The sequence below is a fragment of the Rattus rattus genome, chromosome 4 (assembly GCF_011064425.1).
Source record: "Rattus rattus isolate New Zealand chromosome 4, Rrattus_CSIRO_v1, whole genome shotgun sequence".
Classification (NCBI taxonomy): domain Eukaryota; kingdom Metazoa; phylum Chordata; class Mammalia; order Rodentia; family Muridae; genus Rattus; species Rattus rattus.
Genome location: NC_046157.1, coordinates 59463753 through 59535841, shown reverse-complemented (window position 1 = coordinate 59535841; position 72089 = coordinate 59463753).

Here is a 72089-nt window from a genome sequence, read left to right as displayed (position 1 = left end):
GGTTGTAAAACTTTGCTTAAACTGGTATTGAAAAACAATGTAATAGTCATAAAGTATTTTATAAAAATCTTTTCCCTTTGATATAAGACAAATAGATAAATTTTAAAGGTCTTCTGTGTATACCAGGAAATAATTTTTGTAATTGAACTAAAGACTGCTGACCTGATTTAAATCCTTTACAATTCAGAATACTCACTGATGTCACCAAATGCAAGATGTTTCAAAGATTGATAAACTATTGTTAGCCAACTGAATTGTAATAAACATTCAAAATTATTTATATGTAAGGAATTCTTCCCAATGTGTCATTGACATTTTCTGGAAGATATTTTTTTTCTTAAACAAAGATATATTTATTATGTAACTCACTGTAGTTTTCTGTTGGGGTAAATACTTTAAAAGACATGGGACACCAAACACCACTCTGTTACCTCCTGCTACTCAATGTACCCTTAGGTGATCTTGCCTCCATGGCTAGCCTCCATGTTGGCACCAGCTATTTTCTGGCCCTGCAGTGGCTGTCTATCCCACAGCTCTCTGTTGTGGACTCTGCTTATATTTCCACCATCTGCCCCCTGTGGTTATTGTCAAAATTCCCGATATCCCATTAAAATCAAATCTCTAGAATATTGTAATTTACCAATCATATTTAAATCAGTAAATTTTCACTCCACAAAATGTCTAAACAGTAAACGCAGAGCCTTTTAATATTGATATAAACTGCCCATGTAGCTGCGACAAATTATCCTGTAATAATCCATCCCTTGTAAGATATTCATAACTACCTGTTGCTATTTAAAGCCCCATTGATCTGGGTTGTCCTTCTCATCCTCCATCTTGGTTCTTTTTCTTTCTTTCTCATCTCTCCATCCTTATAAATCTCTAACCCCGCCTTTCTTTTTCAGTGCTTAATAACAGGGCATGCCATATCTTGTTCCTGTCCTTACCTGCTTGTAGACATCAATCTACAGTCATCATCTGTACATTTGTCTGATGAATGACAGCAGAGGTTAATGGTTTTGTTTTATTAAAGAAAATATTTTATGTTGTGGCCGTTTAGGTTATGACCTCAGAACAGGTTCTCATATACCAACAGTAATACTTTATATTATATTTTTGATAATACTAAGCAGTGTGACATCATTTTCTTAATTAAATTTTCAATTAGTAGAATCAAAATTAAAAGGTTAATCAGAACATGTATAATTTCACTGGTACAGAAACAAGCTGGTAGATCGGTGGAACAGAATTGAAAACCCGGAAATGAACCCACATACCTATAGCCACTTGATCTTTGACAAAGGAGCTAAAACTATCCAATGGAAGAAAAATAGCATTTTCAACAAATGGTGCTGGTTCAACTGGAGGTCAGCATATAGAAGAATGCAAATCAATCCATTCTTATCATCATGTACAAAGCTTAAGTCTAAGTGGATCAAGGACCTCCACATCAAACCTGATACACTCAAACTAACAGAAGAAAAAGTGAGGAGAAGTCTCGAACACATGGGCACTGGGGAAAATTTCCTGAACCACCAATGGCTTATGCTCTAAGATCAAGAATCAACAGATGGGACCTCGTAAAACTGCAAGGCTTTTGTAAAGCAAAAGACACTCATTAGGACAAAACAGCAATCAACAGATTGAGAAAAGATCTTTACCAATCCTATATCTGATAGAAGGCTAATATCCAAAATATACAAAGAACTCAAGAAGTTAGACTCTAGAGAGCCAAATCACCCTATTAAAAATGGGGTACAGAAATAAACAAAACATTCTCAGCTGAGGATTATCGAATGGCCAAAAAACTCCTAAAGAAATGTTCAACATCCTTAGTCATCAGGGAAATGCAAATCAAAACAACCCTGAGATTCCACCTCACACCAGTCAGAATGGCTAAGATCAAAAACTCAGGTGACAGCAGATGCTGGCAAGAATGTAAAGGAAGAGGAACACTCCTCCATTGTTGGTGGGATTGCAAACTGGTACAACCACTCTGGAAATCAGTCTGGAGGTTCCTCAGAAAATTGGACATTACACTAACTGAGGACCCAGCTATACCTTTCTTGAGCATATACCCAAAAGATGCTCCAACATACATCAAAGACACATGCTCCACTATGTTCATAGCAGTCTTATTTATAATAGCCAGAAGCTGGAAAGAACCCAGATGCCTTTCAACAGAGGAATGGATTAAAAAAATGTGGTACATCTACACAATGGAGTACTACTCAGCTATCAAAAACAATGACTTCATGAAATTCATAGGCAAATGGAATGAACTAGAAATACCCTGAGTGAAGTTACTCAATCACAGAAAAACACACTTGGTATGCACTCATTGATAAGTGGATATTAGCCAAAAACTCAAATTACCCAAGATGCAATCTACAGACCACAGGAAGCTCAAGAAGAAGGATGACCAAAATACAGATGCTCCCACTCTTTCTTAAAAGGGGGAAAATATTCATAGGAGGGTCTATGGAAGCAAACTTTAGAGCAGTGACTCAAGGAATGGCTATTCAGAGCCTGACACACATGTGGTTCATATATATATAACAAAACTAGATAAGATTGATGAAGCTAAAAATGCATGCGGAAAGGAACTGGATATAGATCTCTCGTGAGAGACACATCCAGAGCATGTCCAATACAGAGGTCAATGCTAGCAGCAAATCACCAAAGTGAGAATAGGATCCTTAGAGTGAATTAGAGGAAATATTGAAAGAGTTGAAGGAGCTTGCAACCCCATAAAAACAACGCTAACCAACCAAAGCTTCCAGGGACTAAACCACTACCAAAAGACTATACAGGGACTGACTCAGGGTTCCAACTGCATATCTAGCAGAGAATAGCCTTATTGGGGAACCAGTGGAAGGGAAAGCCCTTGGTCTTGCCAAGGTTGGAGCCCCAGTGCAGGGGAATATGGGGGAAGGCAATAAGGGGGATGTACAGGGGGAATACTCATATGGGAGAGGGGGAGAGAAGGGAATGGGGGAGTATAGACAGAAAACCCGGAAGGGGAATAACCTTTGAAATGTATGTAAAGAAATATATAATAAAAAATTTAAAAAAAGAAAAAAACACTTGTTCTTAAGCTTCCATCACAAAAGAGTGAACCTGATCAAAAAGAATTCCACATCAAGGAACTAGTGATTAGCAGACAGAGCAAGACAGTTGCACGTGTAAGTCTCCAGCAATAAAGACAGCGTGGTCTCCAGCAATAAAGACAGCGTGAAGCAGTTATACAAGAGCAATCCAGGAAAATCACAGCAAGGAGAAGGAAGGTCAGCAAAAAGTCTCATATCTAGCAAAGGATCTGATGAAAATTGCTAGCTCCTGGGAATGAAAGATTTAGGGGGTCTGCTCTAAAGAACTGACCACTTTCCAGCCGAAAGCCCCACATCCCATGAGAGTATGGCCAGTACCAATGCTACTACACAGGCTTAACTATAAATGGTTAGGTAAGAAATGAGGGGATGGATGTTGGAACATGGGAAGAATGGTGAATATGATCAAAATACAATTTATGAAATTCTCAGAAAATGAGAAAAGTAATAAAACTGTCATCAGTAATCCCAAGACCAAGAACAAGCAATTCATTTAATCATGAAGACCTCAAAATTATGACATAGTGTACAAAACATTATTACTTAAAATATATAAGTTTTAGTTCTTAATTTATAAGATTGTTTAAGTAAAACAACATTTTTGACTGCTTGAATATACAAAATAGGAGGGACATAGATGGTTCAACTCTAGGAAAGAAATTTTGAGAAACATGCTAATTAATTTAATCTATATGATACAGAAAAAAAGGCAAAATTGAAATGTCAGAATATATTATTTCTCTGCTCAGTTTAATATGTGCTGTATTTCTATTCAAATATCAGTAAAAACCACCAGAGGTTGAGAACTCTAATTATGTAATATATTACTTTGAAAAATCTTTATAAACTGTTAGGACATTGTTTATTACCAAAGATATTTATTCTCAATTTTTTTTAATGTTTTGGATATTTAGAAATGAATACACTTTCTTCGTGTAGAATGAATATTTTAAATATGAATGTGACAGATATGAATATGCCTTAGTAAAGACAGCCCATATATCTCATCTAGTGAACAGAAACCAGAGCAACATTTCAACATATATACTTATTCTAACAGCTGAAACTCAAAACCATGAAAACTCTAAATTCTAGCTAGTACTGTGAAATTAGAAATGACTATAATGTTTTAGCAGGATCTAATGAATGTCAAAGCTAGAGAAATTGCTTTCCCCATTGTTAAGCACATTGGCAGATAGAATCAAAACGTCTAATCAGAATGACTGTGTTAGGAAATCAGGATTGAGAAAGAAGCTTATCACAGTATCTTTATACTATAGATAATTCAATTATATACTAATTAACACTCAAATATTCATATTGGTAATATGTCTCAATCTATTGTGATATATAGATATAGATATAGATAGATAGATAGATAGATAGATAGATAGATAGATAGATAGATAGATAGATAGATAGACACATATAATACTTTAGGTACCATTTTAATGTATAAATAAAAAATAGTAAGACAAGTGTTTATGATTGTCTTTAATGGTTGTTCTTATCTATTCCACAAATGAAGTAGGAAAATATAGTAGGTATATAAGTAGGGATATGTAAAAGACGGTTTATTTAATTGGTAAGAAGTCTAATTAAGTCACCAAATCACAAAGTCTTTTAAATGTTGGTCGCATTTTCAGCAGACAAACTAGATTTCAAATTCAGATATATTTATGTTGAACATGATAAAAACCAAAATGCAAAACTGCAAACTATGTCATTAAAGGATCATAATTTGTATGTTGTATTTATGGTATGCGTGTGCATGCATGCATGTGTGCTTGTGTGTGCATGTGTATTTATGTTTATGACATGATTGCTATTCTTAAAAAAGAAAATAACACATTAAAAATGAGACATATGTTTGTATCAATACATGAGTTAGTTCCACAAATCAGGCATGAGATTTAACTTATTTTTCTAATAATCACACATTGTAGACAATAGAATTAAGTATAATTTTTTCATAGATATTGTTGTTATTTGCCATCAAATCCCTTAACAAATGTCATAGAAAAGGAGCTAGTATAAACTGTACTTAAATTGATATTGTATATAACTTCTAATTAAAATCAATGTTCCAATGTGTGAGGGGCAGTATATCAACTTTTCTCAATTTATTTGACTCTTATAAACCAGAATGATGTGCTTTTATCTGTATGTAGAAGAGCAAGTATATACTTTACGCTAGTAAAGAAATATGATTTACTGTTACACAATCCTTTACTATCCAGTCAACAGAAATGTATCTGCATTTTACAGCAAAGACTTACATGTCTATCTCTATAATCTTCTCATCCTAAAATTGTACTGTACTTGAAATTGCTGCTACTTTAAAAGAAAGTCCTGGTTAGAACTTGGAGAAGCTGATGCCATTTCCAGGACTTTTCATCATTTATAGCTTCTTGAAATTCAAACACCTCAATTTTACCCTCTATACCTACACAAGCTTTTCTTCTTATGGATCCTTCCTGTCAGAAACAAACCAAATAGAACAAAGTGAAATTAATTAGGATTGGTGTATTTTGATGCAATAGTAGAATAATATAATTTACTGATTAAAATATAAAATGTTTTTCCTATTGGAGGTTTAATTTGGACTTCTTTTTAAGTAAGAATTTGCATAATCTTATCATAATATCAAGGATATAATCGAATACTATAATTCTTTTTTCCACAAACATGTAAATCTCTATGTATGTATATATATTATATATACACTTAATATATACTTATGTATATATTATTGTATGTGTACATACTTTACATACAATGTATTATAGAAATATATTACAGAAATAATAACTTGCTATATGGGATATATATATATCATAGATTGATTATAGATAGATAGATAGATAGATAGATAGATAGATAGATAGATAGATAGATGATAGATTGCATTTTTCTCCTCAATTTTCCAAATTATATCCTGCCAAACACACTCATCACACTGTATTTATACAAAGAAAAATATTGGGGTCTTTTTTTGAGTAAATCAGATATTGTGACAAGTATTGCATGTTGCTAAAAAAATTAGGGGCCTATTAAAAAAACTCAGTACCTAAGGGTGTTTGAAACACTCCCAGTAGATTCTAGTTTGGTCCCAACCACAGTGGGTGGCTCACAACTTCCTGATAGTCCAGCACTAGGAGAAAAGTCAAACTTCAAATAACTGTCTGGTAATACTGGTGATGTACCTTATTGGAGGTAGGCGATGACCAGTATGTGTAAAGCTGTGTGTTTAATTTCTAGTAGTAGGGAAATAAATGAATTCCAAAAGTCATTTATCCATGCCTCTGCCAAATTAACTTAAGAAGCTAAGTTATAGAAATACTAACTTCCTATACTGGACAAATATACTGATATCTAGTGGTTTCTATCATATGTGAAGTTCTGGCTCCAAAATCTGAAGGTAAGAATTCAGCCAGGATTTAGTTAGTCATAGGAGCAGAAGTATGACATGCTACAAGCAAAAATTAGAGACAAGAGTAGTGTCTGCCTATGGTTTTGAGCATAATGATTAGGATTTCTTCAATTGTTTTCACATGTGAAATTGGTGAAGACGAGAGTCTTTATTTGGAATATAACTAACAAAAAATAAATAGATATTCCTAATACTCTGAGGTAGTTGAGAAGACTCAATGCATAGACAGGACGCAGGTCAGGCTGCCAGTGAGAGGTGGTGCCTCATTTCTTAGCTAAACACAGAAAAGTAAGTGAAATCAAACAAATGCAGCTTTGGGTAGTTGGAGCACAGATGCCCAGGTCAGCTAACTAGCAGGATCTCATGCTGCAAAGAGACAGCAGCCAGGAAACGTCTTCTTTTGCCCAGGTGTGCAAAGGCTGTCCCGAATGATTCTGAGAGGTAAATAGTTTGAATCTGCAGAAACTTCTAAACCCAGGCAGCCCCATCTATTGTTCCTTGGGTTTAGTGTCCATGTTAACATTTTTGTTTGTTTGTGTCAGAAAAGTCTCATCGACACTTATATCCTCATATAGTCACTGCATTTCCATTGGATGTTTTATCATTTCGGGGCACACAATAATACATTTGATTCACTTGTGATTTTTAATGTAATTCCTTTAAGACAGAGAGAAATATGAATTAAATGCAATGCTCCTTTCAGGTATACATTTGGGTTTTCCATCATATTTGTTGACTGGCTGTATGCCAGGAAAGAGGAACTTTTATTTGCTTCTAATAGGAGTGTTAATAATTACAACCATTATGGTTATAAGGAAGGAAAATCTTCAATAAATTAAAAGTAGAGCCACAATGTTATTTAGCTAAAACATTCCTTGAGAATATTACCCCGAAGGACCTTATATCACATCACTGAGACACTTGCATAGTCCCATTTATGCTGCTGCATTTACAGCATCAGAGAATTGGACCCATCCAAGATAAATGGATCAGGATGATTGTTGATTGTTCAATGAAAATGTGACACGTGCACATATATACAGTTTATTTAGCTATAAGAAAAAATAAACTTACAAGTTTTATTCAGGAAAATGGACAAATCTGGAAAGCATAATATTAGGCAAAATTATCTTTTTTTGGATATTATTTTATTTACATTTCAAATGTCATCCCCTTTTCCAGTTTCCCACACATAAGCCTCATATCCCACTCCCCTCCCTTCTTCTATAAGAGTGTTCCTCCTCCCCGACCACCCCTCTTTCTCACCTCCCCACCCTGACATTCCCCTACAACTGGGTGGTCGAGTCTTGGCAGGCTTTTCCTCCCATTGGTGTCTGACGAGGTCATCCTGTGCTACATATGCAGCTGAGCCATGGGTCTATACATGTGTACTCTTTGGCTAGTGGTTTAGTTCCTGGGAACTCTGGTTGGTTGGTATTGCTGTTCTTATGGGGTTGCAAACACCTTCAGCTCCTTCAATCCTTTCTCTAACTCCTCCAATGGGGACCCCATTCTCAGTTCAGTGGTTTGCTGCTAGCATTCGCCTTTGTATTTGCCATGCTTTAGTAAAGCCTCTCAGGAGGCAGCTATATCAGGCTCCTGTCAGCATGCACTTCCTGGCATTAGCAATATTGTCTGGGTTTGGTGGCTGTATGTATATGGGCTGGATCCCCAGGTGGGGCAGGCTCTGAATGGCCATTCCTTCAGTCTTTGCTCAATATCTCCTAGGAATATTTTTGTTCCCCCTTCTAGTAAGGACTGGAGCATCTGTATTTTGACTATCCTTGTTCTTGAGCTTCTTGTTGTCTATGGATTATATCTTGGGTAATCTGAGCTTTTAGACTAATATCCACATAACAGTGAGTGCATGTGTGTTTTTTTGTGATTGGGTTACCTCACCCAGAATGATATTTTATAGTTCCATCCATCTAGGCAAAATTATCTTAATGCAAACATAAACAAGATTAAAGCAAGAAGTCGGATATAGTAAGATGAAGGGGAGTCACAAAATCATACTTCAGATATGTCATAGTTATGTCTAATTTGTTATATTGTATCTTTAGAAACATTTAAAAGTCAATATTTGATGTATTCATTTAGTATGAGATGACAGTTTCAACAGTACCTGGGCTAAGGGAATGGTTTGTTTCTAGAGCATCGTCTATTTTACCAGCGTATTCTTGCACAGTAGTAACAAAGATACTAATATTCCTAATTTCAGATGCATTAGAAATGGAATGTCTCTGAACTCAATTTCTATAACTTAGGTTTTAAGTGATTCCAGAATCTGATGGTTGACTCAGCTATGGCTTTAAAGTTAATACTTGTCTCCAGGAGTTAAGTCAATGTATTATTTATGGAGATATTATTTTCTGGGCAGAATGGAAACAATCACACTAAAGTATCAAGATCATTTTGATGAAATTTTATAAGCCTTTGACTTAAGCTCTCTTCATTTCTTTGAAAATAGTTGAGCCTATAAAAGTTCTGCTAGGAGATGATACGGTAACTTGACTGAAAGCCATCAAGTCCTTTCTTCTCACTGATCGGTTAGCTTTGCATTGGTTTCATTCTCTTTCCGTCAACATGTCCCTGCAAGTAGTATACCATCCTATTTCCTTTATGTGTCAAAAAAGCATAACTGACAGCAATTAACGTACAATTCAATTTTAGTGTAATGTGTTGTTTGAAGTTAAACTCCGCGAACGGTTATTGTATTCTGAGTCTGTAACAAAATGAACCAAACTGATAGACAAAGAGGAACTGATGTCTACAGCCTCACTTTATTTTATTTTACTTTGAGTATACACAGACATACTGTGTATATGGGTATGTACATCTGCATATATTTGCACATATGAAAATGTGTGTGTGTGCGTGTGTGTGTGTGTGTGTGTGTTGCTCTTGATTGGTTGGAAAGTCAAGTATTTTCCTTTGTTATCCTAGACAGTTCACAGTCATGTGAAAGAATTCTGGTATAATTCTTTGCCCACAAACAAAAGATTGATGTAGTACATGGAATTAGGAAGTCATTATTTTTTGTATTATTTTATTTATTTTATTGCTCTTTGGTTCTCTAATTATTCTAATACTTAACAGATTAGATAAGGTATAAATAAAGATCTTAGATTAAACATTAAATGTTATAGTGAGTTATGCCTAGAAATATTTAGTACTACAATAATTGAAATCATGACATTGGGACAAGGTTGTAGGAACATATTAAAAAAGAACTGGGGTTGGGGATTTAGCTCAGTGGTAGAGCGCTTGCCTAGCAAGCAGAAGGCCCTCGGTTTGGTCCCCAGCTCCAAAAAAAAAAAAAAAGAAAAAAAAAAAAACAAAAAAAAAAGAACTGGACCTCAGTGCTTGCAATCTGTGTGTCATAGGAGAGCTTAATATTTTTGAAGATTAAATTGATGTGAAATGTATATGAAGAAAAGACATTTATAGATATCAATTTATAGATATCAATTCTGAAGGATATAAAGATATAGCTTGTATTTTCTGTATGGTATGGTAGAGCTCGTCCTAAAATAATATCCATGACTGTGAACAAGCACTGAGTTTGCACTCTCTTGGTTTGTCTGTCAGTCTGGTTTCATTTTGCTGAAAAACTTGGGAAAGAAAAATACCCCCTCACAAATTTGTACTAGTTTGCAGTATGTTTAATTTATATTTCCATTTTAAAGTATAGTTAAAAGTTATTGAAGAAATATATAGTCTTAAATATTTTAGTCTAGTTAATATCTAGATTCTAGTAGTGAACGAATAGTATATTTTTGTGAATACAGACAGAAATATAAACATGCTTTATTACTTAATGAAACCTCTGTCTACATTAGTTAATATGTTCCAGAAAAATAATTAGTAAATGAAAGTACCCAAGGAGCTTTTCTATGGGCCAACATAGTCATGGTTTGAAAGCAATATTTGACAGATTATCTTTTAAGAGACAAATCATTTAGGGGTAACGTGAAAATGCCATTTTATCATCAAATAATGAGTCTCTCTTGAATGCTTATCTTTAATTATGTAAAGACACTGGTCATAACTAAAATATCTACATCACCCTATTTATCATGTGGTGACTAGTTTAACTAATGGAATCTGTTTTAACCTATAAAAGTAGCAACTCAATGAAATGGACCCCTTAGAAGATAAATGAAATAAAACATCTCTACAATCACCTCCCTGAAAGTGACTTTTTAATTAAATGCTTTCTGACCACCCTTGGAATATGACTGCCTAGATAACAAAAATTACTGATCCAGGTTATACTTCAGTTTAAGGCCTATTACCACATTACCTGTACTGATTAATTCCAATGTCTCCCAAGTGTTCTATACTGATATTAGTCATTGCCAGTTTGACCATTCATAATAAATCATGCAATTTCTTATCTATATCTATTCTTCTCAACTATAGTATGATCTCCTCCTCGAAAAAAATTACATAATCCTCAAAATATTTATTTGGGAAGCCTCAGTACTGTGCATAAGAAATCTCCTTTCAAGTTATTAGTCAAGAGAACCTAAGAGGAACTTAGTTCCTCTCGCTGAGGACACTATATACTTCATACCAGCATTTGGAGAATTGATATAGAACTGATCTGGAATCCTGTTAATGAAATACTAACACTTATAAAAAGTAGTCATTAAAAATTTTGTAATACAAACAATTGTACTACGTGCCTAGGACACCCATGAACCTCAGCAATACATTCAAATTCTCATGCACAGTGAAGGAATTCCTATCTAGGGAATGGTGCGAAGTTCAGTGGACTGGTTTCCCACAACAGTAAACAAATTTAACACAATCTGTTCAGATAAGTATACAGGCCAACTAAATGTACCAACTCTTTCTTGGAGAATTTCTTCCCTGGTAATTCTAGATTGTGCCATGTGTTAACTATCCAGGTATCTTTAATAGATATATCCCTGTGTTTCTAGATAGATCCCCTTATTATACAGCCAATAATTTTTCAGGCTGCTCTCTGCTCTGAAAACCAACAAATACAATATAGGATAACACAAGCACATTAGTGTTAGAATATTACTGCATTTTCTAATATCTAAAATATTATTCTCACATGTAGTAATTCTCAAGTAAAATTCTCAAAAATAATTCTCAGGATAATTCAGAATTAGTAATTATGATGACATTTTTAAAAAGTGGACACACGCCATCCACTGCCATGAAGCACAGAGACGTTCATGTTACTTCACTTTATTTTGTAGTCCAGAACATTGTCCCACGAAAATCTGTCACTGGCAGTAAGATTGCCTTTCTGCCCCAATTAATCTATTTAAGAACATTATTATAGCTGTATACACGAATTTATTTCCATGGTGTCATCCAAGTCTCATCAAGATAACAACAGAGATAATACTCAAGTTGGAGAGTGGGCAATTCCTGAAAATTCATGGAGATGTTACAAACTGGTGATCAACTCTGCTACTTAAAGATCAAATCACTGGGACTCATATGGCCAATGAGGCTTTGCCTTTTGTATCAAAGAAATACTTACAAATTTCCCACTATGTTACCAAGTATAAAGAACAGAAGGTTGTCTAGTCTTATTAGAAGGGGATTAATCTTTTTTATGATACTGCTACCACACGATTGCAAAATACAGATTCAGCATTCATATTTCCTGCCCTAACACTAAATTTTGAAACATAGTTGCTATTTTTATATGACTTAGGTATGTTTTGTAGTATCCAGATATCTGAGAATATATGCCCTTCTTTATATATTCATTGTTTTGCATATTCACTGTTGCTTAGTTAAAATTGGGTAACTCGATAGATCTGAAAAGATGTTCCACTATGAAGGAAACATATATCTTCATTGGATTTTTGCAAGAGTATTGCTCAGAAGCAACCTTTATCATGGTGAGATATGAGCCACAAAACAAGGCAATTTTATACAACATTCTTCAACAGTCATATTTTTTATGAGACTCCTGTGTATATGCACCAAGTTAAATATGGTTTCCCTTTTGTTTACCTGTCTTATATCAATTGACTCATTGCCTAAAAGTAAGAACATAGATATAGGACATATTTCTGTCCTTCACAAATGAGATCAGAAATGCAGGTATAACAGAAGTAAAGCATGCATGCAAACTGATCTATAATTACTCTGCATATGTTGCTAATATGCTTGTGTATGTTACAAACTGAATTTCTACAAAGAAGCAACATTTGAGTTGGAGTCTGATTCTGTTATTTCTGCACTTTGTTGGAGTTTATTATATTTCTTTATCATATTGCTCCATTTTAATATACTGTGTCCAGATCTGGCTTATTGCCAAGCTTTACATTGTATGAAAAAAATCAACTTGCAAAATATTCTTTGTGTTGGGTTATTCTATTTTCAAGGTAATATTGAGACCAAGTTTTGAGTACTCTTATATGAGCGTAATTGTTTTGTACCTTATTTACATATATATGTGTATATATATATATATACATACATACTAATTGTGAATACAATAGAAGCCATGTGGCATGGACAAGTAAAAATTCTACGAAAAAAAGAAGTATCGTGAGTTTTCGAAGTATCATCGAGGCATATTGCTATAGCAGTGGTAAAACCATACAAGCAAATAAAGCGTGTTGCAAATGTGAGAGGAAGCCAGGATACAATTCATCACTGTATAAACTAATAGAAGTAATTAAATATCTTTGAAAATTTAGGCTCATAATCTTTTCAAATACATCCTAAAAATAAAAAATAATGCATCACTGCTTGAATCCCAGAAAATATGGACAGCATTGTCCACATTGACCTTACAGAACTGCTTAATATGAGCACCATTGGACCAAAATGCAGAGAATTCGTGAATAATCCCTTGGGTTTCCACTGTCACTTCTCTCTGAAATACTTTGTTCTATTTGCTGTCCACCAATCTACCTGTCAGTTTTTCTTTCAGGATTTAGTCTTATGCCTCATGATGTAGTCCTCTGCCTCAGTATCTGGGCTATAGTGTGGCTTGTAGCAATTTCAGCCCTATCTAATTGAACTCAATATTCTGACTAACTCAAGTATGGGATCTGAGAGTTAATACTAGTCATCGTTAATTAAAATTAGAATAACAGCAAACTGTGGATGACAACCACCATTTTATGAAAGGAAATTACTATTATTTAGCAAATTACAGCCAACACGACCAAATTTATAAATTTATTGTTGCTCAATGGATTCTAACATTGCTGAAAGCAGTAACCATCGCATATTATGCTTCTGACATAGGGGACTAATGATAGCTAGGAAATCATGACAAGGACACAGTGAATGCTGTAGCCTTAGCGACAAAATAGTTTGAGCTATCTTATTTTTTTTAATAACAAACGACTAACAACTTCTAACTCTGATTTTATATCTTCGTGTGTTTTGACATAATTAAGCTAAACCTGGCAAAAATTAAAAGGTTTGAATATTGGGACACATGAACTATTTATTTAAAATTCCTTTATGCAGTGTCATGTCAGTATAACAATTGAGCAAATGAGAACTGGTAAATGTGTTTAGTGATAAATTTGTTTTTGTTAGATCCAAAAGGAAACTAAAAAGGGGTGGGCTCACTGAATAGGTCCAAAATGACAGCTTTGACTCTTGTCAACCTGCACTGTGGGGTTGCTGGCAGAGAGAAAGCAGCTCACACTTATCCTTCCCTAGAAATCTGTAGATCGCTCTCTCTGGGTACCAGGAAGAGCCACTTCCCTTTGAGTCGTAACTATGGTGAATACTCCAAGGCTGGAAGCCTCTCCTCTACCACCCTAAACCTACAAGCTGCTCTGCTTCATAAAATTTCCTGCCTGACCTTGCATCTGTGGTTTTTCTATATAACTCTATAAGATTTTCTCTTCTCCCAAGAGAGGTAGTCTGGCCTTAATCAGAGTTCTCTCCTCTCTGAACTGAAGAGGCAGGCATCATGGCCTTGGTATTCCCCAAAGGCCTCTGGCAATTCCCTGTTCATATCTATAATAAAAATCTCCTTTCCAACCATGGATCTGTCAGTTCAGTAGATGGCTTCTCTGTGTTCTTGCATCAACCTTCTTATAAATGTTACTCTTGCATGTTTCAGAATAAAGCAGTGCAACTTAAATAAGTGTTTGTGTGTACTCTTATTTGGATCAGAATATATTTTGTATTCTTTTAAATATAGAGACTATCTCATGTAAACATTGTGTACATGTTTGCTTATGTATATATTCACTTTTTAATCAAGTATTTTAATTTAGTTTTCTCTGTCTTTATTCTTCTCTCATAGAATGCTTCCTGACCACAGCCTCCCCTCTCTCCACTCCTCCCAGTTCCCTGCAATCTTCACCCTCCCCAAGATTCATTGCTCCTCCATTTCCCTTCAGAAAAGAGTAGGCAAACCCATTCTATCAACCAAACATGGCATAACAAGGTACAACAAGACTTGATACAAACATCTCATCTCATCTCAAGGCTGGACAGGGCATGCCAGTAAGACCAAAAGGGTCCCAGGAGCAAACATAAGTCAGAGACATCTCTATCTAATTCTTAGGAGTCACACAAAAACCTGAAGCTAAATAACCACAGCCTGTATACAGAGGGCTTAGTGCAGACCCATGCAGCAGGCTCGGTGGTTATCACTTCAGTCTCTGCGAGTCCCTCTGAGCCCTGCTTTGTAGGAGTGAAGCAGCATGTTCTGAGTAACAGCCCACGATGGCCCACACGTGTGCAGCAGGCACTTCAGCACTTACTAACTCGGGAACCTGCCTGTTAACCTGGAGATGAACAAAGGGAATGTGACAGGCCAGCCAATCGGCTGGTGCCAGCTGTGCCTGATAAGCAGTTATGGACCAAGGGGACGTGGGTGGAGGGTGTAAAGGCATTTAATACTCTTACCATAATTGAGTCTGCTTCTGTGCCTCACCTGGCTCCCGGAGACCGAGTAGTTGATTCAGTACCTTATTAACCCTTAACCCCAAGAATCCCCCTATGGGGGCGATAAGAGCTATGGCAACACTGCTTAGTTGGTTTTATGGGCCATGTTCTTCGAGTGTCCTCAAGCCTTACTGTACATGTTTTCTCTGCCTCTTCCTTGAGCTCCCCTAGTTCTGCCTAAAGTTTGCTGTGGGTCTCTGCATTTGCTCCTATCAGCTGCCGGAGGAAACTTCTCTGATGATGACTAGGCTAGCATTTTAAATGTATAGACACTGTTCAGTTGTTGAACATTGTAATTGCATATGTTCCTAGTGGAGTGCATGGTGGTTAGTTTAGTTTTCAACATAGACTTACTTAAGAAGGGAGTGGTGATGAGGAAATTTTGAGACTCCCCCTATCTTCCTGTGGGTAACTGCTGAGATTTATAACTTGTCTGCCCCGTGTCTTTTCTTTTTTAATATCGAATAACATTGTCCTCAAATTTCTGTTTGATTCCATTAATCAGGTTTGCTTCTCACATTATATATCCTGATTATGGTTTCTTCTCTTTCTATGAGCTCCTCCCCAATGCTCCTGTCATTCTTAAATGACCCCACTGTTTTCTGTTTGTTTTTAATTCTTCTCTTATACATTATACTCTAACTGTAGCTTCTACTCCATCCATTCCTCCTATCCCTGACTCCCAAGCTCTTGTCCTCTGTAAGTCCATTGATCCTCCATTTCCCTTCTAAAAATGAGCAGGTCTCTCAGGAACACATTAAATAGACTATGCACAGTAATAAAACTAGGCAGAACCAGCCTACCGAGTAGGAGAGAAAGAATCCCAAGAGCAAGAGATATAGTTGCCCCACTCTCAATGTTAGGAGTCCAACAATAACATCAAGCTATACAATCATAATGTATTCCATTCATAAGTTATCTTATTAATGGAATCAATAACTACATAAGAAACTGTTTCCCCAGTCATAAGGTATCTATGATGTGACTACTCATATTACAGCATCAATTTCTCTGGAGGATTGTCTCAGTTATATGAATTAAGTAGAAAAAATATCATGAGTAGTTTAATAACCTATACTTTGAGGATATTTTTGATGTTCATTTTTGAAAAGGGCTTTCTAAATATAAATTAGTGAAGAAACAAGGACAAATAAAGTAAACTTAAATAAATAAATAAATAAATAAATAAATAAATAAATAATGATAAGATAGGTGACACCATCTCCAAGGTTTGGGTCATCTATTACATAAAAAATGAGAATTTAAGCTGAGCTTAAAAACATATGTATCCATTTTTGCTCTCTGTTCATATATGTAGATGGGATTACTTTGGTTTGTAATGCCTTGACTTCCTTGCTGTGATGGTTAAAGACCCAAAAATCACTGAAGGAAGACCTCAGACTTAGATAATACGCAAAAACAAAGAGTGTTTACTCTGCAGTAACAAGCAGCATGTGTGGGTCTTCCAGTCTTTGAAATGGTGACCCCAGATAAAGGCATGCATGCCTTCTTATAGAGAACTGGGGGAACTCTCTAGAAGGATTAGGTAATCTAGAATTTCATTGGTGGGTGCTAGGGGATCATCTAGTCATGTGGACAGTGGTCTGAATTCATTCCTATGTCATGAACATTCAATCATGTGATGAAATAGGGCTGCCCAGAGCAGACGACCCGTTTCTCATTTTTTGTGGTTATCACCAAGGCTGTTCTTTGGGAGAGAGTTTTATGATGTTGTTCTGGGTTGTATGGTGTGTTCATAGAGCTGGCATCTTATGACCTCGCTTCTAAGATTTATGGTCTATTCCTAAGGCTGGTGGCTTATGCTCTTTTTTGAAATCAGGCCTGGTCCTTAAATGGAGACAAATGGGGTTTATGTTGACCTTGCAATGGACGGTATCTTGAAATTATGAAATAAAATAAGCCCCTTCCCTAAATTACTTTATCCAGATATTTTATTTACAACAGAAAATTAAATTAGGTGACAGTGTTTATCTAAACTGAATATTCTTATTGATTTCTATGTTTCCCCAATTCTTTGCATAATTTCCAATATTTATTGAATGCAAATGTTGCAGATTTTTCTTTAATTTGTACTTTCTATTTTTGTACATTTTAAAGACAATTGAATTTTTTAACTGAGTTCAATTAAGCTATTTTGAATGAGTTTAACTTTTACAACAAACTCTCTTTATAATGTTTGTTAGACTTGGAGTGCATGTGCGATTGTAGTATCTTTTTAATCTGTGTTGTGTAAATAAGATGGCTTTGAGCATTTTCCCTGATATTCAATGATTTTCCAGCCTTAATAGTAAGAATAGGTACAACCCCCACATCGTGCACTAGAAAGTGTTTCTCAAGGTCCTTTGGAGATATCTATCTCTAAACATATCAAGGTCCTTTAGAGATATCTATCTCTAAACATATCTGGGAAAAGCAAATAAGAAAGAAAACCTATGCATTAAAGTTGGAAACACCATAATAAAGATAGATTTCCATCCAAAAGACAAAGACAGGTTCTTCATTAACAACTGTATTTTTCTTCCAAGTTGATGGCCTTCCCCTTTATCTTTAATACAGTCAGCTTTATACTTGACACCCTGAATCCCTGCTGGGTTACATCTTGTTGGCAATTCTACCCCCTGCATCCAAACTCAAGGGAAACAAGGCAAGCTTTCAATGGACTAATCAAAGCCACTTCCATGCTCTCTAGGAGGGCAAATTAAGTTGATTATTTTCATTGCTCAAATGCAAATGCTGTTGCAGTAAAAATCCAAAATACACAGCTTAGGTTGTATTCAGTCAAATTTTAATATACACTTGAGGAAAATCCACATAGTAATTTGAAGTTTACTGATAATTATGGAGAACTGTATCATTAAATTTTAGTGTCTTGCCATTAAAAAAATGTAGCGGAAAACTTCAGATAACTTTTGAGTATTTTAATTGTAATAATTATTCCTCATAGTTTTTGAACATACAGAGCTGAAGAGTTAATGGAATAAGGAACAGGTTTTAAAATTGGAAAAATTACATTCTGCCTGTCTTTATTGTTCAAGTAACACATATACATCTGTATAATAGGACATCAGAGTTTCAATTATAAATGCCAATTGTGTATTAATAGTTTAATACTTTATAATCTAGACACATTTACAATAGAATGCTACTGGATAAGGAGATTTAAAAATCTTTGCATAGTAAATCATTAAAAAGGATTGTAAAGATCCTATCAAAATATTTCACATATAAATTTATAAGGTATACAATAATTTAATTGTGTGAATGATATTTTCATACAGTATGAAAAGGTTGTTTCCAAAGTCTATGATCAAAAGTTAAAAGAGTTGCCAATAACCCAGGAAGACTTATACAGCATTTACTTGAATTACATGAAAAATTTTAAGACATTCTAAATTTTTTGGTGGAATGGAAGTTCAATAAAAGAACCAAATCTTCCACTGAACACTCTGTAGGGTTGATTGACCTATGAGACTGTCAGTGATCTGGAAGGTTGGATCCTGAACATAATGACAATTTACATTAGGTTCTATTTAGTTGCTAAATAGACATGTGTAATGTTAATTTTCAATGCCTATTTTTAATGATGGTTCTTAAACTCTTTATCACCCCATGTAGCCCACCATCCACCAGAGTAGTAGTAGAAAAGAAAGGTTATTGGAAAGTGAACCTCTTTAAAAAGATTTTTGTAAAACTGTGTTATCTGGAAACCAGCAGTTCAGTTCACAGGACAGCTCGATCCACAAGCAAAGATTAATGGACACACCAGCAGTCGAGTTTGGTAGAGTCGGAACAGCAAACACAAATCAGCAGCAGTAGCATGATGTATCAGAGACAGCCAGGCCTCAGTGTCGGTATTCTGTCTAGGTTCCACACCCACAGCTACTTGGCAACAACCAGGTATGCTCTGCCCTACAGTTACCTGGCAACAGCCAGCTGTGCCTGACCATAAAGGGGGCTGCTTACCCCCTCCTTCTCTCTCTTGCTCTTACTCTCTCTTCTTTTCTAATCTCTCGTGCCCTCTTTTTCCCTGTCCCTTCTCCCCCCATCCTCCTTCTTCTCTTCATATGCTCATGGCCAGCCTCTATTACCTTATTCTTTTACTCTTCTTCTATTAAACCTTTCCATGTGAAACCATGTGTGTTTTGTCTGGATGTGGGCCAAGATTTAAACCCCAACATTGGTGACCCATAAGCAGTGATTGATCTCCCTGTGCCTACATGGCCTGGAGCTCTGCAACCAGCCTTCTGGATGTTGGCCCAACTCACTGAGGCCCCCAGCCTGCCCTGGGCCCAGGGCACAGTCATATTTACAAAGAGGTGCTAGGCCATGGTTGTGAGGGTTGGGGCTGTGTGCTCCTGCCATAGCCACATCGCGCACAGTCCACTCTGGATTGCCCTGTGCATCCCCACCCTTGCATCCACCATTCTCCACAGCAGCCACCACCTAGGCGCACACCACCCAGATTAGAGCTCCTTGTCTTCTAGGCCTCTACTGCGCCATTGGACACTGCCATCTGCTGGCTGCTGTGGGACTCAGGACTTCCAGCACGTGAGTTACTACTTCAGCTGGTGCACATGCAGACTTCTCAATGACCTGTTGCCCTCTGTGGTTCACCAGCTCTGGCTACTTAGACAGACCCTCCCCAACCACACGGTTCCACTCTTCCTGCTACCAGACTGCAGCTACAATTTCCTCACAAACACCAGCAGATTGGTAGGTCCATTCCGATTGGCAAGGAGGATCCTGATTTCCCAGAATAGGCTCGCAAGCTTTTCTGAGATTAAGGGGATTCCCTTAGCTAACATATGAGATAGGACCTTGATCATTGGACGGAGATTCCCTTGAAAGCTGAAGACAGTTCCTCCCACCCTTCCCCCTCCTGGCTCTTGCAGCCAATCATGAAATCGCAGTCCTGGGTAGGAACGCTTTCTGGCAGGCCCGGGACCCATCATTTATGGCTTCTAGGAGTCTAATTGATGACTCAGACACCTGGCCTGGCCGAGTGCTTCTGTTGTTGAGACTAATTCTTTGGGATCCTGGAATGGATGACTCGATAACTTCCCCCAATGAGCTATTTGTTGTCTTCTAACGTACTTCCAGGTTATGTTTTCTGGAGAATTTCAACACTCTAAAACTAATGCCTCACCTGAGGACATGAAACTGATACACCTTTACAATATTTGGAACCACTACTCATTAGGTAATGGTTCAAAATGGCCACGTAATGGCATGCTAGATTTCTCAACTTTTTGGGATTTTCATACATACTGCAGCAGTCTGGTAAGTGGGAATAAAAAGTTCTTTATGCCCAAACATCCATATACCTTTGGTCTAACCCCTCTCTGTGTTTCATTTCCCTTGGCATCCCACTCAGGTATACCGCCACCCGCTCGCCAGTGCCTCAGCTATGCACACACATGCTTTTGCCTCTCCCTTGCTCTGCAGCTTTTCATTCCTACCCTGTACTGACATATGATCCTTACTACTAATTTACTTCCTTAGGAACACTGGTGAGTTTGGGAGCAGAAAAAAATACATGCAGATGAGGTACGTCAAACAGATGGAACGTACCCTATTGGATCTGAGGCAGTACCTGACCAAGATCCCTAATGGAATTATAATTCCACAGATTGTACTTTAACCATAGATAGATTCATGACCTGTTTCCTGGCCATCTTTACAGGGCAGTCTTAAAAATCAGTGAATTTTAAAAAAACTGCAAGAGATCATCTAGGAAAACAGGAAAACCCATCCCAATTTTTAGAACGCCTTACAAAGGCTTTATTTCAATACACTAATTTGGACCCTAAAAACTCAGAAGGTAAGCAGCTTCTGATGAACTATTTATTTTCCCAGAGCTACCCTGACCTAAAAAAACAAACTTAAAAAGCTAGAAATGGGGCCCCTAACTCCATAGGTAGAAGTTTTGGTGCTGGCCTTTAAGGTGTACCACGAGAAGAGATGAGAAGGCTTGCATAGTAAAATATCATATGCTAGCAAGAGCTGTCCGACAAGCCTCAGCCACTGCCTGAAATTCCTGGTCTTCTAAAGCTGGGAGACCACCAGGCTTCTGCTACAAATGTGGTCAACAAGGTCATTGGGCAAGGGCTTGCCCTAACTTCTGCAAGCCAAGGGAGCTGTGTTCTAGGCACCATCAAATGGACACTGGGCTGTCGACTGACCTCATATTGCGCAGGACAGAGGTACATCATATCCAGATAACCCTCCAGCTGATTTCCTAGGCTTGTCTATGGACGACTGAAAGGACCTGAGTTCCCTGGACCTCACCACTGCCATCACCAGGAGGGAGCCCTGGGTAACTATCATGGTATGTGGGCAGCCCATCTCCTTCCTCTTGGACACTGGGGCCACTTACTCGGTCCTAACAAAGTTTTGGGGACACACTTCTCTCTTGCATTTTCCCATTGTCAGGGTAGGGGTAACTTTAGCTTCCTCAACAAACCCCACCACTTAGGAGTATACATTCTTAGGGGTGTACCTCTCACCTATTCCTTTTTGGTAGTGCCAACATGCCCCATCCCCTTATTGGGAAGTGATCTTCTAGCTAAGCTGAGATCCTCTATTTTGTCCCTCCCATTTGCCCAAACTCAAGTTTACCTGCAGCCCTTCTGCTCCTTCTAGTCAGCCAACCCTACCAACATGGACATGTTGCTTCCTTTACCAGCTTCTCAGGAAGACCCCCGGGGTCTGGGATTTCCAGACCCCCTTTGTTGCTAAACAAATAGTATTTTCAAATAGGATCTGGAAACTGCTTTCTCTATCTGTCTTTTTGTCATGGCAAACTGTTTTAAGATATCCAGGACATGCTCTGTAGGACAAATTCTTCCTTCTGCTCCACAAAAAGCTTATCTTAAAGAATGTTCATGTTATTGACTCATGTTGTTATCTCTTTTATAAACTTATAAGCTACAGGAAACCCACTCAGACCTATCTCTCATGGACCAAATAGACTCAACTCAGATAAGTACATCTGCCTAAAATTTCCACTTACTACCTGTTCCAAAGGGTGGGATTCCTCTGGGTTCCAAATGTACATGTAAGAAAACATTTTCTTTTCTCCCAAATACACTTAATCTTATTCTCTACCATGTATATATAAAGAAGTGATCTCCAGATGTTCCAATCTCCTCTCACAGACACAGATGCTTCTATTCGACGTGTTTCTTCTGACCTATCCTCTGATGGTTCCACAGACCCTGGACAACAAGGAAACAGCTAATTCTAAGATTGGACAAACATTCCATACCCATGATTCTAGGTTCCTTAGAGACACATCTCCCCAAAGCAAGCAGGAAGTACTTAGAGATCACAATGACCCTATTCCCATTCCACCATCACCTCTAATTTTTCTTTTCAATTAAACCAAAATGGGGGAATGTTGGTATTCTGTCAAAGCTCCACCCCAATGGCTACTTGGTAACAGCCAGTATGCTCCACCCCACAGTTGCCTGGCAATAGCCAGCTGTGCCTAGAGTATAAAGAGGGCTGCTTGCCCCCTCCTTTTTCTCTTGCTCTCTCTTGCTCTTCCTCTCTCTTGCCCTTACTCTCTCTTCTCTTCTCTGCTCTCCTGTCCTCTTTGTCCCTATCCCTTCTCTCCCCATCCCCTGCTTCCCTCCAAGTGCTCATGGCTAGCCTCTATTCCCCTATTCTTCTACTCTTCTCTCATTAAACCTTTCCATGTTGATTTGGTGTATTCTGTCTGGATGTGAGCTGAGATTTCTATTCTAACACTCAGCATTCACATGAGTCAGCAGAAGGAACCTGGAAAGAGCAGTAAGAAAAGTCCTTGGCTGTGATCTCTCAGTGAAGCAAAACTCAGCAAAGATGAGAGACCAATGAGCTTTACCCAGGTAACTCTATAGGCAAACCAAGATTGCTTCCTCCACTGTCCATTGAGTCCTATTCATATTCCCTGCAAACATCAACTGTCCTTTACGGGTCTTGCCTCAGCATATGAGTTTATCTCAACTGACATCACTTTGCAGTAAGTCCTGGTCTGAAGAAGTGGCAGAAAACAAAAACAAAAACAAAACAAACAAACAAACAAACAAAAAACCCAAAAACCAACCGATCAAACAAACAAACAAACAAAAAAACCCATGAAGACTGAAGTAATCTAAATATATGTTTCTGAAAAGACAACATAAACCCCATTCATCTCCATTGAAGGATTAGGTCACATTTCGATAAAAAGACCACAAGTCTCAAAAACTAGGCCACACGTCAAAAGATCCAGAAACAGACTTTAAAATCCAGAAACAAGGTCATAGCCCTACTAGGACCATCACCAAGGAGCAACCTGGGATAAACACAGAAATGGAGGTATATCACCAATCTGTGCTGGGAAGTTCTATCTCACCCTATGGTTATACATTCATGATATAGGAATGCAGATCACTGATCACCTGTGACCCCATAGCACCCACCATTGGAAATTTAGATTACTTAATCCTTCTAAAGAGTTCCCCCACCCCTTTGCCTGGGGTTGTTTTAAAAATGGGTGAGCCCACATGCTGCCTGTTTCTACAGAATAAATATTCTTTGTCTTTGCACACAATCTCAGTCTGGGACCTTGCTTCAGCTCTTTTCAGACACTTATATTGCTAGGTCATGTTCATCCAGAATAAACAGTCTCTTACTCCCTTTCAGGTGAGTATGTGTTTTTGGTTCTCAATCAGTTAGATAGCACTCATAACAATAGGTTTTAACAGATTCTGACTGAGAGTTTTCCTTCTTAGGCATTTATCTTCTCCCACTTCTCTTACAATTTTTTTTTCTAAAAAGAATTAATTTAGTTTAAAATATCATGCTCAGGTTTATGTACTAAATGCTGCAAAAACACCTCCATTTAGCGGCTTCATAGAATGATTAGACACGGAGCTTTCTAGAATAATTAATAGATTAATCTCATGAAAGAATCATAATGGGAAGGCTGTGCTGGGATTCAGGGAAACTTAAGAGGAAGTACTTTAAAGTGGTAAGTCCTGGAATCACATGCAATGTTCCCTGTGCTTCCTCTGATGCAGTTGTCAATCATCGTGGAGTGAAAAACATCCTTGTCCACATACTTCTTCCAGGATGCATTGCCTAACTTCAGATGAAAACATTTCAGAACCAGCTGTCAGGAATCCATTATTAAAACACATTGCAGAACATCACTGATCCTGGCCCACAGCTCCCTACTCCCAAACCCCATAGGAGATCATCGCACAGACATGTGGGCAATCCTGAGACTGCAGGGCAGGAGAGACTACCACTTCTGCCTACCTGTAAACACATCCCTGGCCCAAGAGGAAACTGTATAGGGCCTCTGGGAACAGGAAGATATGGGCAGTCAAGCTGCAGGAGCCCTGTGGTCCAGACTACGCCCAGATCTGAATGGACCCAGTCAAACAGCTCCATGCACCCAAATCCCGTGGAAGGGAGAGCTAGACCTTCAGAGGGGCAGACATGCCTGGGAAATCAGAGGAGACTACTCTCTGCCCATATTTCTGACTCTAGAGGAAAACACGTAACACCATCTGGGATCCCTGTGCACAGGGACACAGAAGTAGGGGCAGGCCCTGCTGGTTGCTGCCCTCACAAAGAGCTGAAACCCAGCCCAAAGGAGCAACTTCAGGCCCGAGACCAGCGGTGAGACCAACTTTTCTGCTCCAAGTAACCTGCCTGGTGGTCTCAGGACACATGCCCATAGGAACAGCTGAAAGCCAGTGGACAGGAACGACTACATGCCTGACAGCAGAACACTTGGTTCCCATAATTGACTGAAATAAAACAGGAAAAGAGGTCTACAGCACTCCTGACACACAGGCCTATAGGAAGGTCAAGCCACTGTCAGAAATAGCAGAACAAGGTAACACCAGAGAAAACCTGAAGGCGAGAGGCAAACACAAGAACCCAAGCAACAGAAACCAAGATTACATGGCAACATCAGAGCCAATTCTCCCACCAAAGCAAACACTGAATATCCAAACACACCAGAAAAGCAAGATCTAGATTTAAAATCACATTTGATCATGACGATGGAGGGTTTAAGAAAGACATAAAGAACTCCCTTAGAGAAATGCAGGAAAACACAAAAAATAAGCAGAAGCCCATAGAGAGGAATCACAAAATCCCTGAAAGTATTATAGGAAAACACAATCAAACAGGTGAAGGAATTGAAAATAGAAAAAGAAGCAATAAAGAAAGCATAAAGGGAGACAACCCTGGATATAGAAAACCAAAGGAAGAGACAAGGAGCTTTAGATACAAGCATCACCAACAGAATACCAGAGTTAGAAGAGAGAATCTCAGGAGCAGAAGATTCCATAGAAATCATTGACACACCTGTCAAAGATAATGTAAAACAGAAAAAAGTACTGGCCCAAAACATACAGGAAATCCAGGACACAATGAGAAGATCAAACCTAAGGATAATAGGTATAGAAGAGAGTGAAGACTCTCACCTCAAAGGACCAATAAATATCCTTAACAAAATCATAGAAGAAAACTTCCCTAACCTAAAGAAAGAGATGCCCATAAACATACAAGAACCCTACAGAACTCCAAATGGAATGGACCAGAAAAGAAACTCCACCCGTCACACAATATTCAAAACACCAAATGCATAAAACAAAGAAAGAATATTAAAAGCAGTAAGGGAAAAAGGTCAAGTAACATATAAAGGCAGACCTATCAGAATCACACCAGACTTTTCGCCAGAAACTATGAAAGCCAGAAGATCCTGGACAGATGATATACAGACCCTAAGAGTACACAAATGCGAGCCCAAGTTACTGTATCCAGCAAAGCTCTCAATTAAAATAGATCGAGAAACCAAGATATTCCATGACAAAAGCAAATTTACACCATATCTTTCTACAAATTCAGGCCTACAAAGGATAATTAATGGAAAAGCTCAACACAAGGAGGCAAGCTATATCGTAGACAAAGCAACAAACTAATCGTTTTGCAACAAAACAAAGAGAAGAAAAGAACAAACATAATCTCCAAACACGAAAATAACAGGAAGCAACAATCACTATTCCTTAATATCTCTCAACATCAATGGACTCAATTTCCCAATAAAAAGACAGATTAACAAACTGGATATGCAATGAGGACCCAGTATTTTGCTGCCTAGAGAAAACACACATTGTAGACAAAGACAGACAGTACCTCAGACTGGAAAACAACTTTCCAAGCAAAACCTCTGAAGAAGCAAGCTGGAATAGCCATTCTAATATCGAATAAAATCAATTTTCAACCAAAATTCATCAAAAAAGATAAGGAAGAACACTTCATATTCATCAAAGGAAAAATCCACCAAGATGAACTCTCAATTCTAAATATTCATGCTTCAATTATAAGGGCATACATAAAAGAAACCTTACTAAAGCTCAAAGCACACATTGCATCTCACACAATAATAGTAGGAGATTTCAAAACCCCACTTGCATCAATGGACAGATCATGGAAACCGAAATTAAACAGAGACACAAGCAGACTAACAGAAGTTATGAGCCAAATGGACTTAGCAGATATTTACAGAACATTCTACCTTAAAACAAAACGATATACCTTCTTCTCACCATCTCATGGTACTTTCTCCAAAATTGACCATATAATTGGTCATAAAACAGGCCTCAAGAGATGCAGAAAGATAGAAATAATCCATGTGTCCTATCAGACCACCACGGGCTGAAACTTGTCTTCAATAATAATAAGGAAAGAATGCCCACATGTACATGGAAGTTGAACAATACTATACTCGATGATAACCTGGTCAAAGAAGAAAAAAAGAAATTAAAGACTTCTTAGAATTTAATGAAAATGAAAGTACAACACACCCAAACTTATGGGACACAATGAAAGCTGTGCTAAGAGGAAAACTCGTAGCTCTGAGTGCCTGCAGAAAGAAACAGGAGAGAGCATATGTCAGCAGCTTGACAGCACACCTACAAGCTCTAGAACAAAAAGAAGCAAATAGACCCAGGGGGAGTAGAAGGCAGGAAATAATCAAACTCAGAGTTGAAATCAACCAAGTAGAAACAAAAAGGACCATAGAAAGAATCAACAGAACCAAAAGTTGGTTCTTTGAGAAAATCAACAAGATAGATAAACCCTTAGCCAGACTAACCAGAGGACACGGAGAGTGTGTCCAAATTAACAAAAGGAGAAATGAAAAGGGAGACCTAACAACAGAATAGAGGAAATTCAAAAAATCATCAGATCCTACTACAAAAGCCTATATTCAAAAAAAATTGAAATTCTGGAGGAAATGGACAATTTCCTAGACAGATACCAGGTACCGAAGTTAAAACAGGGACAGACAAACCATTTAAACAACCCCATAACTCCTAAAGAAATAAGCAGTCATTAAAAGACTCCAAACCAAAAGGAGCCCACGTCCAAATGGGTTCAGTTCAGAATTCTATCAGACCTTCATAGAAGACATCATACCTAAACTAGCCAAACTATTACACAGAATTGAAAAAAAACGGAGCTCTACCAAATTCCTTCGATGAAGCCACAATTACTCTTATACCTAAACCACACAAAGACCCAACAAAGAAAGAGAACTTCAGACCAATTTCCCTTATGAATATCCATGCAAAAATACTCAATAAAATTTTTGCAAACCGAATCCAAGCACACATCAAAACATTCATCCATCATGATCAAGTAGGCTTCATCACAGGTATGCAGGGATGGTTTAATATATGGAAAAACATCAACGTAATGCACTATACAAAGAATCTGAAAGATATAAAACACATGATCATTTCATTAGATAATGAGAAAGCATTTGACAAAATTCAACACCCCTTCATGATAAAGGCCTGGAAAGAATAGGAATTCAAGGCCCATACCTAAACATAGTAAAAGCCATATACAGCAAACCAGTCGCTAACATTAAACTAAATGGAGAGAAACTTGAAGCAATCCCACTAAAATCAGGGACTAGACAAGGCTGCCCACTCTCTCCCTACTTATTCAATATAGTTCTTGAAGTTCTAGCAAGAGCAATCAGACAACAAAAGTAGATCAAGTGGATACAGACTGGAAAAGAAGAAGTCAAAATATCACTATTTGCAGATGATATGATAGTATAGTTAAGTGATCCCAAAAGTTCCACCAGAGAACTACTAAAGCTGATAAACTTCAGCAAAGTGGCTGGGTATAAAATTAGCTCAAATAAATCAGTAGCCTTCCTCTACACAAAAGAGGAACAAGCCAAGAAAGTAATTAGGGAAACGACACCCTTCATAATAGTCCCAAATAATATAAAATACTTCGGTATGACTTTAACGAAGCAAGTAAAAGATCTGTATGATAAGAAATTCAAGCCTCTGAAGAAAGAAATTGAAGAAGACCTCAGAAGATGGAAAGATCTCCCATGCTCATGGATTGGCAGAATTAATATAGTAAAAATAGCCATTTTACCAAAAGCAATCTACAGATTCAATGCAATCCCCATCAAAATACCAATCCAATTCTTCAAAGAGTTAGACAGAACAATTTGCAAATTCATCTAGAATAACAAAAAACCCAGGATAGCTAAAACTATCCTCAACAATAAAAGGACTTCTGGGGGAAACACTATCCCTGAACTCAAGCAGTATTACAGAGCAATAGTGATAAAAATTGCATGGTATTGGTACAGGGACAGACAGATAGACCAGTGGAATAGAATTGAAGCCCCAGAAATGAACCTACACACCTATGGTCACTGATTTTTGACAAAGAAGCCAAAATCATCCGATGGAAAAAATATAGCATCTTCAGCAAATTGTGCTGGTTCAACTGCAGGTCAGCATGCAGAAGAATGTAGATCGATCCATTCTTATCACCCTGTACAAAGTTTAAGTCCAAGTGGATCAAGGACCTCCACATTAAACCAGATACACTCAAACTAATAGAAGAAAAAGTGAAGAAGAATCTCTAACATATGGGCACTGGAGAAATTTTCCTGAACAAAACACTAATGGCATCTAGGGTAATTCAAGCATTTGGGCTAATAGCCACTTATCAATGAGTGCATACCATGTGTGTTTTCTGTGATTGGGTTACCTCACTCAGGATGATATTTTCCAGTTCGACCATTTGCCTACCAATTTCATAAAGTCATTGTTTTTTGATAGCTGAGTAATATTCCATTGTGTAGATGTACCACATTTTCTGTATCCATTCCTCTGTTGAAGGGCATCTGGGTTCTTTCCAGCTTCTGGCTATTATAAATAAGGCTACGATGAACATAGTGGAGCACATGCCTTTTTTATATGTTGGGGCATCTTTTGGGTATATGCCCAAGAGAGGTATCCTCAGGCAGTTCAATGTCCAATTTTCTGAGGAACCTCCAGACTGATTTCCAGAATGGTTGTACCAGTCTGCAATCCCACCAACAATGGAGGAGTGTTCCTCTTTCTCCACATCCTCGCCAGCATCTGCTGTCACCTGAGTTTTTGATCTTAGCCATTCTCACTGGTGTGAGGTAAAATCTCAGGGTTGTTTTGATTTGCATTTCCCTTATGACTAAAGATGTTGAACATTTCTTTAGGTGTTTCTCAGCCATTCGGCATTCCTCAGCTGTGAATTCTTTGTTTAGCTCAGAACCCCATTTTTTAATAGGGTTATTTGTCTCCCTGCGGTCTAACTTCTTGAGTTCTTTGTATATTTTGGATATAAGGCCTCTATCTGTTGTAGGATTGGTAAAGATCTTTTCCCAATCTGTTGGTTGCCATTTTGTCCTAACCACAGTGTCCTTTGCCTTACAGAAGCTTTGCAGTTTTATGAGATCCCATTTGTCGATTCTTGATCTTAGAGCGTAAGCCATTGGTGTTTTGTTTAGGAAATTTTTTCCAGTGCCCATGTGTTCCAGATGCTTCCCTAGTTTTTCTTCTATTAGTTTGAGTGTGTCTGGTTTGATGTAGAGGTCTTTGATCCACTTGGACTTAAGCTTTGTACAGGGTGATAAGCATGGATCGATCTGCATTCTTCTACATGTTGACCTCCAGTTGAACCAGCACCATTTGCTGAAAATGCTATCTTTTTTCCATTGGATGGTTTGGGCTCCTTTGTCAAAAATCAATGACCATAGGTCTGTGGGTTCATTTCTGGGTCTTCAATTCTGTTCCATTGGTCTATCTGTCTGTCTCTGTACCAATACCATGCAGTTTTATCACTATTGCTCTGTAATACTGCTTGAGTTCAGGGATAGTGATTCCCCTGAAGTCCTTATTGTTGAGGATAGTTTAGCTATCCTGGGTTTTTGTTATTCAGATGAATTTGCAAATTGTTCTGTCTAACTCTTTGAAGAATTGGATTGGTATTTTGATGGGGATTGCATTGAATCTGTAGATCGCTTTTTTGGTAAAATGGGATTTTTACTATATTAATCCTGCCAATCCATGAGCATGGGAGATCTTTCCATCTTCTGAGGACTTCTTCAATTTCTTTCTTCAGAGTCTTGAAGTTCTTATTGTACAAATCTTTTACTTGCTTTGTTAAAGTCACACCAAGGTACTTTATATTATTTGGGTCTATTATGAAGGGTGTCGTTTCCCTAATTTCTTTCTCGGCTTGTTTCTCTTTTGTGTAGAGGAAGGCTACTGATTTATTTGAGTTAATTATATACCCAGCCACTTTGCTGAAGTTATCTATCAGCTTTAGTAGTTCTCTGGTGGAACTTTTGGGATCACTTAAATATACTATCATATCATCTGCAAAAAGTTACCCTAGATGCCTAGAACAAATGAAACTCAAGATGGATGATCAAAATGTGAATGCTTCACTCCTTCTTTAAAAGGGGAACAAGAATACCCTTGGCAGAGAATAGAGCGGTAAAGATTAAAACAGACACAGAAGGAACACCCATTCAGAGCCTGCCCCACATGTGGCCCATGCATATACAGCCATCCAATTAGACAAGATGGATGAAGCAAAAAAGTGCAGGCCGACAGGAGCTGGATGTAAATCTCTCCCGATAGACACAGCCAGAATACAGCAAACACAGAGGTGTATGCCAGCAGCAAACCACTGAATTGAGAATAGGACCCCCATTGAAGGAATCAGAGAAAGAACTGGAAGAGCTTGAAGGGCTCGAGACCCCATATGTACAACAATGCCAAGCAACCAGAGCTTCCAGGGACTAAGCCACTACCTAAAGACTATACATGGGCGACCCTGGACTCTGACCCTCATAGGTAGCAACTAATAGCCTAGTAAGAGCACCAGTGGAAGGGGAAGCCCTGGGTCCCATAAGACTGAACCCCAGTGAACTAGATTGTTGGGGGAGGGTGGGGAGGATGGGAGGAACATCCATAACTGAAGGGGAGGGGGGGGGATGTTTGCCCGGAAACCAGGAAATGGAATAACACTCGAAATGCATATAAGAAATACTCAAGTTAAAAAAAAAAAAAGAAAAGAAAAACACTAATGGCTTATGCTCTAAGATCAAGAACAATAAATGGGATCTCTTAAAACTACAAAGTTTCTGTAAGGCAAAGGACCCTGTTGTTAGGACAAAATGACCACCAGCAGATTGGGAAAAGATCTTTACCAATCCTACAGCTGATAGAGGGCTTATATCCAAAATATACAAAGAACTCACAAAGTTAGACTGCAGGGAGACAAATAACCCTATTAAAAAATGAGGTTCAATCGCTTCTTGGCCTTTTGGCTAAGATCAAGTGTAAAAAATGAGGTTCATAGCTAAACAAAGAATTCACAGTTGAGGAAAGATGAAGGCTGAGAAGCACCTAAAGAAATGTTCAACATCTTTAGTCATAGGGAAATGCAAATCAAAACAACCTCGAAATTACACCTCCATACCTGTCTGAATGGCTAAGATCAAAAACTCTGGTGATAGCAGATGCTGGCAAGAATGTGGAGAAAGAGGAACACTCCTCCATTGTTGGTGGAATTCCAGATTGGATCATCTGCTCTGGAAATCAGTCTGGAGGTTCCTCAGAAAATTTTACATTACACTACCTGAGGACCCAGCTATACCTCTCTTCGGCATATACCCAGAAGATGCTCCAACATATAAGAAAGACTTATATGTTGTTCATAGCAGCCTTATTTATAATAGCCAGAAGCTTGAAAGAACCCAGATGCCCTTCCACAGAAGACTGGATATAGAAAATGTGGTACATGTACGCAATGGAGTACTTTTCAGCTATTAAAAACAATGACGTTATGAGATTCATAGGCAAATGGATGGAACTGGAAAATATCATCCTGAGTGAGGTAACCCAATCACAGAAAAACACACATGGTATGCATTCATTGATAAGTGGATATTAGCCCAAATGCTCAAATTACCCTAGATGCACAGAACACATGAAACTCAAGAAGGGTGACCAAAATGTGGATGCTTCAAAGTTTCTTTAAAAGGGGAACAAGAATACCCTTGGGAGGGAACAGGGAGGTAAAGTTTAGAACAGAGGCAGAAGGAACACCCATTCAAAGCCTGCCCCACATGTGGCCCAAACATATACAGCCACCAAAACTAGATAAGATGGATGAAGCAAAGAAGTGCAGGCTGACAGGAACCAGATGTAGATCTCTCCTGAGAGACACAGCCAGAATACAGCAAATACATAGGTGAATTCCAGCAGCAAACCACTGAACTGAGAACGGGACCCCTGTTGAAGGAATCAGAGAAAGGACTGGAAGAGCTGAAGGGGCTTGAGACCCCACATGAACAACAATGCCAACCAACCAGAGCTTCCAGGGACTAAGCCAATAACCAAAGAATATACATGGACTGACACTCGGCTCCAACCTCATAGGTAGCAATGAATAGCCTAGTAAGGGCACCAGTGGAATGGGGAGCGCTTGGTCCTGCCAAGACTGAACCCCCATTGAATGGGATTGTTGGAGGGAGGGTGGTAAGTGGAGGAGGATGGGGAGGGGAACACCCATATAGAAGGGGATGGGGAGGGGTTAGGGGAATGTTTGCTTGGAAATTGGGAAAGGTAATAACAATTGACATGTAAATACAAAATCACCAATTTAATAAAGATGGAAAAGAAAACACACCTCAAATTAAAACCTTCTACTCCTAAACTATTTGTTCAAGTATTTAACCACAGGGAATAGAAGCATATATGTATGAACTATCAAGGCAATAGCATGACCCGAGACAAATGTATAGGTAGTTCCATAAGAAATTCTTTGTATTAGGTTGATTGAAATGTGAGGACCCAACTTAGTTGTAGGTGGTACTAGTACAAGTCTTAGCATCCTACCCTGTGAAGAAGAGGAAGCATGCTAGGTACTCTAGTATTCATCCTTGTTCGCATTCTAGCTGCGGATACTAACAGATTTCCAAAAACTCAACCATTGGTTTTATTGACAAATGGGACTCTTTTATACTATTTACTTCATTTTAGTAAGTGCATGATTTTTTTTTTTTTGGTTTTACATGAGCCTCTGCAAGTTAATTAATAAAACGCTGCAAAATCGAAATTGTTTGTGTTTTAGTATTAGAGGTGCTGAAATTTGCTCTCTCTCTCTCTCTCTCTCTCTCTCTCTCTCTCTCTCTCTCCCCCCCTCACCTTGGATTCATTGCTATCATTTAAATCTTTAGAATGAAGTTTTTAATTGATTGTTTAAAGATTAATAAATATATTTGTTTTTAGATATGAAAGCAATTTGAATCCTTTGTTTCCATTTTAAAGCCTCTTAGAAGAGTGTGATTGAATCTCCTGGAAATTTTGCTGTATATTGCTAATTTTTTATATTTGTCTTTTTATTGTTGGGAAACATTATGTTTATGAGTCTTTTGTCAAGAGTATGGTACATGAACCAAGTGTATCCCTGGTACCCACAGAGGAACAGTAAGAGGGCATCATAACCTGTAAAACTGGAGTTACAGTTAGTCACGAAGCACACTGTGTGCACAGCGCCGTGATCCTGCATCTTCTTAGATGCTCCTGAGTGCTGAGCCATCTTTCCCACTCCAGCAAACTTTTTAACATTTGTTTAAAAAAAAACTTTTATAACTTTTATTTTCCAAAATTGTGTGGAGTTAAACAATGACTGACATAACTTTATAAAGATATTTTAATTTTTCTCTCCAATAATTTCATCACATTCTAAACTTTTGCTGACCTCCTCTTAATACATATATGAAGTTTCTTGAAGGTGGGACAGCAAAGCTTTCATGGCCTATTAATTCTTCTCTATGTTTGTTTATGTTTGGGAATGTCAGGGTGGGGAGGTGGGAGGGGGTGGTTGGGGAGGGGGAACACCCTTATAGAAGAAGGAGGAGAGGGATAGAATAGGGGGCTAATGGACGGGAAACCAGGAAAGGGAATAACATTTGAAATGTAAATAAAATGAATCCAAAGGAAAAAAAAAAAGACAAAAAGAAGGAAATTTTCTTTCACTGTTACTAATTTTCCTTTCTTGTATTACCAAAGTCCCTTATTTAACTGTCTACTTTTGGAATCTGTTACTTAGATTTCTCAATAGCATATAAGAAGCTTTCCCAGGTACATATTCATATCCCCATATCTGGGTAATTGATATCCTCTCACTATTGGCCTTATGTATGTGGTTGTCAATCAACTAGAATGAATAGGCTATTTAAAGAGTGATATTTAGATAGAAGAATCAATAATGAATTTTGAATTAGTAAACCTTGTGAAGAAGCCATTCTTTTGAATAATAATTTGAATTCACAGAAATATAAATAAAATTAATGCACACAATATTAGGGCAAATTGTTATTTAGTGGCTTATATTTTCATATAGAGATAATATTTAAAACTTAAATATACTCTTTAATTAATATAAATAAAATTTTGTGGATATTCTCTTCGTTATGCTCTAGTTTTGGTAATATTATGTATTCATGATGATTTTTATATTAAGATAATTTTATTATCTTACATTACTTTTGTTATATTTGCAAATATCTGAGCTAAATGTTTTACTTTTTCTGTTTTTTAAACTCACATAGAAACAGTATTCAGGTAACTAAAATGTCTCTTCCACTATTACTCCATATATTTCAATATCTTTAATTCACATTTCTCTACAATTTTTCTTGATGTGTAGAGTTCAACTGTGAAAAATGGTGTCCGTCATAGGAGCTATGATTAGGGTTTAAATGGCAATGAGAAGAGAAAATTTTTCTGCCACTTTGCAATTGCTGTATTTCATACTTACATCATTGCAGAAAAACAATTGGAAAGTGGCTGGGGAAGAAATTTTACTTCCCAGTGAGAACAGAATTTTTGATAGATAGAATGACTGTAGTCAAGAGTTAAATTCACAGTCCCAAGATTTGTCCTATCAATTTTCTAGCATAGAACACTCATACAAAGTGTAAAAGCGGTAGGGGAATATCAGTGTAATGTCTGGTTAGAGAATGTTTGGCAGTGGTATTGTGGCATGTGAATATCAAATACTGTGGCAAAGAAGGCAAAGAATGAAACTAAAAAGGTCAGAAAAGCAACTGTTAACACTAAAGCACTGACGAGTCAGTGAATGAACACAATATCTTTAAGAAAATTGGAAAATACTTCTCAGTATCTGAGGTTATTTTCACAGAAGCTTTTTAAGGATAGCATTCACAATGTTTCCTACTTCTAATGATCAGGAAATGCTTAAAGAGCATAACCTTTCACAACAGTTGTTATTGGTAAAGAGAGTATGATAAAATATCAGTCTGTGATATTTTTAATGATGGTTTTAGTTTGAACATTTATGAAATTGTAAAAAAAATATACTTCTTCACTATGACATTTGTAGGTTAAAAACATATGTATCCCCAGCTGATATGAGGCTCTCAATACATATATAGCAGAGGACTACCAGGTATGAGTGCAATCATAGATGTGCCTAACCCTCAAGAGACTGGAGGCCCCAGGGAGTTTAGAGATCTGGTGTGTGGAGGTGGGGTGGGAACATCCTCAGTGAGACAGAGCGGGGCGGGGAGGAGATATGGGATGTGGAGCAGTCAGATTATGGACTGGGAGGGGAATAATATCTAAAGTGTAAAAAAAAAACCAAACAAAAACATAACAAAACAAAACAACAACAAACCAAACCCATGTATCAATGTTTTAACCAAACTCAGATCTAAAATACTTTTAAAAATAATCTCTTAAGGAATAAAATATGGGAAACATTTTCTTTTATTGTCAATGTCTTTAAGTAATATGTAACAATATATTTATAGTTTTGGGGTCCTTTGTAATCCGTTGGTTACAGGCAATGAGTGGCATGCTCTCCTAGGTTATAGACAAATATTCCCATGCCATTTTATCCAAATCGCTTGACCATCCTAGGATTTTCTCATCCATGGGAATTCTTCCACCATCCTCTAAGATTATGAGGGTGAAACCACACTGAAATTCAGATCCTCATTCTATTCCCCAGAGTGACTTCAATGCATGTTATTTGACTTTCAGACTCTAAATAGACCAACTTAAAAAAAAAATAAAATCTTGTAATCAAGGATCCTTCTCACTAATACAGGAAATTGTCTTTTCATGGCTCATAAATTAAAGGAAATTGCTTATTTTTACCTTTTCTTGCCCTGCTAAGGGAAGGTGATTTTAAAAATGTCACCTTTAAAATGAAAGTTTTACAGACAGTGAAGCAAATGTGTTGTTATCTGCTGCATTCCATGACCTGAGATTATTATAGGCATTGGGAGATTTTGACGTGCTATCTCAGAGTTGGGGAGATATGTTAAAGAAGGCCTAGTGCCTGCTAGAAAGGCAAATTATATTAAATATAAATCCTGCAGGCTAGGCAGAGTGAGGGCTGTTACAGATTCAACAACTGCCTGCAAGTGCAGCTCCGAAGGATCACATTCTCTCTCTCGACTCTGCACACACCCATAGTCACATGCACACTCACAAAGATAGACACGGTAAACTAAAGTAAATATTTTAAAATAGTTTTCCTTGTTTGCCTTTCTGCCTCTGATGGCTTATCTCCTAAACTCTTGGCTCTGCCGGCAATGCTGGCAACCCATTCCTGATCTCTCATGAGCATGGATGTTCTTGTTAGCTCAGTAGAGCTCAAAGAGCCAAGGCCATACCCAATTAACTTCTAATTGACAGACAATTTACAATTCCATGCCACCAAGTTGGCATCTCTAAAGGCTTCTAATTCATTTCTCTTGAGGTTTGGTCTTCTGCTATGCATCGCAGTGCTAAATACTGGCTCCCAATGCCTGGTTACATTAGTGATAAGAGAATCCACAGTATAATACAACCTTGCTCCTTCATTTACAAGTATTGGTTATCTAAAGATTCGGACAGCCTATAGCCTAGCAGAAATGAGGTAGGTGAGATTTAGGTTCCCAGGCTAGAGGTACAAGGGAGGATGATAAAGGGAAAGAGAGAAGATGAGAGAGGAGAAGAAACCATGAGGTAGCTGATTCGTGAAAACATGACCATGACAGTTGGCCAATTTGAGTTAAGAGTTGCCCAGATGGAACATGGCAAGTTATAACTCAGGGGTATTGATGGAAAAGTAGATTGCAAAAGCTTAGAGAGTACATATATGCCCAGCTCTAGTGCATTAAAGGCTTATTATAAATATAACAGTTGCATTTTTTTTATCCAGGAACTGAATGATCAAAGGCAGAGTATAAACCCCCAATTGACGTTAAATATTACAACACATTTCTTTATTTCAAAGGCAATTGCATTTGTTACCTTTCCTTTCTATATGTCTCATTTACTTTTGAGATAATATTTACATATTGTGAACACTACAGAAATTGACTCAGGAAAATAAAAAAAAAAGCAAAACTAAATTTACATAGAGAACTAACGCATTCACAGAACAATTAATCTACCAATTAGATTTAGCTAAGATCCTATTCTAAATGTAATTCAGCATAAGAAAACTAATATAAAACTACTTGTAATTTTTCTACTTCATAAAATTTAAAAATGTTTTGTTTTATTTTTTTATTTTTAATTATAATACAATTACAACAATTACCCTTTTCTCTCTCTAGACTTTCACATATACATCTCTCTCCTCAATTTCAAGATAATGCCCTCTTCTTTCATTAATTGATATTACATATGCATGCATTCCTATAGATAGATACATGAATATTCCTAAATATAACCTGCTAAGTTTGGAAAATGTTACTTGTGTGAGTGTTTTCAGGGTTGAACATGTGACACTTGACAGTCAACCATTGCACACTGGGGAAGTATATTTCTCAGGGTTCCCCCAGCTCTGCAGAACTGTCTGTGGTTCCTTATGAAAGACTGAGGCATTCTGGGTTTTTCCCAGTCAGCTTAGGTAACTACATTGTTGTTGTCCTTTTCAGAACATATTTGATCAGTCAGTCATATTGGTAAGAAATTATAGATATTGCCTCTGACATAATGAAGAGATACAACTTATAGTGAACTTCCTGGTCTTGATGATGCAATCTTTCTACCCCATCTTTCCCAAAGTTCTCTGAGTTTTATTGCAGGGGTGAGATAAGAACTTAATATACACCTGTCCTTATACCCATAGTCAAGTGTAGTATTTGCCTCACATCAGTGTTTTTGTTTCTTTTGCAATGACAGATGCCACTGTATAAAACCCCAATAAAAACCCAGAGCTCTCAGGGCCAAGTCACAATGTATTCATTTACAACATTTGAATTTCTGAAGAAAGTTCACTTCAGATGGCCAAAGATTGAAAGCTGTTTATAATAACAATTTCTGTTCCAAATGAAAGGTGTTATTTAATTCTAAGGTAGTAAACAGTTGTATGAAGTACAGTATAGACCTGTAATCAAGCAGCAGTTGGTTCTCAGTGAATATGATTTTTGTTAAACAAGTTCAGAATTTAGGCTATTTTTATACTTTGATCTTTAAATTCACTATTAGATGAATTTATGTTTTTGTGTGTTGGTTACCACTTTCATTAACAAAAGGGAAAAATTAACAAACATAATTCAAGACATCCTAAATATCATTTACTTTCTCTGATTGTATATTTCTAATGCTTGCAGAAAATATAGTCCCTGTACATTTTATGTCCATTTGTTAATGTCAAACTTTAAAAAGTAATCAATGACAAGCATTCTGTAGACAAAATTATGTATTCCAAGTCGAAATGCAAGTCACTGTCATACTTGATGATTGTTTGCACTATATCTGAAGATGGAAATGTACGTTACCTCACTTTCACATTGTTCCCTATAGAATGGTTCAAGGTAGCTTGCAAATGATAGACTTAAGGAAGAAAAATAATGCACTGGTCATTGGATTTCTGAGAGGTGATTATCTGCACTCAGCTAAAAATAGCGAAACTCAGTCACTATGAAGAAAATGAAAATTCTTTAAAACCTGTCTACCCACTTGAATGGTCAGCATAAAGAAAGTATTAATAGGCATGCATGTACTGTTCTATAATTGCTTTTCGAAAACTTGTTACAGCTTTAAATAGAGTTTTTGAATTACTTCTCAAGATGATATTTAAGTATGCTCTTCATTTACAATGCACATCTTTATAATATTTCTTTTATTTTCTTCTCAGTGGTTTTCTTCCATGAGCTTTTTTCATGTAAATGGCTGACTGTCAATTATTTTTGTTTTGGTTATGCACTTTCAGCCTTGCTCCTTTGTGTCCTTCCTTTTGTTGCGCATTTCAGAAAAAGTGAATTTTAATATCTTTTATTTCAGATGCATTCTTCCATTTTATTTCCGCATCTAAGTACTTATATGCTTTTGTGTGTTACATTGTTTATATTGGAGGACATGTCTTTTCGAAAACTTTGTTTTTAAGTGGCTTTACAACTAAACACTACTTTATAGAGAACTATGATAAGAAGTAAGATACACAATTTTTAAATCTCACATTGTCACTATTTAATCTTAATGAATGTATCATAATACTGTTATCTATGAAAACATCAAGCTGAAAATAAAATGATTTCAATTTAAATTTGTATTATCTCATAATTTTATACATACATGGAAGATTTTAATCAACCCTAACTCATCTCCAATACCTCTTGTCTGCCTCTGCTATTCCGTTATAATTTTACATAGTCTTTAAAAAAATTCATTAAGCCTATTTAGAGCCAGCTATATTATCATGGATGATGAGCCATCTACTGGAGCATAGCCAGATACCTGAGAAAACTGACTCTCCCGCTCTCAGGAGCATCAATGACCAATAGTTCCATAGGCAGATGAACAATCATGTGACTACCTTGATCCTTCATGCTTGGCTTCTCTTGGCTTAATCTTGTGCAGATCCTCTGATTATATCCAGAGTCACTGTGAATTCACATGCTTCATGTTGTAGTTGGAAAACACTGTTTCACTGTTCTGAGCTACTGTCTCTGGATATTACAGTCCTTCCATACCCTCTTTCAAGATCATCTCTAAGGCTTGGGAGAAGTAGGTGTGGTACATGGGTTCCATTTGGGGGCTTTGAATTTCTTAATGTCTTACTCTTTGCACTTTTGCCTATTGTAGGCCTCTGTATTAGTCGTTTCGGATGTAAAAAAAAATAGTTCTCTGTGGAGGGCAGAGAGAAGGAATATTCTATGGGTATAAAGACAATACCCATAGAATATTCCCAGTGAACGGGATTCTTGGGGGGAGGGTGGTAATGGTGAGAGGATGGGGAGGGAAATACCCATATAGAATGGGAGGTGGAGGGGTTAGGGGGATGTTGGTCTGGAAATCAGGAAAGGGAATAACATTTTAAATGTAAATAAGAAATACCCAAGTTAATAAAGAAAAAAGAAAGACAATAACATTAGAGGGTGGTCTATTACTATGTATGTATTGAGAATAATAGCAGTGATTAAAGCCTTTAATCTATGTACTTGAGTGATAATGCAGACATATTTCTAAGAGTTAGAGGATAGGCTCATTTACATAGTAAGTTCCAAGTCAATCAGAGCTACATAGTTTGACCTTGACCACCTATCCATAAAGAAAAATTACCTTTTATGCAACTTCAAAAGTATATGGTATTCTATTCCCTGTCTTCAACTTCATAGTGTATAACAAACAATACACTGTAATGTGAGAATATCTAACAAAATTAATATGTTAGGTCTGGTACGTGATTGATTTTTAACACATTGAAATAATTTTTTTTTCAATTCTTTTCTCATACAACGCATTCTGACCTTAGCCTCTTCCCACCCTATTCCTCTCAGTTTACCTCATTTTACCCCTTTTCTATCCCACACATCCACTGCCCTTCCATTGTTCTTTAGAAAAGAGCAACCTCCCAGTGATATCAACTGAACACAGCATAACAAGTTGTGATAAGACTAGGGACAGAACCTCATAACAAAGCTGGGTGAGGCAACTCAATAGGAGAGAGTCATGTGAGTAAGCAAAAGAGTCAAAGATATCCCACTCGCACTGTCAAGAGTCCTATAGAAATCCCAAGCTAAACAACTACAGCAGGTATCCACAGGACACAGTACAGACCCAGGCAGGCTCTGTGATTACCTTTGTGAGTCTCTTCAAGCCCTGTTTAGTGAATTCTATGAATCAGGTTCTCCTGGTATACCTGACCCCTTTGGTTCTTACAAAATTAATTTGAAAAGTCTAATATTTTTTTAGTATATTCAATTCAATATATTTTCCTATATCTTACGATTAAAGCTAATTTCAAGAGTAGAATCATGAGTCTATTTCCTGCACTAACTTCTATATGTCACTTAGTTGTAAAGACAGTTAGCTAAAAAATTGAGTATAAGGAAATAAATACCTCAATTGATATTTGCATCACTACCATTTATTTTTATATAATAAATTGATAATATGATTACATGGATCATTACACCCAGTCATAATACTCTGTTGGGATTTGACATATTATTTTACCTTGTGATTGCTCGGACTCTGGAAAGGTTATGCGTGAAATGCAGTAAACCAAAATCTTGTTTCTTTAGTCCTAGGAAAATACATCAAAGAACATTTTTAGTAATTTGTCCAGCATAAAGGCCAAAAATTACACATTGACGTAATTTTCTACAATGCTGCACTGAGCAAATCTGTATTATAATCTCTTACATCTGTGGAATCTGCAGAAAGTAGTGTGGATTTGTACCTTAGGTGTAAATCCACTGATCTTGAAAATGTTACATTCTTGTCAATATACAAACTTTAGAATCTTCGGTCACACTTAGACTATAACCCACATTGGGATGGCTTCACTTTTCAGTGAATTTCCTTACCTATCTCTTCAGAACCAAAGCTGTTAACTATGAATATGTATCATTTTTCTTCTTATTTTTAAACCCATACACAGAGAAAATATTTCATAAATTCCTACCTTATGTACAATTTTGAATGGCCTATTATGACAGCATGAGTATATGTTTATACTGATCTAAGAAACACAGAACAACTTCAGAGTTTGAGGAACTGATTACATGATCACAACTAAACTGAGAAATATTTAAAATAATTGGAAACCATTATATTGTGAATTGTTAAGTTACAATAGGAATGTTACAAAACCTGTGTGCTATAATTACTATAATTATTTATAATTATTTATATCAATAGAGAAAGAAAGTCTTAAATGTGTGTATTATAAAAAAAAAACGAATTCAAGTTTATTACAGGCGGGAGGAAAAAAAACGGGAAAGGGGACAATCTGTATAATGTATATAAACAACTTTAACCAATAAAAATGTGTAAATGAATAGATGAAGAGTGATAGCTTACATATATTTACATTTCTAGACACACATTTGACATATAAAAACAAGAGACTTCCTAAAGTTGTATTGAGAAATGTCATAACAATATATTTATTGTCATGTACATGATGTACTTTAGAATTTTGTATTATCCAACAATATTTAATAGCATGGAACATATTGATAACAGTTCCAAAGGGTAAACATAGCATCAATCTAAATATTTTAAATGAACATTTAGTAAAAAAGATATATATTTTGTTCACCTCTTTGCTCTGAATATAATGGGGAAGAGGCATTAATGTTACAGCATAGTGTCATAGAAGTCTAAATTATATCAGGAAATGTATATTGGCCTGTTTTCTTTTTATACCATGAAAAAAAACCATAAAAATGATACAGATGGATTTTTTTAAAGTACCAATTTAAATCAGCCCACCACTCTGGTAGTAAGAGGAGAGCTATCATGATAGCATCTGCCATTCTGGTTAAAGACGGCAAGAGTGCACATAGGGTTAGAACATGAATGTGTGGAAAAGCAAGCTCCAGTGCCTCCATAAACATAGCCACACAAAGACCGCAGACTGTTTCTCATCACTTCTTTATCCTAGACACTGATTTTGATGGACATGCATGCATATTGGACATTTTTCTATTACCACTAAGTATTTTATATAGATGTCCTTATATGTACATTTTCTGTAGAGTTTTTGTTTTAAAGAAGACAAACACATTTTATGAGATGCATCATCATGATAAAGCAGCATCAGCATTATCCATATACCTTCATATGCACTGAGAAAAATATAGAAGATTGTATCTTTGGATAAGAATCAGTGTGATTTAGGCTAAGTAGATATGGAGGTTGAAATTAAATAATATCAAAACTCTGTGTTGATCTTGTGGTCAGAGGACAGAATACAGTTCCATTAATTATTCTTTCCCATTCTCCGCATCCTTTCTTTGCTAATTGTTAAGAGAAGCCCAGGTTATTTGTTTGTTTGGTTGTTTTTTTTAGCTGATTTGTTTGTTTACTTGTTTTTGTTTTTCCTATTAGAATGAACAAATTCTTCACAAAATGTAGGAGGTGGGCTGTGAAGAGTACCCTGATTCCTGGCCAAGATAGGCATGGTAGGAACGTTCCCCGTCTCCCAGGAGACCAGATCTTACATAGCTACAGCCCAGCACAACCCTCTCTAGAGAGGTTTGAGACAGATCAGTAACCTAGGGGAACACCCTAAGCCCCTCCTCCACAGGTGAGGACGTGATGGTGACCAAAAGTCACATAGGCTTAAGACAGATCAGACACATAGAAGCAGGACCACGCCCCCAGATATGTAGATGAGGTCTTCCCAAGCTCTTATGCCAAACCAAAAGGAAGTACCTGCTGTCAGACACTGACCCATCAAAAACTGTAAGAATCCTCTCCAAAAGTGTTACAGATGGGCAGGAATTATTCTATTGTCTGAGAGCTTCTGTCAGAAGAGCTGTAATACCGCTGCTTGGGGAAGGGATATGCTCTCCCAAAATAGCTGGCAGAAGCTCTCCTGCACCCCTCACTGACCTAGCTAGTCCCATCCTGGTTCAGCCTGGCTGAAAATTAAGGCTGAGCAACACCATTGGAGGTGGTGAAATGCCATTCCCCTCCCTGCCCGAGTTCTCTTCTCCTGAACTGGCACACCTAAATGTTCATGTTGTTTTCCCATTGCTGGCAGAGTACCTTCTACATACATAATAAATGTCGTCTCGGAGTCTCTGTGGAAAACCATGCATGAATGGGTGATGATTTGTTTTCCAGTTAAAAGATATGTTTGCTCTCAGGGGCAAAAGATACCATAAAAAATCTTAACACAACCTTCAAATAAAATGCCAAATGCAAAAAGCTCCTAACCCAAAAGAGAACCAAACAACAAACAACAACAAATATGTTTGCTTTGCTTTTCTAGAACTCTTGATCAGCTCTTGTCAGTATCTGTACCTTTCACTTGGTTGAGTTATAGCTCTTTAGGTTGTGAATTATTTAATAAATAGCCATCAGTACTAAGATTATTTTTCCAGTTTGCACAATCAGACCATTATTTAGGTGTTAAAATATCTTCACATCAAGGTAACCAAAGGTGTGAAAAACCTATACAGTAATAACTTTAAAACACTAAAGGAGATGCAGAAAGAACTGGAAAATGGAAAGAAAAAACATATTTATAAATTAGTAGAATTAATAGTATAAAAATTATTATGCTACCAAAAGCAATTGCCAAAGTCAGTACAATTCTAATTAAAATATCTTCAACATACGTCATAGGAAAAAAGTAACATTCATTTGGAAGCAGAAAAGCATGGGTAGTATCTAAAGCATTCTTGAGAAGAAAAGGAAAACCAGAAGTAATTCCATTCTGTTCATTAAGATATAATAGCCAGAAGCTGGAAAGAATACAGAGATCCTTCAACATAGGAATGGATACAGAAAATGTGGTACATTTACACAATGGAGTACTACTCAGCTATTAAAAAACAAGTTCATGAAATTCTTAAGCAAATGAATGGAACTAGAAAATATTATCCAGAGTGATGTATCCCAGTCAGAAAAGAACAAAAACTGGATCAATAATATGTCCCATATAGCCACCAATAAGAAGAAAGTCAGAGTGGGACCAAAAGATCATTGTGTTAAGTAGGACAAGTGATATAAACTCAAAATAATGGTTCAATATGGTGGTCAAAGATTGAACCCTAAAAAAAAAAAAAAAAAAAGATTGAACCCTATTTCTTTTCTGGACTTTTTCAGCTGTCTCATGGCTGGTGTATCTGCTGCTATTCTTTATATCACATAATATCATTTCCATACATTAGAGTAAGATGATTAGTATTTATGCTTATTCAATACTCCTGACATTCTCTATTAAATTCATCTGAACATTATTGCAACAAAAAGTCTTTATATGACTGACAGTGTTTAATGTTGTTAATGCCCTACTAATTCTAGATCTTATCTACAGTTTACTTTCTGATGCATTTCTCTAAATATCTTCCATCACCCACAAATAAAATAGCAGCTCAGAGATTTGCTATATTTTTGTTTTTGTGTACTCTTCTATTCTGTGATTATGGTACACAGGTCTAGTCTTGGATCATATGGACTTTTCTCAAAGGATTTTCTTTTATGATATTAATTAAAATTTCAAGAAGTTTTCCTGGCTATATTACCCAATTTTTTAAAAAAAGATTACTTATTTTTATATCACTGAATATAACAAAATATATTTGACACATCGAAATATATCTTATGTTGTCTATGCACCATAACAATTATTGTCATATGAGAAATACCTTATTACTTATTGTTATCTCTCCAAGTAGAAAACACAGGGCAATTCATCAGTGTTAGAGCCTTTATTAAACTGAGTGTAATATTTTCTCTTCATAATAAATATGAATAATCAACCTTGAGAAAGTATAATCACAATAGAAGAAATAATAGTGTGATTATTTTGAAGTAATAGAGAATACTATGTACAATTTGAGATTCATTTTGATTAATAGTATTGAAATTCACTTATATTACATTGTGGATTTATACCTAAAATCAAATGTTTTATTCCTCACCTAAGATAGAGTCAGTTGTGGGACCGTAAAAGTCAGCCTTGGTCCTGGTTGAGCTAAGGCTAGAAATCCCAGAAACCCTCAAGAGACAGGAGGCATTTGGCCTGACTCCCAGGAAACCAGGCCCCTGTCACTAGCCACAGCTCTGCAAAGATTTGTGGCCATCAGTCATATAAGGGCAACACCCCAAAACCCCTTCACAGGTAGAGGACAGGACCAAAGGCTCAAGACAGATCTCCATTATAAACCTCAAGGCCTGGAGGCTTAACCAATGAACCTTTCCTTCCCAGACACTCCTCCCTGCAAAAGGTATTTAATTTCAGTTCCACCCTAAGAAGTGGGATACAGTTCTATACATCCACTTTCTGCCTTGACAATGAATGCCTTAAAGCCATGGACTGCCTCTTTCTTTCTTTTTTTAAAAGAAGCTTTCATTTATTTTTTTAATATGTGCATTACAGGAAACAAAACAAGAGGGCAGGAACAAAGTCACCCAGTCACAAGCAGCTCAGCTCGATGTGTCCTTCTAGATCCTGTGAGTGTACATACACTTAGGTCATTGAGATTATATAGTATGTGCCATGCTTTCCCCACATTGTGAATATTCACCAACTAAGAACCCCACGCTACACGAGGGTTTTGATAACCAAGAATACACCATGCCATCTCAATCTGTCAGACAAAATTGTAATCCTGTCTTCCTTGGCAAGAGAAATTACATAGACAACAAAAATGGCAGCAGGCCTCTAGATAGACGTACTGGCAAAGTTACAACTGAATTCCGCATTCGCTCAGTGCTTAGCTCAGAAGGAAACGCAAAGCAACAGACCACACTATGTACAGCATTCCTAAGCTTATCATCAGAACTATACATTAACATCTGTAGAAGGGGTGCCCTCCCCCCCCCGTTCAAGAAATGTATTCCTATGCAAAAGCCGGAAGATGCACCCACAGTGAGGGACTCTCAGGATTTCAGTCTCCACATAGCTGCAGACCTCACCCTGAGAACCTCGCTGCCCCTCCAGTCACCTAGCAACATGAATTTCCCCACACTGTCCAGACATGGTTTAACAATTCCACGTTCAAGAGGAACACTCTGTCAGTTCTACCGTATCACTAGCTATACTTTAGCCATGTGCTCTCCTTTAGGACATAACATTCAGAGGACGAGGAATAAACAGTGCACAACGAACACAAGCATTTTCCCGAGATGCACATAGGGCCCCTGGGTACAGACAGCTCTCTTCTGGATGTAGTAGTACTAGTCTTTCCCTCTCCCATCCTCTTCTCTGCACAACTCCTAAGCGCAGATTGCTTGCCACCAAGCTGGTGACCTGAGTTTGATTTCCAGGATCCACATCATAGGAGAAAAGTAATTCACAAATGGTCTTTTAGCCTCCACATAAGTGCAGGGACACACGTGTGCCCACATGCACACAGTAATGCATAAGTGTAAAAAGTGCACACCATTGTAAAAATAAAAGGGCTGACACCACTCTTTAGGATTGTTTCATTTTGTGGGAAAGGTCACACTGGGGAAATGGAGGTCAAAGTTGGCCTTTGAGCAGATGCTGTTACCAGGGGGTGGAGCTGGGCTAGGGCAAAGACCAGTGCTGAGAAAAAGGCACTGTAGCTGTTGGCTCAAGCTGTCTAGCCATCGGTTAGATTTGCATTTCAGTTAACGTTGTTGCCAGGCATTAGAAATAGTTCCAGAGCCTAAAGGATGTTAGAAGTAGCAAAAGAATCACTGAAAGTCAGGCTAGTCTTTGAGGAGGGCTGTCTGGGCGTGGCCTCTTTCTACCAGGATCCACCACTGTGAGGGGCTATGGCAATGGCCTTTGCCTTTAGAGCCACAGTTGAATCTCTGGTAGAAGTCCTCTCTGCGCTCCCAAGTATGGCCACTACCAAGCCAAACCAAAGCATCAAGCTGTCAAGCCAAGAACTCCCCCCTGCTGGACTAGTCAGACAGCTGGAGCTTCCCCCAACCCCCTGCCCCAATCCAGTCTACAGCTTCTAGCTATGCCTGGGTGTCAGAGAGCCTGAGAACAAGATGGCCCCTGCCTTTCCATAGGCCCAGGGACCCCCGAGCCAGCTCCAGCTGTGTCCCTAGCCTTAGACTGCACTTCCCAACCCTCGGAATGGAATAGTGTCCCAGGGCTGCTCTAGGGTCCAACACCTGGCTGGAACAGAGTGGGATAAGCATGGTCAAAGTTCCAGTGTCCTGCCTCACAGAGCAACCTTACCCTGTGGTGTAGCTGACATGGGACTCCACCTAACTCTGTAGGCAATTACTGTGATGTTTAATGAAGTATGCCAACAAAAGTCATGCAATTTTCAGAGTAAAGATGATTTCTCTCTGTGAGAATGTTATCATAAAAAGATTGACATTTGGGTGAACTGACACAGGTAAGTAAAATGTTCTTGATTAGATGTGTGCCATCCAATTTGTGTCAAATTTCGACTAAGTAAATATAGACCGAGGAGAAATTCATGCTCTTTACTTTCCAGATAAATCACTTGTGTTATATATAATATATATATTTATTTTATATAGTAAAATAAAATTATATTTTATATAATAAAGATTATTAATCATTTTTGAATACTACTTCAGTAGTGTCTAATCACAGGTATTGTATCTACAAAATGCAGCAGATCCTATTCTGACCTTATAAAAATTCTCTTTATTATTATAGGGCATCAAGTCATTTTATATAATTCTGTATCCATCTAAATAACTGTCTTCATGTGGAATTCTATATTTCTATGGGAATGCTTTTCTTTTTAGCATACATATTTGTGTTTATGTTTAATCATGTATTCTCATTTTCATTTTTATGTTTTTATACACAATTCATAAATATGAAATATATATAAATAAATGCACTATATATGTAATATTTATATTCCAATAAACAAAACACAATAAGAGTTTATTCATTGAAAACAATACTCAATTTCAGCTATTTAAAAACTTATCCAAATTTTGGTACTTGTTTTCTAAACAATAATATAAATTGACAACCTGCAGATTGGGAAAAATCTTCACTAACTCCACATTTGATAGAGGGCTAATATCTAAAATATATAAGTAATACAAGAAGCTAACCACCAACAAAAGCAAACAACACGATCAAAAAAATGGAGTATAGAACTAAACTGAGAATTCACAATACAGGAATCTCAAATGGCTGAGAAGCAACTAAAGAAATGTTCAAAGTCCTTAGTGATCAGGGAAATGCAAATCAAAATCACCCTGAGATTCCACCTTACACAAATCAGAATGGCTAAGATCAAAACCTCAGGTGACAACACATGTTGGCAAGGATGTAGAGAAAGAATGGAAACAGGCGACCTCAGGAGGATGGAGGTTGGAAAGACCTTCCAGAATGTCCCAGAGTCCTGGGAAGTGAGAGACTCTCAGGACCTGGGGCAGGGCGGGTGGGGGGGGGTGACCCTGGATAAAAGGTCACTTAATGAATCCACCTCCAGCAGAAGACTTACTTCCTGCCTGAAAAAGATGCAGGGATGGAAATGGAAAAGAGCCTGAGGAAAAGAAGGTCCAGCGACACGTCCCAAAGTGTGATCCAGCTCAAGGGGAGGCCCCAAGGCCTGACACTATTACTGAGGCTATGGGGCACTCACAGAAAGGGACCTATTATGACTGCCCTGCAAAAGACCAAACAAGCAGCTGAAAGAGTCAGATGCAGATACTTGCACCCAACCAACGAACAGAAGCTGAATTAGGGAAAAGCTGGAGGAAGCTGAGGAGGAGGGCAACAACCACAGGAGTACCAGCAGTCTCAATTGACCTGGACCCCTAGAGAAGAAGGGTGATAAAATCTGGAATTAAAAAAAAAGAAAAAAGAAAGAATAATAATAAAAAAGAATACATGTTTCTCTACTAAACATAATAAAAAAAGAGAGGAAGTTTAAATGCTATTTAAACTAAGTCCTTGGCAGCTTATATTCTTTTCTGATATCTCCATGTTTTACTAAAAGTGTTTTGAATTTTCAACTTTACTCATTATGTAATTACAGTTTAGAAAAAAATTATACCATTTATTTTGGAAGCAAATTAAATTAAATATCAATAGTAAAGCCCTTAAGATACATTTGTTTTATGCACAGCATATGAGACTGAACATTTTAGAGTAATTGTGATTAAAAACAAACACTAAAAGCAAAAACAGCCAAAAGACAAAAAAAACAGAAGCATGTCTGAATCCAAAAGCGGTGTCAAGACCATTTGCAATACCTTCAAGTTCTTGAAATGCTTCTCTAGGGTAGCCCTCAAATTGTTGTTGTCTGTTAAGATACTTTTGCCTCAACTCACAGTATAGGGTACAGGATAAACTACACTGTAAATTTACATAAAATTATCTGTGTTATGCATCAGAGTAATCTTTTTTTTTTATTAACTTGAGTATTTCTTATATACATTTCGAGTGTTATTCCCTTTCCCGGTTTCCGGGCAAACATCCCCCTCCCCCCCCCTTCCTTATGGGTGTTCCCCTCCCCATCCTCCCCCCCTTGCCGCCCTCCCCCCAACAATCTAGTTCACTGGGGGTTCATTCTTAGCAGGACCCAGGGCTTCCCCTTCCACTGGTGCTCTTACTAGGATATTCATCGCTACCTATGAGGTCAGAGTCCAGGGTCAGTCCATGTATAGTCTTTAGGTAGTGGCTTAGTCCCTGGAAGCTCTGGTTGCTTGGCATTGTTTTACATATGGGGTTACAGTAATCTTTTAATTTTTCAGTTTTGAAGGAACAGTGATCTGATCCATTATTCAAACAGAATGGAAGCCATAGAATATGTTAAACACATTTAGGTGAATCATGATTCATATGTTCTGAATAAAAATCTACTGATAATTTCATCTTGGTACTGTGCCTCTCACCTGTGATATTTATTCTAACCTGTATTTCACAAAGTGATGACATATTACAGTTGCAATGATCGAACATTAATTGTACATTTGCTCATGATATAGAGATCCAACAAATATCCTTGGTGAAATTCAATTTGAACAGTTGCTTTCCATATATAAATAGTATTATTCAAAATGACAATATATAATCTTTTTTCCATTTTTTATTGAATATATTTTTACTTACATTTCAATTGTTATCCCCTCTTCCGGTTTCCCATTTATAAAACACCTATTCCATCCCCACTCCCCCTGTTTCTATGAGGAAATATCCACCACTTACTGCTTCCTTCCTGACATTGATCTACACTGGGAAATTGAGCAGTGGTATGACCAAAGACTTCTCCTCCCATTAATGCCCAACCAAGCCATCCTCTGCTACATAGGCAGCTGGAGGCATGGGTCCCTCCATGTGTCCACTTTGGAGCATAGTTGAGTCCCTGGGAGCTATGGTTTGGCGGTATTGTTGCTCTTATGGGGTTGCAAAACCCTTCAAGCTCCTTTATTCCTTTCTCTAAATCCTCCATTGGGGACCCAATTCTCAGTTCAATGATTGGCTGAAATCCTCCTCTGTATTTGTCAAGTTTTAGCAAAACCTCTGAGGAGACAGCTACGTCAGGCTCTTGCCAGCATGCACTTCTTGACATCAGTAATATTGTCTGGTTTTGGTGGTTGTGTGTGTATGGGCTACATCCCTAGGTGTGGCAATCTCTGGATGGCCTTTATTTCAGCCTCTGCTCCAAACTTTTTCTCCATATCTCCTCCTCTGAGTATTTTTATTCCCCCTTCAAAGAAAGACTGAAGTGAAACATCCACACTTTGGAACTCCTTCTTCCTGAGCTTCTTTTGGTCTGTGGATGTGTAATGTGACCTTTTAGGCTAATTCAGTGAATACATACTATGTGTGGTTTTTTTTCTTATTGAATTACCTCACTAAGGATGATATTTTCCAGTTTTGTTTTTTTTTTTTTTAACTTAGCCATTCTGACTGGTGTGATGTGGAATCTCTGGGTTGTTTTGATTTGCATTTTACTGATGACTAAGGATGTTGAACATTTCTTTAGGTGTTTCTTGGCCCTTCAATATTTCTCAGTTGAGAATTCTTTGTTTAGCCCTGTACCCCAATTTTAATAGGGTTATTTGTGTCTCCGGAGTCTAACTTCTTGAGTTCTTTATATATATTGGATATTAGCCCTCTATCAGATGTTGGATAGGTAAAGAACTTTTTCCAATATGTTGGTTGCCATTTTGTCCTAATGACAGTGTCTTTGCCACACAGAAGCTTTGCAATTTTATAAAGCCTTATTTGTTGATTCTTGATCTTAGAGCATAAACCATGGGTGTTCTGTTCAGGAAAATTTCCCCAGTACCCATGTGTTTGAGGCTCTTCCCCACTTTTTCTATTATTTTGAGTGTATATGGTTTTATGTGGAGGTCCTTGATCCACTTGAACTTGACCTTTGTACAGAATGATAGAACTGATCAATGTGTACTCTTCTATGTGTTGACTGCCAGTTGAACCAGCACCATTTGTTGAAAGTACTATCTTTTTTCCACTGAATGTTTTTAGCTCCATTGTCAAAGATCAAGTGACCATAGGTGTGTGGGTTCATTTCTGGGTCTTCAATTCTATTCCACTGGTCTATCTGCCTGTCTCTGTACCAATACCATACAGGCTTTTATCACTATTGATTTGTAATACAGCTTGAGGTCAGGGATGGTGATTTCCCCACAAGTTCTATTATTGTAGAGAATAATTTTTGCTATCCTGGGTTTTTTGTTGTTCCAAATGTAAATTGTTCTTTCTAACTCTAGGAAGAATTAAGTTGGAATTTTGATGGAGATTTCATTGAATCTGTAGATTGATTTCAATAAGTGGCCATTTTTACAATATTAATCCTCCCTATCCATGAGCATGGAAGATCTTTCCATCTTCTGAGATCTTCTTTGATTTCTTTCTTCAGAGACTTGAAGTTCTTGTCATACAGATCTTTCACTTGCTTGCTTAGAGTCACACAGTGGTATTTTAAGTTATTTGTTACTATTGTGAAAGGTGTTTTCCCACTAATTTCTTTCTTAGCCTGTTCATCCTTTGAGTAATGGAAGGTTACTGATTTGTTTGAGTTAATTTTGTATCCAACAACTTTGCTAAAGTTGTTTATCATATTTAGGAGTTCTCTGGTGGGATTTTCGGGGCCACTTAAGTATACTATCGTATCATCTGCAAATAGTGATATTTTTACTTCTTCCTTTCCAATTTGTATCCCTTTCACCTCCTTTATTTGTCTGATTATTCTTGCTAGTATTTTGATGACTATATTGAACAGGTAGGGAGAGAGTTGGCAGAATTGTCTAGTCCCTGATTTTAGTGGGATTGCTTCAAGTTTCTCTCCACTTAGTTTGATGCTGGCTACTGGTTTGCTGTACATTGCTTTTCCCATGTTTTGGTATGGGCCTTGAATTCCTTATCTTTCCAGGAATTTTAACATGAAGGAGTGTTGAATATTGTCAAATGCTTTCTCAGCATCTAATGAGATGATCATGTGCTTTCTTTTTCCCTATCAGTTTGTTGATATAGTGGATTACAATGATGGATATCCCTATACTGGAACCATCCCTGCATCCCTGAGATGAAGCCTACTTGATCATGATGGATGATCATTTGGTTGTGTTTGTTCTTGTATTCAGTTTGTGAGAAATTATTTAGTATTTTTGTATCAATATTCATAAGGGAAAATGGTCAGAATTTCTCTCTCTTTGTTGGGTCTTTGTGTATAAGCATAATTGTGGCTTCATAGAAGGAATTGAGTAGTGCTCCTTCTGTTTCTACTTTGTGGAATAGTTTAGATAGTATTGGTATGAGGTCTTCTATAGAATTCTGGACTAAAGCAATCTAGTACCTGGACTTTTTTTTTTTTGGTTTGGAGACTTTTAATGACTGCTTCTACTTCTTGAGGATTTATGGGAAATATTTATATGGTTTATCTGATCCTGATATGACTTGGTCCCAGGTATCTGTCTAGAGAATTGTACATTTCATCCAGATTTTTCAGTTTTTTTTTTTTTTTTTAGTATAGGCTTTTGTAGTAGGGTATGATCTTTTATTTTTTTTTAATTCTCAGTTTCTGTTATATCCTTTGGTTTTGCTTATGATGATAGTGTCCCTGTGCCCTCTAGTTAATCTGGCGAAGGGTTTAATCTATCTTGTTGGTTTTCTCAAAGAACCAGCTCCTAGTTTTGTTGATTCTTTGTATAGTTCTATTTGTTTCTACTTGGTTGTTTTCAGCCCTGCATTTGATTGTTTCTTGCTGTCTACTCCTCTTGTGTGTATTTGCTTCTTTTTGTTCTAGAGCTTTTAGGTATGCTGCCAAGCTGCTATTGTATGCTCTTTCTTTCTTTTTTTTTTTTTTTTCTCCTTTTTTTGTCCAGAGCTGAGGGCCGAACCCAGGACCTTCTGCTTGCTAGGCAAGCGCTCTACCACTGAGCTAAATCCCCAACTCCTTGTATGCTCTTTCTAGTTTACTTTTGGAGGCTCTCAGAGCATTGAGTTTCCTTCTTAGCATTGCTTTCATTGTGTCACATAAGTTTCAGTGTGTTGTGCTTACATTTTCATTAAATTCTAAAAAATTCTTTTATTTCTTTTTTCTTCCTTGATGAAATAATCATTGAGTAGAGCATTGTTCAACGTCCATGTATATGTGGCCTTTCCGTCTTGTTGTTGTTGTTGTTGTTGTTGTTGTTGTTGTTGTTGTTGTTGCTGTTGTTTTTGTTATTGGAAATCAGACTTAGTTCATGGTGATCTCATAGGGTGCATGGGATTATCTCAATCTTCTTGTATCTATTGAAGATTGTTTGGTGACTGATTATATGGTCAGTTTTGAAAAGGTATCATTAGGTGCCTTCAGTTTTAGGATGGAACATTCTATAGATGTTGTTAAATTATTTTGTTTTAAAACTTATGCTAGTTTGTCTGTGTCTCTGATAGTTTCTATTTCCATGATCTGTACACTGCTAAGAATAGGGTGTTGAAGTCTCCCACTATTATTGTGTGAGGTGTAATGTATGCTTTGATCTTTAGTAAGATATCTTTTATGCATGTAGGTGCCTTGCTTTAAAGCATAGATATTCAGGATTGAGAGTTCATCTTGGTAGATTTTTTTTCTGTAGTGAATATGAAGTGTCCTCCTTATCTTTTTAGCTTTTGGTCAAAAGTCAATTTTATTTGATATTTACACGGCTATTCCAGCTTGTTTCTTGGGACCATTTGCTTGGAAAATTATTTTCTAGTCTTTTATTCTGAGGTAGTGATTGTCTTTGTCACTGACCTGTTTCCTGTTTGTATGCAGCAAAATGCCCTGTTCTCTTTATGTATCCAGTCTGTTAGTCTGTGTCTTTTTATTGGAGAATTGAGTCCACTGATGTTGAGAGATATTAGGGAATAGTGACTATTGTTTCCTGTTATTTTTGTTTTTATAGGATGAATTATGTTTCTGTGGCCCTCTTCTTTCCAGTTTGTTGCAAGATTACTTTCTTGCTTTTTCTAGGGTGTAGTTTCCCTCCTTGTGTTGAAGTTTTTCATCTTTTATCCTTTGTAGTACTGGATTTGTGGAAAGATATTGTGCAAATCTGATTTTGTCATGGAATATCTTGCTTTCTCTATCTATGTTAATTAAGAGTTTTGCTGGATATAGTAGCCTATGCTGACATTTGTGTTCTCCTAGGGTCTGTATGGAATCTCCAGGGATCTTCTCACTTTCATAGTCTCTGGTGAAACGTCGGGTATAATTCTGATAGTTCTGCCTTTATATGTTTCTTGACCTTTATTCTTTACTGCTTTTAATATTCTCTTTTTGTTTTGTGCATTTATTGTTTTGATTATTGTGCAGTGGGAGGAATTTCTTTTCTGGTCTAATCTATTTGGAGTTCTTTAGACTTCTTGTATATGTTCATGGGCATCTCTTTCTTTGAGTTAGGGAAGTTTTCTTCTATAATTTTGTTGAAGATATTTATGGCCCTTTAAGTTTGGAATCTTCGCTCTCTTCTATACCTATTATTCTTAGATTTGCTCTTCTCATTGTGTCCTGGATTTCCTGGTTCTTTTGGGTTACGAGCTTTTTGTGTTTTGCATTTTTTCTGACTTTTGTGTCAATGTTTTTTATGGTATCTTTTCCCACTGAGATTCTCTCTTCTATCTCTTGTATTTTGTTGGTTTTGCTTGAATCTATGACTCCTGATCTTTTTCCTAGGTTTTCTATCTCCAGGGTTTTCTCCCTTTGTGATTTCTTTATTGTTTCTATTTTTAGATTCTGATGGTTTTCAATTCATTCACCTGTTTGGTTAATTTTTGTGTTTCCTCTTCAATGGCTTCTCCCTGTGTACCTGTGTTGTCCTGTATTTTTTAAGGGAGTTATTTATGTCTCTTAGTGTCATCTAACATTATCATGAGTTGTGATTTTAAAGCAAAATCTTTCTTTTTCAGTGTTTTGAAGTATCCAGGGCTTGCTGTGGTGGGGGTACTGGGTTCTGATGATGCCATGTGGCCTTCGTTTCTGTTGCTTTGGTTCTTGCCCTTGCCTCTCCCCATCTGCTTATCTCTGGTGTTAGCTATTCTTGCTGCTTCTGACCGTGGCTTGATCTTCCTGTCCACCTTTGTTTTAGTTCTACTGAAAGACCTGCTCTCTCCCAGGGGGTATCTGGTTACTGAGAGCTGTGGCACAGGGTCAGCTCAGGGTGCAAACAGAAACTGGAAGTATCCTGTCCCAGTCTGCTCCTCAGTTACTGTGTCCTTAGGGTTCAATGTGGTTTCCTCTTGGGCTAGGGTTGTGAGCAGAAGTGGTTGTCTCACCTGTCCTCTAAGGAGTGTCAGCACTTCTGAGAATCTAGCTCTCTCCTAGGGACATCTGAGTACAGAAACCTGTGACACAGTGTCAGCTCCGGGCTCAGGAGGAAACTGGAAGTACAATCTTATAAGTAGTGAAACAAGGAAAAATATAAATCAAAATTTAGCACAACTCCAGTGTTTATGTATTATCGTAAGAGATTTTTGTCAATGATTGTCTCAAGAAACGTATTCGAACCACCTGTACTCTCTAATAATCTATTTGGATTTTAACCTTGAGTTTCTTTGTATTGATGTGGTATAATAGTTTTAATTTTTCAAATACATATTTTATAATAGCTTTATTTTAGGTTTGTGTCTTAAGTTTTATGTTTTTTTTTCAGTTTAAGCTCTTTTATTTACAAGTCTAAGAACTTCATTTCATAATTTACTGAAAATTTCTTTGGACATTTATTGAATTATATGATATCTACAGTTTGCTTTTCTTTGAAAATTTCAAAATTATCTAATAAGCCTGGCTCAGCTTTTGACAACATAATACAATATTGTCATTTACAATGTTGAACCTTAAACAATCTTAAACATAAATCATAAAAACAACCTACTAATGCATGAGTAAAGTAAGCCTATAATCTTGTGTTGACAGCATTCGGATCATGCATCTGTGAGCAACAGACTGGACAGACACGCCTGATGAATTTTAAAGAAAATTTTCCATAGACAAATTTTTTCAAAAATTTTTAGTATTGTGAATGTGAATACACAGAATCAATCTGGGAAATATTTATGCCTTACTCTGTTATTATTGCATTTCTTGAATAAAATGTGTCTGTTACTATTTAGTTTTCTTTGAATGCTTTCATCAGAATTTTGAAAGTTTCAACAAAACATACTTAATTTTGCTTTTGTGTTTATACCTAAGTTTTGAAGCATTTGATGAATGGCATTTTAAAAATAATGAATTTGCTTAGCAGCTACAGTATTAGTAGATATTGAAAGATAGTTCTCAGAGAGTAGTAAAAATTCATAATGATGCATGAGGATAAAAATTATGTATCTTCTGCTTGATATTGGCCTTTGTGTTACACAGTTTGTGGGTTTTGGAGAGTATATTTTCAGTCTTAGTGTTATATTTAGGATTCATATATGTAAAGAAATACATATTACCACTTACCAGATATAATTTTAAGGAAGTGTGGAATAACAATTACTTGAGAAATGCTTTATAGTTATTCATATTACAAGTTTATATTGTATTTTAGTATTGATAAATATAAATATTATATAATTCCAATATCATGGTGGTATTTGTTTCTTCTTCATTCCTCTCCTGAAATTGTGAAGGTGCCATGACTTTTGGATACAGTACTCACAAGACTCAAGCTACCTCTATTATAAAAAACTTCCTGAAGTGTATTCTTCATATTATCAGAGTTTTATGAAGACTGTTAAGGAAGGGGAGCAATCAGTATGACTATCTAATCATCATGCTTAACTCCAACAATGACCAGCATGGACAGATCTCCTTAAAGTTGTAGCAGTAGCATAGTCATATATTGATGAAAACTAAATGCTCTCTAATTGAATGTAAGGCTCGCATAATAGGATAGAAAGTATGCCTAATACTAAAACAGTGAAAACTACCGAGAGCTAATAATATCATGAATCTTAGATAATAATCTGTTGATGGAGAGAGAGAGAGAGATCAGGTTGTGAAACAAAACCCAAACCTGCCTGCAGAGACTAGAATTTGAGCATTGTGGAGACTGAATGCTGTAGGTTAGGATGTTACCTGGCCTCAAGCTAAGTTCTGGCCCCACAGACTTCTTTGTTCATGGACCTTCAGAAAAGGCGTGGAATGATTTGATGAACCAGAAGAGAAAGTTGTTTGTTGTAAAATTGTAACTTCTAGAAATGATAAGGTATTATAACTACCATACTTTAGCATTATAGCTGCTAACACAAAACCAACACATGGAAAATATTAATAAATGGGTTCATTTAAAAGGGGGAAGATTTCATTAAGTAATACTCTTAGAAAAAGAACTTGAGGCAGCAAGTGATTGCTGAAAGGAAGAACTAACTGTATGCAAGATGAGCTTATCTATCTTGAAATGATATATTTACAACTCACTTAATAGGCTCAGTAGACTATATGTACACACACACACACACACACACACACACACACAAACACAGACATTAGTACACCTACACAAACAGACTACACACACACACACAAACACAGACATTAGTACACCTACACAAACAGACTACACACACACACCCACAAACACAGACATTAGTACACCTACACAGACTACACACACACACACACACAAACACAGACATTAGTACACCCACACAAACAGACACACACACACACACAAACATGCATACACACATACAGACACACACACCACACACAAACATGCACACACACAAACAAACACACAAACAGACACACACACACACACACAAACACAGACATTAGTACACCTACACAAACAGACTACACACACACACACACACAAACACAGACATAAGTACACCCACACACACAGACCACACACACACACACACACACAAACACAGACATTCGTACACCACACACAGACTACACACACACACACACACAAACACAGACATTAGTACACCTACACAAACAGACTACACACACACACACAAACACAGACATTAGTACACCTACACAGACTACACACACACACGCGCACACACAAACACAGACATTAGTACACCTACACAGACTACACACACACACAAACACAGACATTAACACACCTATAAAAACATACTACACACACACACAAACACACACACACACACACACACACACACACACACACACACACGCAGCCACAAAAATAATCAAAGAAAAATTGGCCATCAATTTGAGAGGGGGTTCAGAATGCCCATTGGAGAGATTGGACGAAATATAAATGGTAGAGGTTGGAGAGAGGAGAGATAAAATAGGTTTAGTAAACTTATTTTTTTTTTCAAATAGAAAGGAATAAAGATGCAACATATCTTTTAGAAAACTACAGCAAATGTAGAAAAACTTTTCTTTAATCATTATAAATCCTGTTAATTTGAAAACTGGAAATCACTGTTAACTGGTTTTTGTTGGTTTGTGGTTTTACTTTTCTTTATAATGAACGTATAATGATGTCCAAAGTTAATGTGGAACACTTAGATCTGTTATATTATCACAAATTATAATAATTTTATCATTTTAAATCTATATTTAATTTTATAAATGAATATACTTAAGCTTTCTATAATTTTCTATCTCCAAATTATTATCTATACTTAGTAAAAAGAATAAAAAATGTATTACCTTAGCTTGTAAAAGGTAGAAATAATAAGGATTTAAGATATCAATGACTAAAATGTTCAGAAATTGGGTATTTGTGGATGTTTGTGTTTAGCATCATAGTAACATTTCAAATCAGTACACTAACGAGTCAGATCGTCTGGATACTTAAGATATTCCCCAAAGGCTCTTTCAGCACTTCCCAAAAACGGTGTACAATTTTCAGGCTGCGTTTGTACAATTTAGTGCACTGAAGCATTAGTTACTTCAAATGATGCCCTCAAGACTCAAACTAGCTGAGTAGCTGTAAATGGCTCTCCAGATTTCCAAATATAATTTAAGGGTTTCTATAGATAAAATGATAAAATAAACATTCTGCTACATTTGTTTGACCCATGCATTATTTTTACTGGCTATTTTTTTATTTACATTTCAAATGTTATCCCCTTTCCTTGTTTCCTTGTCCATAAACCCTCTATCTCATCCTCCCTCCCTCTTTTCCTATGATGGTGTTCCCCTCCCCAGCCACCCACCCCTTCCCACATCCCAGCCCCGACATTCCCCTATACTGGGGGGGGGGGTCCATCCTTGGCAGGACCAAGAGCTTCTCCTTCCATTGGTGCCCAAGAAGGCCATCCTCTGTTACATATGCAGCTGGAGCCTTGGGTCTATCCATGTGTACTCTTTGGGTAGTGGCTTAGTCCCTGAGAGCTCTGATTGATTTACCCATAAATTTTAGTATTTACTTTTATTTTATTGAATTGCATGATACATTTAAAAGCCATTTGTGACTAAAAGTTTATACTTTCTAAGAAATTTTGAGGAAGAAAAGAAGTCAAATCATCTCATTTTCAAATTTCAATTCCTTTTCCAATTGCCTCTGATATGATATCCTTTTACCCGACTTTATTTATTTCATTGATACAAAAGTTAAGCTGCCATGTTCTTTGGCATAATGATTGTCATGTAATAAATTCAATCTTAGGAGGCATAGTTTCTCCTCTTAATAATAATAATCATCCTCAAAAAAATTTTAGTTTATATCTATGAGTTCTTTCAGGCTTTCTGTTTAATCCTTTCTAATTTAATTCTTTATATTTTATTTGAAGGAAAATGACCAGAATACAACCATGAAAATTAGATTATGTTCATTAAATGGAATAAAAGTTATCAGTCAATTCAAGGTAGTACAATTCATTAAATAGCTGTGGAATCTTAGACCAATTCCTTGGTTTATTTAAAGTGTAACTCTGCTTTGTTAATTGTTAGTCTTATTTCACTGAAGATATATTTTCAGATGTAAAAAATTCTGACAAAGGGAAAAAAGTTAAGTGTACTGGTACAGAACATTTGAAGACTCATGAATATTATGAGTTAATATTCATAAGGTTAATTAGGTATATATAATGAGTCTACTAAATATATAAATAGAAATGGGTTCACATGTAGAAGTAGGAAATAAGAAAATAAATATAATTTTTAAATGTAAATGGATATACTCTGTAAGATATTGATAAGTGTTTTTACATTATATTGGTGGAAATTTTAAAAGTGACAGGAACAAACGTGGTATCACTGCAAAGTCCCAATGTGAACCTAATAATCAAAATAAAATCAAACATTGTATTAAGGTTCTGGGGATATATATATATATATATATATATATATCTTCATAGAGCTGCCCTAGTTTGCCGTTGTTTGTTTACTGTATCTCCCTGCTTCCTGGCTATTACAAGATGAGAATAGATATGGACTATACCTCTAGTCTGATGAAGTTCTTCAAGTTCTCCCTCTTCTAAACAGAATTCTAGACCAATCTGATCCTTCCTAAAATTATAAGTGAACAGAAAACAAAGAAAACATTGAAGAAAGAAGAACATACAAAATTGAGCCAAATCTTTTATTCTTAAGATAGGATGAATGAACATGCACCCCTGCCCCCATTTCTAGAGGTTTGCTAGCACTGAGGACAACCTGGTGGACACTTTCCCCTTCCCATCCTCCATCGCATGCATTTCATGTTTCCTAAGAGTACGCCTTGCAGTGAGCTACACCCTATATCTGAGCTTGATATAATCTACAACTCTGATAGTACTCCCAAAGACCTACCCTGTACCAGGGACTGCCAGATGATTAAAGGTCAGTGTGATGGTTTGCCTATCCTTGGCCCAGGGAGTGGAAAGTGATGTTTTGCATATGCTTGACTCAGGGAGTGGCACTATTAGAAGGTGTGGCCTTTTTGGAGGAAGTGTGACAATGTGTGATGGGCTTCTCCAAGCACCCTCCTCCTTGCTCCTCCTAGGATGCACAGTCTGTCCCTGGCTTCCTTCGGGTGAAGATGCAGAACTCAGCTCCTCCTGCACCATGCCTGCCTGGATGCTGCCATGTCTTGATGATAATGGACTGAACCTCTGAACCTGTAAGCCAGCCCCAATTAAGTGTCCTTTATAAAACTTGCATTGATCATGGTGTCTGTTCACAGCCATAAAACCCTAACTAAGACAGCATAAAAAATACAAACCAGGGTAATATGGAACCTCCAAGCCCAGCTACCCTATTATAGCTATCCCTGGATATATGAATACATCTGAAGCATAAGAAAAATGACACTTAATCCAGTCTTGTGAAGATGGTAGAGGGTTTTAAAGGATAAAGGGATAAATTCCTTTAAAAAATAAAGGAAAATAGAATCAAATAGGTGAAAAAATGAATAAAACTGTTGAAGACCTGAACATTGAAATGGAAGTAATAAAAAACCCCACAAAATTGAGGGAATTCTGGAGATGGAAAGCCTAGGTAAAAGAGCATGAACTACAGAGGCAAGCAGCACCAAGAGAATACAAGACATGGAAGACAGAATCCCAGGCACTGAAGATACAATAGAAGCAGTTGATACATCAGTCAAATAAAATGAAAATCTAAAATATTCCCAACAAAAAACATTCAGGAAATCTGAGACGCCATGAAGAGACCAATCATAAGAATAAGAGGAATCAAAGAAGATATCTAGTTCAAAGGATATATTCAACAAAATGATAGAAGAAAATTTCCCCAATCTAAAGAAAGAGATACCTATAAGCATACAAGAAGCTCAGAGAATATCAAATAGATTTGAACAGCAAAGAAAATCCTTCCAGCACATAATAATCAAAATAGTAAATGTACGGAACAAAGAAAGACTGTTAAAAGCTGCAAATGCAGGTTTGGGGATTTAGCTCAGTGGTAGAGAGCTTGCCTAGCAAGCGCAAGGCCCTGGGTTCGGTCCCCAGCTCTGAAAAAAAAAAAAAAAAAAAGGAAAAAAAGCTGCAAATGCCAAGTAGTACATTAAACAGAGCTGTAAGAATTACACCAGACTTTTCAACAGAGTCTCTAAAAGCCAAAAGAGCCAGAGCAGATGTTTTGTGTTCTCTAGAAGACCACAAATGCCAGCCCAGATTACTATATCCAGCAATACGTTCTATTACTACAGATGGAGAAAACAAGACATTCCACGATAAAACCAACTTAAAATGTATTTATCCACAAATCTGGTCCTCTACAAGATACTAGAAGAAAAACTACAAGCCATGGACATTAACTATACCCCCCCAATAAAACCCACAGGAATTAAATAATTCCACACAGCAAAACAAAAAGAAGAGAATCACACCACACACACACACACACACACACACACACACACACACACACACACACACACACACGCACACACAGTACCACCAACATCATCAAAATAACAGGATTTAATAGTCATTGGTAATAATATCTCTGAAAAATCAATGGACTGAATTCCACAATAAAAGGATAGAGACTAACATAATTCTGCTGAGTACAAGAAACAGAACTCAAGTATAAAAGTAGACAGTATCTTAGCGTAAAGTGCTGGAGAAAGGTTTTTCAAGCAAATGGACGAAAAAAGAAAGCAAGTTGAATATCTAATATATAGATATCCAATGAAAATTATTCAAAAGAGATATGGAATGACATGTCATACTCAACAAAGGAAAATATACCAAGAAAACTCTTCAATTTTGAAAACCTATGCCCCAAATGGAAGGGCACCTACATTCATAAAAGAAGTATTACTAAAACTTAAATCACACATCAAAGTACACAGTTTAACAGTAGGAGACATCAACACCTCACTCTCACCAATAAACAAATCATTGAGACAGAAACTAGATAGAGAAATAATGACATAGCAGACATTATGAATCATATGAATTGAACAGATTTTTGCATAATATTTCACCCAAACACAAAAGAATATACATTCTCAGCACATCACAGAGCCTTGTTCAATTCTTGGTCATAAAGCAAGTTTTATAGACACATGAAAACTGAAATAACCGAAACTCCATGGATTAAAGCTGGACTTCAGCAACAACAGGAACAACAGAAAGCCTATAACTTATAAAAAATGAACCACTCTCCGCTCAATGATCACTGGGGTGGGAAAGAAATTAGAGACTTTCTAAAACTCAAGGAAAATGAAGGTATAACATACCTAAATTTATGATACACAATACATGCAATGCTAAGAGGAAAGTTTATAGCACTAAGTGGTTTAATAAATATATCAGGGAAACTAAATCCTAGCAATTTAATAGCAGAGCTGAAAGTTCTAGAACAAAATGAAGCAAAAACATCCAAGAGGAGTACATAGCAGAAAATAATTAAACATAGGACTGAAACCACTAAATTAGAAACAATGAGAACATGACTAAGAGTCAATGAAAATAAGAGTTGGTTCTTTGAGAAAATCAGGAATATAGACAAACTCTTAGCCACTCTTACCAAAAAAGAGAGGCAGAAAACAAAACTGAGAAGGGGGGCATAACAGCAGACACTGAGGAAATCCAAGGAATCATTAAGTTGTTGCAGAATATTTGTCACGTTGTGAATCCCAAAATTATATTATTTACTGAAAACAAAACTTTATATTAGTGATGTGGCTTAACCCTAAGCATACTTTAATCCTCTGGGCTGGAATATCCACACTCCCATAGTATGATGCCTTAATTCCAAACAATGAACATAAAGTTCGTTTGTAGAGGAAGCACCCATATTTGAAAGTGATGTCTAATTGAATGGCAGACAAACTGATGAATGAAACAATGATTTGATAGACTAGAGTATGTCCAACTCTCAAAAGATGAATGAGGAACAGGAAGCTACTTAGGAAGTGTAGAAAAGGAGAAGGAAGCAGTTTCACTGGGATAGTTATAGAAACAGAACAAGGTAGAGACAGGTGAAGACAGAAGAAGCCAGAGAATGAGGAGCCAGAACATTAGAACAAATTGCCAGAGTTAGTTTGAGGCCAAGCAGAGCAAAATGTTAGAGGCTGAGAGAAGCCAGACTGCATCAGTCAGCTTGCAGACAAGTTTGAGCGTGAGCAGGTGAATTTAATCAGTCAATCAGAGATCAGAGAGAACGAGGAAGGGGTGAGCTTGCTCAGCAGTGAGTCTAAGAGGCTGAAAACATTCTAGCCTTAGGTGTAATTGTACAGAGGATAGAATCTTCCCTCCTAGGCCTAGGTTAGAGACTGAGGCAGTAAGATACTTAGACAACAGTTAACTCAGGCAAATAAAAGTTGCTATTATATTAGGTCTAACTTCCAAAACCTGTATTAGAGAAAATTAGAAAACCTAAATAAAATGAATGATTTTCCTGATAGAAAGCACTTATAAATTTATATCAAGATCACATAAACAATTCAAATAGACATAAAACCAATGCTCCTCAAAATATTCTACAAAATAGAAAGAGAAGGAATATTTCCAAACACAATTGTTGAGGTCCCAGTCACCCTGACACCACACAAAGACTTAACAAAAAAAAGAAAAATTTAGTACACTTTTTCTTTTGTACATTGATGCTAAAATACTCAATAAAATACTTGTAGAATGAATTCAAGAATACATCAAAACTACCATCTACCATGATCAAGTGGACATCATCCCAGTGAAGTAGGGGATGGTTTAACATTTGAAAATCCAATAATGTAATCCACCATATAAACAAAGTGAAAGAAAAATACGTACATGATCATCTCATTAGATGCTGGAATAAATCTTTGACAAAACCCAGCATGTCTTCATGGTAAGTGGCTTGGAAAAATCATGGATATAAAGCAGAAATCTAAACACAATAACGGTAATAAATATAAAGCAAGTCAATAACCAATATTGAATTAACTGGAGAGAAACTCAAAGCACTTTCCCTAGACTAGATAAGGCTGTTCACTGTCTCCATATGTATTTAATACAGTACCTGAAATTTTAGAACAACAAAACTTACAGAGATCAAGGGATACAAATTGAAACAAAAGAAGTCCAAGTGGCTCAGTAACGTGGCTGGGTACAAAGTTAACTCAAAGGCCGTCTTTATCCAAAAAAGAAACAGGCTGAGGAAGAAATTAGGGAAAAAATAATAAACCCTTCACATCATCCACAAACAATATAAAATGTCTTGGTATAACTAAAGGCAAACATGTATAATAAGTATTTCAAGTTTTTGAAGAAAGAACTGAGGAAGATATCACAAGATGGAAAGACCTCATACATGCATGGATTGGTAAGATTAACATAGTAAAAATCTTACGAAAAGCAATCTACAAATTCAACTCAATTTTTTATCAAAATTCCAACACAATTTTTGTAGACCTTCAAAAACAATACTCAACTTCCTATGGAAAACAAAAGCAAAATAAAGCAAATCCCCAAACACAAACAAACAAACAAACAAACCAAACAAACAAAAGAGAATAGATTAAACAATCCTGTATAATAATAATTAAAAACCTGGAGGTATCAATGTTCCTGATATCAAGCTGTAACACAAAGCAGTAACAACAATAACAATGATCACATACATTGTGGTAAAATCAGACAGGTTGATCAATGGAATAGAACACAAAACCCAGATAGAAGTGTACCCACTCACCTACAATCAAAGACCTCAACATAAAACCAGATACACTACATCTGATAGGAGACAAAATGGGGAATAGCCTTGAAAGAAATTGATACTGGAGACACCTTCCTAAACAGAATACCTAAGCCAAGGCACTAAGATCAACAATTAATGTATGAGACCCATTAAACTGAAAGCTTCTGTAGGGCAAAAGACACTGTCAATAGGATAATGGAAGCCTACAAAATGGGAAAGGATCTTCACCAACTTTCCATGTGACAGAGGGCTGCTATTCAAAATAACTAAAGAGCTCATGAAATCATCATCAACAAATCAAATAATCCAATTAAAAATGGGGTACAGACAGAACTTAGGGAGCTCCGAGAGAGCGAGCCACCAGCCAGGAGCATATATAGGTCAGTTCGAGGCCCTTGACACATATATAGCAGAGGTCTACCAGGTCTGGCTGAGGTGGGAGAAGATGTGCTTAATCCTTGAGGGACTTGAGGCCCCGGGGAAGTGGAGAGGGGTCTGGTGGGGTGGCAAGACCCTTCTCAGATGTAAGAGTGGGAGGAATAGAATAAGGAACTGTGGGAGTGGACACCGAAGAGGCTGAACGACTGGAATGCAAATAAATAGAATATCATTAAAAATGTGGTACAAAGTCAAACAGGGAACTATTTTTTATTGGATATTTTCTTTATTTACATTTCAAATGTTATCCTCTTTCCCGGTTTCCCCTTTGTAAATCCTCTATTCCATACCCACTCCCTTAACAGGGAATTCTTGACAGAGGAATTTCAAGTATCTGGGAAGCACTTAGGGAAAAGTTCAACATCCTTAGTCATCACAGAAATGCAAATAATAGGACTCCAGATTCTATCTTATAACTCTGAGAATAACTTAGATCAAAAACTCAGAGAGCAGATGCTGCCTGCCTTTGTAACACTTTCCCCTAACTGTGCTGTCTTGTCTAGACTCAGTAGGAGATGGACCTAGTCCTACTGCAAGTATATATACCAAGGCATGTTGATATTCATGGGAGGCCTCTACTTCCCTGAAGAGAAAAGAAGGGGGTAATGGGGAAAGGGAAGGTGAGAGAGTGGGACCAGGAGAGGAGGGACCGCAAGGTGAGTCAGGGTGTAAAGTAAGTAAAGAACTCAAACACCTTTCCTTCTGTAGTTAAATTAACTTATATTTATCAAACACTGAATAGGGCGAGAGATCATATAACACAATCTAAAACAACATACTACATCATAATATGACTGACTATCATACAGTTAAAGTAATATAATCAGAGAATTTAAGAATAATTGCATTAAGGCTTCATGCTACTCAAACATTTAATGTAACTAATAAATTACATGTGAAGTAAGTCATATGACTTCCATAGAATCTATGACTCTCTCATATCCACGTGGCATTACATTAATTGATTTTGAGTAGTTTCAAGATATATTTAGAGTATGAGACTTCCACCTTAGGCGTGCCAATTTTAGAAGTCTTCATTCTTACATCTGTGAGATCTTTTTCTATGAGAAAATATATTACGAAGGCCCTATGCAGGCACTTGAATCAGGAAATTTGAAGCTAATAATATGTCTTCATTCAAATCACACAACATAATGGGTTATCATATTCGAGAAACCAAAAAGTAAACAGGATTGTAGCTAAAATCTATGGATCAACTGAAATGTTTTTACAACCATGAGCTGTTTTACCTTAAGTTCCTTTACCATTGCCATATTTAATAAACCCGATAAGCAGATACAGTTTATTTAGGTGACATTAACAGGTAATGAGCAAAAAGGATTCAAAGTCATTTAAAGTGGAACAGTGGTTTAATATTATAGAAGTACGGAAATTAACTCAGAAAATATGATTTAAAGTAATACTCCAAAATAAGATTCCACATATATTATATCTGTAATTTCACCTAATCCAGTATAAAAAGAAGAAAACTATGTACCGAATGTCATTTCTCATCCAACACAATATAGCAGTTTAATTCAACTTCTAACAAAATTCTAGCAGGTATTGTTCATTTAAAGGGATTCATAAAAAGAGTGGTACTGACAGGGATGGGAGGAAGCTAACAGAGTGAGGGTGAGACTGAAGATTGAGTTCTGAGGCTGAGGGCATTGGAATAGCCCTGTGGTCTCTATTCCTTCCAACTCTGTACAAACAGCTATAATGAGATCAGGGACAATGCTGACCTGCTTCCGAATTCTAGCCATTTGCATTTCTACTCTCTCCTCATTGCAGAATATGATGATATTCTGTAAGTGAATATATTTAGGAAAATAAGAGCCACAATTCAAGTGACTAACAATAAATCTTATATTTTCTTTCAACAAGCCATTGTACTTTGAGGAAAGAGAATATAGATATTTTAACTTTGCTTAAATCAGCACTATGTATATCAGCTGTGAAGTTTTATTTCTTTTTCCTTTTTTATTTTGATTTTCATATCATTCTAAGTTGAGAATATAAATTTTAGAATCATAATACATTATAAAGAGAATGGATGTAGCCAATTATTATTCCTTTGCCTTCTCAATAAAATAAAATGACTGTGAAGCTCTATTTATAATGCATTTATGGTTAAGTAAACTTCAAGGGATCATAACTGTGAACATGTTCCTCAAATTACTATATAGTATGACATAAGAACTACTTTCATGAGCACAGGGATCCCAGTGAGGAGTTAGAGAAAAGACTGGAGGAGCTGAAGGGGTTTGCAACCCGATAGGAAGAACAATATCAACCAACCAGACCCTCCAGATCTCCCAGGGACTACACCACCAACCAGAGTACACATGGAGGGACTTATGGCTCCAGCCACATATATAGCCAAGGATGGCATTGTCTAGCAGCAATAGGAGGAAAAGCCTTTGGTCCTGTGAAGTCTCATCTCCCCAATTAGGGGAATGCCAGGTCATTGAGGTGGGAGTGGGTGGGTGGGAGTGAGAGCATCCTCATAGAATCAGGGGGAGGGGAATGGGAGAGGGAGGAAAGGAGATAACATTTGAAATGTAAATACATAAAATATCTAAGGAAAATAAAAAGAATAATAAAAGAACTACTTTCACTTGCACTCATTGATCCAAGATCATATTAGAGAATTTTAACTCTTCTTATTTATGTCTCTTTCCTTCTACCATTAAAAGAAGTGAATGGTTCAATACATTGGAGGATTATATGAGAACCTGATTTCCTTATCAAGAGAAACCAAAGCAGTAGCTATAAATGATAGTGAAGACTTTCCTATTGTAACTACAGGAGATAGACTAAAAGAGAAGTAAAAACAACTTAATAACTGTTTGCCTACATTTAATGAATAGCATGTAATTCATTTTATTTATAGAACTGTTCTTAGTTCTAGAGGTTTTATGTTTTGAAAAAATTGATGTTGATGAATGTTTGGTAAAATAATTTTATATTATAATCTCAAAAACAAGAAGTAAAAAAAGCATCATTAATGTCTCCCTCAACAAAATACAATACATAATAGAGTACTCTCTTTTTTTATTGGATATTTTTACTTACATCTCAAATTTTATTCCCTTTCCTGGTTTCCTGTCCATAATCTCCCTATCCCGTCACCCCTCCCATTCTTGTATGAGGGCCTTCCCCCTCTCCAACTCCACCCTTTCCTGTCTCCTAGCCCTGACATTCCCTTACACTGGGCTGGGGTCTGAGGAGGGTGTCCAGTCTTAGCAGAACAAGGGCTTCTTTGAATGGTGTCCAACAAGGCCATTCTCTGCTACATTTGCACTGGAGCCATGGGTCTGTCCATGTGTACTATTTGGGTACTGGTTTAATCCCTGGGAACTCTGGTTGGTCAGTATTGTTGTTCTTATGGGGTTGCAAGCCCCTTCAGCTCCTTCAATCCTTTCTCTAACTCCTCCAGTGGGGTCCCAATTCTCAGTTACATGGATTGCCGCTAGCATTCGCCTCTGTATTTGTCATGCTCTGGCTGAGCCTCTCAGGAGACAGCTATATCAGGCTCCTGTCAACATGAACTTCTTGACTTTAAGAGTACTCTCTTAGTTGTCATTTTGACAGTCACAATAAACACTCTAAAATTTATAAAAAAATTGTAGAATATTGTGGTTATGAAGATCATACATTTTGTAAACCAGAGAATATACTTACTTTCCTTCAATGAACAATCATTTTTCCCATCAATTTTTTCAGGAAGGGTTTACTTGGCTTAAATTTGTAGATCATATTTGTTAAAAGATAGCAGACAGTTTTAGGTTCTCTTCTGACATCAATGTCTTTAAAAGAAATCTAACATTTG